At 50.7% G+C, this 71,573-nt stretch overlaps 1 protein-coding gene across 1 annotated transcript; it reads right to left on the minus strand.

Moving 5' to 3' along the window:
* Positions 1-406: 406 nt before the first annotated feature.
* On the minus strand, positions 407-35,000 carry GCKR (glucokinase regulator). The gene is made up of 19 exons (XM_030554342.1): positions 34,941-35,000; positions 25,490-25,645; positions 24,863-24,931; positions 23,184-23,252; positions 22,055-22,128; positions 19,583-19,649; positions 18,813-18,866; positions 17,028-17,122; positions 16,395-16,500; positions 12,405-12,523; positions 12,044-12,142; positions 10,454-10,551; positions 8,566-8,642; positions 7,524-7,620; positions 3,841-3,938; positions 2,831-2,914; positions 2,462-2,611; positions 1,106-1,240; positions 407-574 (listed from the first exon to the last, which is right to left on the minus strand). Exons 1-19 carry the CDS (start codon positions 34,998-35,000, stop codon positions 407-409), a joined length of 1,875 nt encoding a protein of 624 aa, XP_030410202.1.
* Positions 35,001-71,573: the final 36,573 nt, after the last annotated feature.

Genomic DNA, 71,573 nt, shown 5'->3' on the forward strand with positions numbered 1-71,573 from the left:
TTACAGTGCACCCCACACCCTGATTCCCCAGGGTGAGCTGATACCCCTCACACCCCCATCCACCAGAGATTAGCTCACCCAGAGCAATCCAGACCCCTGGGGAGCACATGGTCCTCCAAGGAAATTCAGGCTCCTAGACAACACAAGATTCCCACCTCCAGGTAATCTGTCCCCTCCCACCAGGAGCTAAGAGGAGAGCCCACAGCACTCGGCTCCCCATCTAGGCGGGTGCTGCTCGTGTTCACCAGATCCCAGCTGCTGCACTTGTTCAGGGAGTTGGCGGCTCTCCCTAGCTGGAAGACAGTGGGGCTGCCTGGCCAGCATGCACTGCTGGATCCATACACAAGTTAATGATGCTGGGCCCTTCCCTCCCCACATAGTCCCCTTAGTGGATGGGTGCTGCCTCCTACGCACTCCTGCCTGTGGAGTCTGATTTGTCTGCACCCCGTTTGCGCCCCGGAGCATTCAGTGAGGACTCAATGGCTGCTCGGATGGACGGGGAGGTGTCAAGCCGCAGCTGGGCCTCCTGTACTGAGCAGTTCCGCAGCAGGCACAGAAGGGCTGTGGGGACAACCTGGGAGACAAAAGGAGGCAGCATCAGAATCAGGCAGGGGGCACTCACCCTGTCATTTCCCCAACAGCTCAGCCAGCTGCACAGGCCCTGGTGTGCAAGTGCTAAGGGGAGCGCCACCTGCTGGGGATCTGGGGGCATCAGCACCCCACTTGCATCTGGGGGTGGCCTCCCCCTCTTCCAGGGGGAAACCTGTCTGCTGGTGCCTCTTGGGAGCCTCATCCCCTCTGCGAGGAGAAGCCCCAGCACGGACGATGGGTTTTGGAAGGTGGCCCCCAATCTCTGCCCTGAAATTCTGTCTCCTGCCTTCGAAAGCTGTTGTTGCGTGTCCCTGTGCACGTGTCACAGGTGCCAGAGTTTGCATCAGGCCCATAGAGCAGCACATCTGAGCAGAGTGGAGCCAGAGGGCTGGGACCCACCGTGTGTGACATCGAGCAGCACGTCTGAGCAGAGTGGAGCCAGAGGGCTGGGGCCCACCGTGTGTGACACCATGAGGTGGGGTGCTGATGAGAGACAGGGCATGGGCCTTCTTACCTTGCTCTTCTCTGTTGCTATGGCAATATGTTTGGAGAGCTCTGCATTGCGAATGTCATCTGAGAGCACCTCAGGGTCATATATGGTCTGCAGCAGGCCCTCCAGGCACCTGGCCTGGGAGTGCCCCGTGAACCTCTGTGGGGAGAGCATGCCAGTCAGAGCAGGGACAGAGACCAGATTCCATTTCAGTGCAGCTCAGGGATGGTGCTGGAGTGGCTCTCACATGGCTTAGCAAGGGGCATTTGCAGGGCCCCGTGCATTGATCCTGAGCAGGCCAGGGAATCAAGGGGAGTGGGAGCGCACCAGTGTTGAGTAACACTGAGAAGGGGATGATGACAGCCAGAATGGCTGGAAAGCAGGGCTGACTCCTGTCTGTCCCAAATCTATATGGCTTGGCTGGGGGATGGGCAAACTTAGAGTCGTGCATGACATCAGAGATGACAGCCCCAGCCAGGGTTGAGTGAATGGGAGTGTGTACGTGCACATGTGTGTGGACACGAGCTGGGCAAGGGCAGCACAGAGAAGGGCCCAGGTTACAGGTAACCAGGCAAGAAAACCCCGACTAGACCCTATTATCCATCCACCCTCCCCATCACACTAGCTGGGTCCAGAAAACCCAGAAGAATATTAGAGACAACCTGTGTGATGGATCCCTGCCCTTCCTGAATGGTACAAGAGCTACGCCCACTACTAACCAGAGTAAGCAGGGATAAGCACACTTACTAACCCCGAGAAATGCCAAAACTCAACCTTGAGACCTCTTCAACTTCCGTCCTATCTCCAACTTCCCATTCCCAGGCCCAGTAGTGACCACCAAGCTCCAGCAACATGCTGGCTGCCTCTCACAATCTGCCTCAGAGCAGAGCACAGCATGGAGACAGCTTGAGGGACATCAAGACATGCTCTGTCATGGCCCGTTACACACGCTCACCATGCTCATACTGCTGGGCCTCTCCCCCAGTGATCCCATATAAATTGTGGGCCATGTACTTCTGCTTTGTCCCATAGGTGGGTTAGCAGTGCACTGGGGTGCACGGTTTCATCTTGGTGATGAGATTCTCTCCTGCTCAGGATTAGGCTCCCAGCCATGGTACAGAGGATGGGGGAGGTGGAGGACGGGAGGGTCGGCTACTGGGCTGTAGTGCTCTGCCTGGCCTTGAAGAGGTCCCACTGGGGGCAGTGCCAATGTCCAGAGAAGGGCCACACCAGGAGTCTTCCCCCCTCACCCCCCTTAGCTACTGATCTTGCTTCCTGCATTTCCCACAACTGGGGCCTCCCCCTACACTCTGAAGTAATAACTGGTAATGCTGCTACCTTCTTATTCCCTCAGTAGGCCATTGCCTTGGGCCTCAGTACCTGCAGGATGCACACCGCCCTCCAGAAGAGTTTGGAGTTGCTAATTCTCAGGTTCACCATGTAGTTGTGAAGAATTTTGCCCTTGAGGACATGGGCCCCGGTGCTGACTGTGTTGAGGATCCACTTGGTGCTGAGCTCCCTCTGGAACTTCTGTGTGAAATACAGAAAAACAGACCCCCGTGAACCGGGCAGCCACAAACTGCCAGCCAGAGAGAGCCCCAGCCTTGCAGCAGCCAGCCCATCTGCCCGCAGGGGGAGCCACAGCCCTGCAGCCACCCCTCACTTACCTCAGAAATCACAAAAGTCCAGTCAGTTGGCACCCTGCTAGGAATCCACCTCAGGATCCAAAGCAGGTTTTTCATGCATTACCTGGATAAAATTCCCCTCATACTCCAGGAACAGGATGGGCCACATGATGCTCATGATGGAAGGAAACAGCTTCTTGAGGGAGGCCTGATGGGGATAAAGATACGAACAGAAACCTCGTTGTGACACAGACGTGCCCTGGCAGGGATACTGAGTCCCACTGGTTTCTCAATATTATACCGAAGGGAGTTGTGTTTGGTCTGCCGAAAGCTAAGCTCTAGCTGACTGTCATGGTTATTATGAGATGTTTGTATGGGAAACAATTTTAGAGTTAACTAATACAGAACATTGTGTTCTACATCTGTTGGGAGTGAAAACTAGCACCTGAGAGAGGGCTGTCTGAGAGCTGACCCAATCAACAGGAGAACAAGGAATACCCATCAGACAGTCTGTGCTTGCTGTCTGGAGTAGATGCAGGCTGGAGATTTACAAAGCCAAACAAACTCAGAGTTCTGGGAAGAGTGGGGCCCCTGGGGTAAGACTGTATAAGAGCAGACGATTGTCCCAAGTAGGTATAGGGTGACCAGACAGAAAGTGTGAAAAACTAGGAAAGGGGGTGGGGGTAATAGGAGCCTATATAAGAAAAAGCCCCCAAAATCGGGACTGTCCCTATAAAATCGGGTAGTAGGTAACCATTAGGGAAGGGGACTGTGTCAGTGCGGACAAGCACTGGACGAACTAACCATTGGGTGAGAAATACCTTATTAGATAGGAATGGAACTTGTTGCTCAGTATAGGCTGCAGAGTGCTTCTTTTGTTTTTCTTTGACCTTTGAGGTTTAGGGCTGGTTGGGGGCAGTGTGGCCTCGGTGCAACTTAGTACAGCTCCAGGGGCACCCAGTGCCACTGTGGGGCAAGACTCACTCCCTTATGGAATTCCAGAATGAAGGCAACCCCAACCCTGCCCCCTCTAGGCATGCACCAGGGTACAGTCTAATTACATGAGCACAAGCTCAATTTCCCACAGGACCTTTCCCTCACCTGGGATGGAGACAAAGAGCCTTCTCTACTCACCGGAAGGTACTGCCCAACAGTGGCATGAGAAAGTGCTTGGACATTTGATGTCTTCTCCTTCACCTGAACCACAAGCTTCTCCACCTCTGCGAGGTCATCTTAAAGCAAGAGGGAGCATAAGATGGGGGTAACCAGGCTCTGGACAGTCATTCAGGAAGGTCCAGAGCTAGTCAGAGTCAAGGGCCCTTTGCACATCAGCCAGATCACCATACCAACATCCAAGAGACGTGTACACACACACACACACACACACACACGAACGTACGTCTACCTTACTTCTGTCTCATTCACTTTCTTTGCTACAACTCCAGGGTAAGAGGGTAACAGGTCCATAGACTACCTCCCAAGGCTTGCAGCTGGGGTAGGTCAGAGAACAGCTGCACCCCCCTTCCTGGTTTGTCTGTAGCTCAAAGGACCTGGTGTGATTGGCTCTGCCATGACAGATCTAGACTGCAGTGACATTATCAGTTACATTGGACAAGATGGGGGTTAATCTGAGAATTGAAAGGTGGATAAGGAACTCGTTAAAAGGGAGACTACAGTGGGTCATTCTGCAAGGTGAACTGTCAGGCTGGAAGGAGGTCAGTAGTGGAGTTCCTCAGGGACTGGTTTTGGACCAATCTTATTTAACATTTTTATTACTGACCTTAGCACAAAAAGTGGGAATGTGCTAATAAAATCTGTGGATAACACAAAGTTGGGAGGTATTGTCAATATGGAGGACAGGATTATCATACAAGAAGATCTGGATGAGCTTGAAAACTGGAGTATTAGAAATGGGATGAAATTTAATTAAGTGCAAAGTCATGCATTTTGGGACTAACAACAAGAATTTTTTCTGGGGACATATCAGTTGGAAGTGATGGAGTAGGAGAAAGACCTGGGTGTATTGGTTGATCACAGGATGCCTAAGAGCCACTAATGTGATGCAGCCATGAAAAAGGCTAATGCAGTCTTAGAATGCATCAGGCAAGGTATTTCCAGTAGAGACAGGGAAATGTTAGTACCATTCTACAAGGCACTGGTGAGACCTCGTCTGGAATACTATGTGTAATTCTGGCCTCCCATGTTTAAGAAATATGAATTCAAACTGGAACAGGTGCAGAGAAGCGTGACTAGGCTGATCTGATGAATGGAAAACATACAGTAACTCCTCACTTAAAGTCATCCTGGTTAACGATGTTTCAATGTTAAGTTGCTGATCAATTAGGGAACATGCTCATTTAAAGTTGAGAAATGCTCCCTTATAACATTGTTTGGCAGCAACCTGCTTTGTCCACTGCTTGCAGGAATAGTAGCCCATTGCAGCTAGCTGGTGGGGGCTTGGAAACAGGGTGGACCGGCAGCCCCCCCACCCCATCAGCTCCCTGCTTCCCTAAGTTCCCTGTGCAGCAGCCGCCCAGCAGGCTACCAATTGCTGGCAGTTCAGTTGTCTTTCTCCCGACTGCCATGTGCTGTTCCTGTCCTCTGCCTTGGAGCTGCTCCCAAGAGCCTCCTGCTTGCTGTGCAGGGGAGCGTGGAGGAGGGGGAATGTCAGGGTGTCCCCCTCCCCACTGCTCGTGCCCCGCGCTTAACCCTTCTCCATATAGAGCAGGGTAGGGACAGGACAGGTCTCAAGAGGAGAGAGCTTGCTGGCTGCATCTGCTGTCTCAACTTCCTGATCTTTTTAAAAGCAATGGAATCTCCTTTCGTAGAGGTTTTTAAGGTCAGGCTTGATGAAGCCCTGGCTGGGATGATTTAGTTGGGGAGTGGTCCTGTTTTAAGCTGGGGGTTGGACTAAACACCTCCTGAGGTCCCTTCCAACCCTGAGATTCTATGATCTAGATTATATCTATTATATATAGATATAGATATAAAAATAAAATATAGTTTTTTGTCTGGAGAAAAAAATTTCCCTGGAACCTAAACACGCCCCCACCCCTATTTACATTTATTCTTATGGGGAAATTGGATTCGCTTAACATTGTTTCGCTTAAAGTTGCATTTTTCAGGAACATATCTACGTTAAGCAAGGAAGAAGTAAAGTTCTGGAACAGCCTTCCAAGGGGAGCGATGGGGGCAAAAAACCTAAGCGACTTCCAGACTGAGCTTGATACCTTTACGGAGGGGATGGTATGATAGGGCTGCCTATGATGGCATGTAGCCGATCTGCAACTGCTAGCAGCAAATATCCCCACCGGCTGGTGATGGAACACTAGATGGGGAGGGCTCCGAGTTACTAAAGAGAATTTTCTTTCTTTCTCTCCCAAGAGTCTGGCTGGTGAGTCTTGCCCACATGCTCAGGGTCTAACTGATCGCCATATTTGGTGTCAGGAAGGAATTTTCCCCCAGGTGAGACTGGCAGAGATCCTGGGGTTTGGGGGGGGGGGTTGTTTTGTTTTGTTTTTTCTTTCCTCTGGGCATGGGTCACCTGCAGATTTAAATTATTGTAAACAGTGGATTCTCTGTAATTTGAAGTCTTTTAACTCATGATTTGAGGACTTCGGTAACTCAGCCAGAGGTTGTGGGTCTATTACAGGAGTGGGTGGGTGAGGTCCTGTGGCCTGCACTGTCCAGGATGTCAGATGAGATTATCATGATGGTCCCTTCTGGCCTTAAAGTCTATGAGACATCAATGCATTGATAGGAGACCAGCCAGCTGGCCCTAGGCAAACCCCATACAAATTCCACAGTCCTAAGAAATGGATCTGGAGACAAAGGCCCAAAGCAAAAGATGAGTGTGACCCCGCCGCCGACAGTATCAATTCTTAAGCACAAAGTTATCGATCTAGGCATCTACACAGCCCATGACCACAGTGCACTAAGTTAACCCTCACAGCCCCTTGTGACAGAACGATTTGTAAGGACATAAGGAACTGAGGCACAGAAAGGGAAGTGACTTGTCTAAGGTCACATGGAGCCTGTGGAAGAACTGGGAACTGAACCCAGATTTCCTGAGTCTTAGGCTAGTACTGTAACTACAGACCAAGCTTACCATGAGCCAGCACCACCAGGACTCAGACACTGCCCATGTCGACTGGACCAGGATCCATTTAGTCCAGTGTTCTATCTCCAACAGGGGCCAGCACCAGCTGCTTCAGGGAAGGTGCAGTGACCAGCTGGCCTGCCCCAGGGGAAGGTTCCCCCAGCCCCAGTAGTTAGGGGCTCATGGCCTGGAGCCTGATGGTTCATGGCCAATCCCAAGCTGTGGTTTGGGTGTTAGTATTTCCTCTGATGAGTCTGGATATTCTTCATGCTCATAGGAACGTCTAAACCCTCTCTGAATCTTGCCAGACTCTTAGCCTGTTATGTCATGTGGCAGGGAGTTCCAGAAGCCCCTTTGTGGGAAAATATTTCCTTTGCTGCCTTTCAGGCCCAATGAGCTTCCCCCTCATTTTTGTCTTATGAGACAGGGAGAACAGATACTCTTGATCTCCCATCTCAAGACCCTGAATTGTTTTAGATACTTTTCATAATTTTTTTATCATGTCCCCTCTTACCTATCTTTTTCCAAAGTTACAAGAACTCCAATCTTTTCAATCGTTCAGCATACTAGGGAGAGGTGAGGTGGGATAAATCACAGCAAGATGCTGATGTGATCACTCAGCAAAGGGTAGTGCCCAGCAGGGGGAACAAAAGCTCCTTCCTTTTCTCCCCCCACAACTAGTGCTGACCCCTTCCCTCAGCTCCCAGCCACTCCTCACCATCCAGCGTGAAGAGGAAGAGAACAGTATCGAGCTCAGTCAGTGATGGGAGAATCGTCTTCACAAAGTCCTCCTGAGAGAAGGCGAACTGCGGGCCCTGCCAGAGAAAGCAAGCCTGTTTAACATGGTGCTAGGGTTCCCATTACACTCCCTGACACATGGGGCCCCCTGCCCACCCCTTCACTGGGGTCCCCCCTCCATTCCCAACATCAGAACCACCTCCTCCCTTCCCAAACATGGGAGACCCCATCCCCTTCACAACACTGGGACTTCCCCGGCTCTCTCCTGCCTGACTCCAGATTCCCCCCATCTTCCTGACACCAAGGCCCCATGCCCCCACTAACATCAGGGTCCCCCCCTCCACACTCTGCCACTGGGACCTCCCACTTAACCTCTCTCAAACCAGGGCCCCCTGCATCCCTCACCAGCCAGGCTCCCCCATATACCCTCAGACCAGGCCCCTCATCCTCCCTGACGTCTGAGCTCCACCTCCAGTCCCTAACACTGGGGCCTCCTTCCCCACCATGGGGACTCCACCTTTGCTCCCCAACTTAGCAGCACTCCTCCCTTCCCTGATACCAGGGAGCACAGGGGTATCAGCCCCTGTCTGCCCATCAGCCTGGGAGGCTCTGGGAACCAGAGGCATGGGCACACAGAATCACCACCCACTCAGCGTCCACCATGCCCCCACAGCATGTGCCCCAGGCCAGTACCCGCTCCCCACCCAGCACCCATCCAAGACCATGAAGTTCATCACACTCATAAGCTAGCTCAGATCAGACCCTGCCTGGCAGCCACCCCAGCCGAGTCCAGCCCTGGACTCATGGTCAGAACTACCCCCAGAACTTACTCCCCACCTAGGACCTACCCAAGGGCAGGGCTCAAAATCAGCTGGAACTCCCTGACCCTCCCAGCCCCCTCATACCAGGCCAAGCAGGATCTCATCTCCCGCAGAATCCGCTTCAACGAAGCCAGCACACACCTAGAGTAACCCTGACAGCCAGGGCCCTGCTCTTCACCTGTACTCCAGCCCAGTTCCTACCTGTGCTATCAGATCTGCCTCCTTGTTGAACATCTCACTGTGATCCCCAATCAAGAAGCCTCGCACGTCATTATAGTCTGTGCAGGAAAATAACAGGAAAGCAAGTGAGTGAACCAGAGGCAGAGGGAATGGGGCTGTGGGCCAAGGGGTCTCTTTGCAGGATCCCAGAGGCCGGAGATCCAGCTTGGAGACCCCAGGATCCAGCTAACAGACAAATTACCCTCTGACCCTGGGGACCCAGCTTGGGCACTCCTTGCTTTCCAGCCCCCAGGAAGCCTGCTCAGAGAACCCTTCCCCTCAGTTCTTTGGGGATCCTGCTTGCAGACCCCTTGCCCTCTGCTCCCAGGATTCAGCTCAGAGACTCTTGCATCCCACCTGCAGGTATCCTGCTCAGAGAGACCCCTCCCCCCCCCAGTATCTACTCAGAGACCCCTTGGCCCTCCAGTCCCCAGGGATCCAGAACAGAGACCCCTTGCCCCACAGACCCCAGGAATCCTGCTCAGAGGGCCTTTGGCAGGCAAGATGTTACCAAGCTGGATCCCCGAGGGCTGCGGGGAAGGGGAGGCCTTGCGTGACTCAAATTTTGCATAAGTCGGAAACATATCTCCGACCATTATATTTCTAGCTTATGGAACTTTTTCCATAAGTGTGGATTTGCATAAATCAGGTCTTGCATAACCCGCAGAGCGTCTACCCTATTTGTGTGCATGTATCATTTCTGTATCTGAAGTTATGAATATAACCAAGTACCCGTATTTCAAATGTGTTTGCTCCCATAGTTTACATCCAGTCTAGTCAGCACATTGTGAATGGACTACTCAAGCTGATGGCCCATCAGTGAACTCTGGGCCATGGAAGAAGCTTATCTCCACTAATGGACTTTCCTGAGGACGTTCTGAGAATATGGCAATGGCTGCTATGATTCATTGAAGCATGCAAGGGCATGTGACTAGATTATGTGGTACTGAACTCCATTTTGTGTGCCTGTACTTTTTCACAAACTGTGCTGAGGGCTTTACTTGGAACAGTGATTTTCCCTTCACATGGCAGAAGCTATAAGAGGCCCATTTTGCCTTTTTCTTTCTCTGATCTCTGAACTATGGACTTATACTAACGGGAGCATTCTAAGCAAGGGACTGAGGACCTTCCAATCATTTGGAAGCAACTAGAGACTTAACAAGCCAGCAGTTTATTCCATCACTGCTTCAAGCCTGATCCAAGAACTTTGCCATCATTGTATGTATTTGATTCCTTTAACCAATTTTAACTCTCACCTCTTTCTTTTTTCTTATAAATAACCCTTTAGATGTAAGATACTAAAGGATTGGCAATAGTGTGATTATTGGGTAAGAACAGAGTTATATATTGACCTGGGTTTGTGGCTGGTTGTTTGGGATCAGAAAAACCCTTTGGTTGATTAAACTGGTTTTAAATAACCACTCATCCTTAAGTCTAGTGTCTGGGTGTTGAAAAAAGGACTGGGATACCTAAGAAGACTGCATTTCTGACTTCTGCTTAGCCAGTGTGACGAGACAGAAATTTACTTGTATTATTGGATTAGTATATTTTATGGGAGAATTTTGGGGTGTGTCTGCCCTATTTCTCACCAGTTTGTCCTGCATCTGCTAGTCTCACTTGTGACCCAGAGAGGTATGGTGACACTATATTATTATTTGCTTAGAGCAATAAACCTGACTGATATTGGTTATTTGGTCTTTTGAATATATTTTATAATGAACCAAAGGGTGGTCAAGCAATTGACTCTACAATATAGCAACAGCTGGGTGCAGGGGGAGCTCAGAGCAAGGAGCTTGGACACCTCTCCCACAGCACAGGGACCCTTTGCCAGAGGCATCAGGGCTCTTTCCAGCACAGCCAGTTCCCTTACCTGCCCCAAACGTTGGGATACACTCAGCACCGTCCATGATGGCAATGATGCCCAGCGTGTGCCAGCCCACCATGTACACACAGGCCTTCTTCTGCAAGCTGGGAAAGGACAGCACAGAAGGGTTACTCAGGGTGTTCAGAGGGTAGGGGCAGAGCACAACACTGGGAGTTACTGGACATGCTCAGGGGAGAGCACAGCACGGGGGGTTTTGAGGGGTCAGGGAGAGCACAGCACAGGGGGTTACCGGTGTTGCTTGGGGGAGTGGGAGCAGAGCACAGCATGGGGGTGTCAGGGACTCTAACCCCCAGACGGCAAAGTTCGTTGTCTGATCGCGAGAGAGACAGGCAACACCAGCAAGGTCTGATCAAAAGCTCTTTATTGACAAGTGCACGCATCAATAGAGAGCAGCTCGTCTTCAGAGAGAACCAGCCCGCCCTTTACATCTTAGTATAAGCCTATACAGACAGTTCCGTTGCGTTATAAATTATTTACTAGAGCAACCCACCGCCTTTTTTTAACAACTAGAAACTAGACACCTTTAGTATACATGCATGCCTAAAGTTAGAAATGTAGGGGAGTTAAAAACAAACAAAGAACAAAACCAGGGAGTGAAAACAAGGAGGCTGGGAAACTAGGGCTCTTATCAGTTCTTCGAAGGAGCTACCCTTACACAGCACATCTGGTACTATGCCAGGAATGCAGCTTCTCTCTTATCTTACTTTTTCCCAGCGCTTGTGAGACATGCTGCTGCTTCTTAGTGTTTTTCACTCAGGGATTACCCACAAACCTCTGTTAGCCTGACTTTGGTCAGGTTGGCATACCTGGTTTTGTCTGCTATATCTTTATTCAGGTCTAACAGGGGGGTTACTGGGTGTTAATTGGCTGTTTCCCCCCATAACGGGGTGCATTCACCCCTTGTGAGCATCCCCTTGGCCAAGTGTGTGTGCTACTGTTTCAGATTGTCCCTGCTCTCGGATAGAACAGCGCCGCAGGGCTCTCTCCCTGGAGACAATGTCTTGGCTCTCTTGGGCTTCCTGGCTACAGCTCTTCAGCTGGGACACTATAATTCAGTTCCCCTTCTGGGCTACCTCACTGCCCTGGCCACTTCCCCACCAGTGGCTAATGGGGAGGTGGGGAGACTTAGGGACCCTGTAGAGAGCACTCATCTGCTGTGTCCAGGACTCCATCTTGCTCTCCCCAGCTTCTGGCAGCGCTACCATGTCTGGGGTTCTGTAGCTCCACCCGCCAGCCACACACATTCCATACTCCTACAGCTCCAGCAAGGAACTGAACTGCCTCTGGCCCTGAAGCTCTTCTTATACTAGGCTGCTGGGCCCGGATTGGCTGTGTCCCACACAGCCACTCTAGGTAGCTTGGAGGACCTCTCTACTGCCTTTTTTTTTGGGATGGGGTGTGCCAGGACCACAAGGCCTCCAGCAGGGGGCCTCAGAGGGTCTGATATACCCCATCACCCCCCCACATGCACTGCTCACTGAGTAGTCCTGCACCCTACATGTCTTTCCTCTCCCGCTTCCTTCTATCCCCAACCCCAACTTCTCCAGCAGAAATAGAGATGCCTGCCCACCTCACCTGGTGCCTGCTTGCTTCACCAAGGCAGCGATCTTTTTGCTCTGGGCATAGGTGACTTTGTGAGCACGTTCATATGTCCTCAGGATTTCCAGGAGGCACCTAGACATGGGAAGAACATGGAGAGGACTCAAGGGACCTGTGCATGCCAAGCTCCTGTCTGCCCTACTGCCATTCACAGTCTGATGAGGAGCAGTCAAGCGTGGAGGTCCTTTCCCAATGTCCCAGCATGACACCAATATTCCCAGCCAATCCCCGAGCATAACAATAGGCCAGCTGTGTGCCTAGTCACAACAGGGGACTCTGGCACTGGGGGAGGTTGCCTGCCCAGTGTAGCCTACTAGCTCTGTAACTGGAGACTTACTTCTCTGAGATGTCAGTGTCCTTGGAGACTGTCTTGTGTGCTGCAAGCAACAGGGTCTCCAGCAGGATCTTGGTGGCACTCCCGCCCTTCATCCGGGAGGAGCCACTGATGCCTTCAGGCTGAGGCAGTGGGAGAGAAAAAACTGAATGACATATGGGCACCGGGGCTCAAACCCACTCCCCAGGCCCCCATCCTGAGTGTACCCCACACCCTGTGCACCCTATCCTGGGAGATGGAAGCCCATCTTCCAAGCAGCCCCATCCCGGGCAGGTACTTCACAGAATCATATAAACGTATGGCTGGAAATGATCTGAGTGGTCATCAAGTCAAGACTCCCGCCCTCAGGCAGGACCAAAAATACCATCTAGACCATCCCTGACAGGCATTTGTCCAACCTGTTCTGAAAAACTTCCAGTGATGGAGATTCCACAACTGCTCCTGGAAACATCTTCCAGAATGTAACTGTCCTTAAAGTTAGAAAGCTTTTTCTAAGACCTAACCGAAATCTTCCTTGCTGCAGAGAAGCCAATTACTTCTTGTCCTGTCCTCAGTGGATGTGGAGAACAGTGGATCACCATCCTCTTTATAATAGCCCGCAACATATCTGAAGACTGTCATCAGTTCCTCCTCAGTTGTCTTTTCTCAAGACTAAACTTGTGCAGTTTTGTAACCTTTCCTCATATGTCAGATTTTCTAAACCTTTTATTATTTTTGTTGCTTTCCATTGGACTCTCTCCAATTTATCCACATCTTTCATAAGGAGTGGTGCCTAGAACTGGATACAGTGCTCCAGCTGTGACCTCAACAGTACCGAGTAGAGCAGGACAATTACCTCCAGAGTCTTACATGTGACACTTCTGTTAATATCCCAGAATTATATTAGCCTTTTTTGCAAATGCATCACATTGTTGACTCGTATTCAATTTGTGATCTACTATAATCCCCTGATCCTTTTCAGCAGTACTGCCACATAGCCAGTTACACCCCATTTTATAGTTGTGCATTTGATTTTTTCTTCCTCACTGTAGTACTTTACATTTGTCTTTAGTGACTTTAATCTTGCTGATTTCAAACCAATTGTCTAATTTGTCAAAATCGTTTTGAATTCTAATCCTGTCCCTCCTAAATGCTCATAGCCCTTTCCAGATTGGTGTCATCTGCAAATTTACAAGCATACTGTCCACTCCATTATCCAAGTCATTAATGAAAATATTGAATAGTACTGGACCGAGGCCTGACCCCTGCGAAATCCTGCTAGCTATGCCCATCCAGTTTGACAACAAGCCATTGATAACCACACTTTGTGTATGATCTTTCAACCAGATTTGCACCCACCTAGTAATTTCATCTAGACCACATAACACTAGTTTGCTTATGAGACTGTCATGGAGGACTATGTCAAAGCCTTACTAAAATCAAGATATATATCTGTTGCTTTGCCCCATCCACCAGGCCAGTAACCCTATTAAAAAGGAAATTAGGTTGGTTTGGCATGAGTTGTTCTTGACAAAGCCATGCTGGTTATTCCTTATAATCCTATTATTCTCCAGATGCTTACAACTGATTGTTTAATAATTTGTTCCAGTATCTTTCCAGGCATCGAAGTTAGACTGCCTGATCTATAATTCCCGGAATCCTCTTTTTTCCTCCTTGTAAAGATTGGTATTAGGTTTGCCCCACTCCAGTCCTCTGAGACCTCACCCATCCTCCACGAGTTCTCAACAATATTGTGTTAAGTCTTGCATTAAAGGCCTCAGCCTTCTTGATGTCATCAGCTCTCCTTTCCTGCTAAGTAGAGGACCTACTTTTCCTTCATCTTTCTCTTGTTCCTAATGTATTTAAAGAACCTCTTCTTATTGCCTTTATGTCCCTTGCTATGTATAACTCATTTTGTGCCTTAGCCTTTCTGCTTTTGTCCCTACATGCCCAGGCCATTGTTTTGTATTCCTCCTTAACAATCTGACCTTTTATGTAGAATTATTTTTTCATTTTCAAGTCATTGAAGAGCTCCTGATGAAGCCAGACTGACCTCTTACTATTCATCCTATCTTTCCTTCACTCTGAGAAGTTTGCAATTGTGCCTTTAATATTGTATAAGAACATAAGAATGGCTATACCGGGTCAGACCAAAGGTCCATCCAGCCCAGTATCCTATCTACCGACAGTGGCCAATGCCAGGTGCCCCAGAGGGACTTAACCTAACAGGTAATGATCAAGTGATCTCTCTCCTGCCATCCATCTCCACACTCTGACAAACAGAGGCTAGGGACACCATTCCTTACCCATCCTGGCTAATAGCCATTAATGGACTTAACCTCCGTGAATTTATCCAGTTCTCTTTTAAACACTGTTATAGTCCCAGCCTTCACAACCTCCTCAGGTAAGGAGTTCCACAAGTTCACTGTGTGCTGCGTGAAGAAGAACTTCCTTTTATTTGTTTTAAACCTGCTACCTATTAATTTCATTTGGTGGCCCCTAGTTCTTATATTATGTGAACAAGTAAATAACTTTTCCTTATTCACTTTCTCCACATCACTCATGATTTTATATACCTCTATCACATCCCGCCTTAGTCTCCTCTTTTCCAAGTTTCTCCTGGAGAAACTGCCAGTTCTCCTGAACTCCTTTATCCCTTAGATTTTCTTCCCATGGGACTTTACCTAGCAGTTATCTAAAGTTCTTAAAATCTACTTTTTTGAAATCCATTGTCCTATTCTGCTGTTCTCACTCCTTGCTTTCCTTAGAACATATTGGTACACTGAACCGAGGTCAGAAACCACTGAGCTTCAGTCTCTCACTCCAGCTTGTCCAACTGGGGAGATCAGCCCAGAGCTGGGGCTCCTGGGACACGGCGCATTCTGCACGCAGATCACAGCTATCCCTGCTAGCAGCACTTCCAATGGAGCTGGAACAAGTACCTGTGACCAGAGTGCTGGGAGCTTGCACCTACTGGGAATCCAGGCCTCAGTCAGCTCACCTGCAAAAGGCTGCTGGGGACGTGTAAGCTAATGGCTGGGAGGCTGGATGAGCCAATTAGTCCATCAGCTGAGGGGTATAAAAGGGGCAGGAAGGAAGTACTGGGGAAGAGAGGGAGAGGAGCTGGGCTAGCTTGTCCCAGTCTGTTCACAGACCTCTGTTCCTCTCCAGCACTGAGGGAAAGGGCTAATGGGTGAGAAGCCCTGTCAAGAATATTGCTGCCTGGGACTGTATTGGGGTTGGTGGCAGGAATGTAAATAAACCACACAGGTTGCCACTCAACTGAGAGAGTCCAAGAGGTTTCTGGGGCATCTGAGGACAGGGATAGGGAGGGCCAAATCCCTTCAGCTCCTACTGTGACTGTGACACACAGCTCTAGCTCCCGTCCCCATCTTGCCTGCTGCACAGACACAGATCACTAGAGCAATGCTGAAAGGCTGAAGGCAGAGCTCTCTCCCAGCACCAGCACTGCTCCCATTGGCCTGGCTCACCCGCCTCCCTGCCCTGGCCTGCTGTTCCTGTTGTCACCTGGGAAGCTCCTGTGCAGGGATCTCAAAGCACCTTTTGTGCATGGGAAGGCTAACAAATAAATGCTGGAGGTCTATAGAGCCCCACTGGTGGGGGAACTCCCACCCTACTGCCTGAGTTCTGGTCCTGTGCTATTGACATGCCAGTGGGGTGAGATGTTAACCCCAGTCCTGGAGCCTGTTCAGAAGCAGCACTCACACATATCAGATCCAGAGCCCTGCAGGTCGACTCCGAGTGGGAGCTGGGCTGCTCTGATCACAGCAGCCTGGGCCCTCTACCCAGGGATCTGCAGAGCTCTTTCGCAGTCCCACTCCCTCTCTCCCCAGTCTTCTCTCACTGACCCTGCTGGCTTGCGGGCCCTGTCTCACCAGAACTCCTTGCTGAACATTAGGGACAGCCCTTCAGTGAGGAGAAGCCCAGCCCAAAGAGGATTTCCAGGCACCATTCTGGAAAGGATACAAAACCCAGGTGGAACCTATCACCTACCCCCACAGCAGGATTAAGGATAAAGGCTTTATGTGACTCCTGCAGCTTCTGCATCCGCTCAGCCACCTGGCGGAAGGTAGAGTGCCAGCCCTCGATCTTATCATTCCTGCAAGAGAGACCCACTGCAATCAGGCTTGGGACAGGGACCTGACCCTGCCTCAGATACTAACATCCTCGTGAGAGGGCCCGGCCCTCAGCCCTGCCCAGGGCTTCCACAAACAACCCCAGCCCTGACATCCCGTGAGAGGGCCCGGCCCTCAGCCCTGCCCAGGGCTTCCACAAACAACCCCAGCCCTGACATCCCGTGAGAGGGCCCGGCCCTCAGCACTGCCCAGGGCTTCCACAAACAACCCCAGCCCTGACATCCCGTGAGAGGGCCTGGCCCTCAGCCCTGCCAGGGGCTTCCCACCCTGCTCCAGGGGACCCCATAGCTTTTCAGGGAACTGGGTGAGGCAACGTGGGAGGTTGACTGGCACGTCCCACCTCAGCATGATCTGGTTCTCATTGGAAATGGACTCGGATCCAGCTCTGGGCTTGAGATGCCAGCATCAGGGCCTGTGTAGTCCCTTGTCTAGGGCAGGGGGAGCAACTGAGCCCACGGTGCCCTTTCCCTGCTCCCATGCTGGCTGTTACCTGGCCATGCTGACAGGGTTGAATCCCACCAGGACTGGCAGGAAGATGTCCAGGTTATTCATGCAAAAGTCCAGCTGTCCAGCCACAAAAGGCGCCTGCAGCAAATAGAGTCACTGAGACCCCCAACTATTCTCCCTAGGCTGAGCACAGATCAGAGTCCGCCCTGCCTACAGCCATAAAGGGGACCAGGGCAAACCAAGACAAGTTGCAATCCCCACTCTATCTGTCCCCCATGCTGAGCACCCAGTAAGCCACCCCACCATGGCAGGCACCAGGTCCAGCTTTACGAACAGTGGGGCCCAATTCGAATACCTGGCGGTGATCTGGGGCTTCGGCAGCACTTCGGCAGTGGGGGGGTCTGCTCCGGGTCTTCCACAGCACCGAAGGACCCCCCACCACCGAAATGCCGCCCAAAACCCGGAGCAGACCCCTCCACTGCTGAGTGAACAAAAAAAATTAAAAAAATTAAAAAGACGCCTAAGGCGCAGGGCCCGATTCCAGGGAATCGGGGGAATCAGCCTAAAGCCAGCCCTGGCAGGCACCCACTCGGCTCCCCTCCGAAACCTTGACTATGGCAGGTACCCACTTCGTCACCCCCTTCTGTGATCATCCACTCTGTACCCCGTCATAAACAGATAGTTAAGAGTTAATAGTACAGAAGTACTTCATGTCTCTTTTGCCTGTAAAGGGTTAACAAGATCAGTGAGCCTGGCTGTCACCTGACCAGAGGACCAATCAGGGGACAGGACACTTTCAAATCTTGAGGGAAGGAAGTTTGTGTGTGTGCTGTTAGAATTTGGTTGTTGTTCTCTCTGGGTTCTGAGAGTGACCAGGCGTGCAACCAGGTTTCTCTCCAATCTCTCTGATACAGTCTCTTATATGTCCAGAATAGTAAGTACTAGGTAGATAAGGCGAGTTAGGCTTATGTTTGTTTTCTTTATTTGCAAATGTGTATTTGGCTGGGAGGAGTTCAAATGTGTATTTGGCTGGAAGGATTTTTATTTGTACTTGTATACTTAGGCTGGGAGGGTATTCCCAGTGTCTATAGCTGAAAGACCCTCTAACATATTCCATCTTAAATGTACAAAGATAATTTTTACTGTTTTTTCTTTCTTTAATTAAAAGCTTTTCTTGGTTAAGAACCTGATTGTTTTTTTATTCTGGTGAGACCCCAGGGGACGGGGTCTGGATCCACCAGGGAATTGGTGGGGAGAAAGGAGGGAAGGGGGAGAGAGAGGTTAATTTTCTCTCTGTGTTAGGATTACTCTCTCTCTCAGGGAGAGTCTGGGAGGGGGAGAGAGAAGGAGAGGGGGAAGGTGGATTTTCCTCTCTGTTTTAAGATTCAAGGAGTTTGAATCACAGTGATCTTCCAGGGTAACCCAGGGAGGGGAAGCCTGGGAGAGGCAACGATGAGGGAAAGGGTTTACTTTCCTTGTGTTAAGATCCAGAGAGACTGGGTCTTGGGGGTCCCCGGGCAAGGTTTTGGGGGGACCAGAGTGTACCAGGCACTGGAATTCCTGGTTGGTGGCAGCGCTACAAGTTCTAAGCTGGTAATTGAGCTTAGAGGAATTCATGCTGGTACCCCATCTTTTGGACGCTAAGGTTCAGAGTGGGGAATTATACCATGACAACCCCCCACCTCGACTGTACCAGACACCCACTGCACCTCCCCACCCCAATTATACCACGCACCCACTCTGCACCCCCTAACCCTGACTGTACCAGACACCAATTCTGCATCCACTCTGCTCCCAGAAAATTTGCAATAATCCATTGGATACTTACAGAAAAACCACATGAAATTCCAATGAAAACTACTTTCTTCTTCCCCTCACAGACCTGGGGGGAAATGGGAGAACTCAGTACGGTGCAGGTGAGAGGAGGGGCTGCCCTGGCACTGCGATGAGTGAGCAAGGGGACCTTGTACTTTGCTGCCACCTCCTCTCCCTGCCTGAGCAGTGGGAAAGAGCAAGACCCTGCCCAGGCAGAGATGAGAGAGAGGAAGCCAGATGCTCTGGCCCTTCTTCCACCGTGCCCTGCCTTGCTGCCCCCTTGAATGCCTTTGGGGAGCAGTGGGCACTGCCTGATTTTCACCCTGTGACCTTTACTCCCAGCCCTGTTTTTTTTGTTTGTTGTCCCCAGTGTTCAGCTGTGGCCCCAGTTCCCTGGCCCCTCCCAACAGCCAGGGCTGGTGCAACCCATTAGGCGACCTAGGCACTTGCCTAGGGCGCTAACATTTGGGGGCGGCGACCGCGGTGGCTGGATCTTTGGCCGCCCCCGGTCATCGGTGGTATTTCAGGGGCAGGACCTTCCACCCCCCTAGGGCACCAAAAAAGCTGGCGGCGCTCCTGCCAATGGCTAAGGGGGAGGGCCATAGCTATAGGTGGGGCTTAGGCCTCCTGTCTGCTCGAAATCCACAATATGCCCTTCCCTGGCCATCCTCTTCCTGCCTTCCCAGAGAGACTTGGTGCATGAAACTCCCAAGACTGGGTCCTCTGGGTCATGACTGAAGTTTTGTTTTAGTCTCTGTCTCCTTCTCCATCTCCAGACCTCACCTTGCTCAGCTCCTCGATCCCCAGCAAGGCGCAGTCCTCCAGTCCCTCCTGGGACATCACTAGGGATCTGCATGAGGAAACAACCTTGTTCAGTTACTCACAGATACAACCAGCCAATTCACTCACCCTACCCCCAAAATGCACGCACTCAGATCACAGGAGTCTGCAGGCCCCATGCTCCCTTCTCAGGCAACTGTCCCCCATGCACTCAGGATGCAGGACACGTCGACTCCACAGCCCTCTGAACTGCAGCTGGCAGGACACAGGAAACTTGAGCAGCCTGTGACCCCAATGGGAGCATGCGCTACTCCACCAAGCAAATGGGCCCCGTCACTCTAGCCCAAGTGGCCTGGGCTGCCCCTGGTGCAGGGCAGCACACGTGTTGCTTGTGGCCTCCAGATTAACCAGCTGCAACACAGGGGGAAAAGGGATTCCTGGCTCCATTTGCCAGCTGAAGCTAAAAGCCCCTCTTCACTGAGTCTCAGAGTGGGAGCAAGACCTCCCCTTGTGCACCCACATCACCTCAGTCCTATCTGCGTGAGCTCCAGCTGGCTTGTTGGATAGATTCATAGAGGTTAATGTCAAAAGGGACCAGTGTCATTAGCTCACGTAGTCTGATGTCCTGTAGAACACAGCTAATGTGTTAATAATTCCACTCCGCTACCCTTGGACTGAGCCCAGCAATTTGCGAAATCCATCATTTCTACTGGTAGCTTGTTACAATGGTTAATCACGTGTGCCTTATTTCTAATAGGAATTTGTCTGGCTTTATCTTCCAGCCACTGGTTCTTATTCTGCTTTTCTCCACCAGATTGAAGAGCTCTTTAGCACACACTATTTGCTCCCTGTGAAGGTACTTAGACACTATAATCAATCAGCTTTTGATCTTTTTGACCAACTAAACCAGGGGTGGGCAAACTTTTTGGCCCGAGGGCCACATCAGGGAATGGAAATTGTATGGCGGGTCATGAATGCTCACAAAATTGAGGCTGAGTTGCGGGAGGGGGTGCGGGCTCTGGCATGGGGCTGGAGATGATGAGTTTGAGGTGTAGGAGGGTGCTCTGGCCTGAGACCAAGGGGTTTGGAGGATGGGAGGGGGATCAGGGCTGGGGCAGGGGGTTGGGGTGTGGGGGGAGGCTCAGGGGGTGTAGGCACTGAGCAGCACTTACCTCAAGCGGCTCCCAGAAGCTGTGGCATGTCCCTTCTCCGGTGCCTACACTGCGGTGTGGCCACAAGGCTCTACATGCTGCCCCATCCTCAGGCACCGCCCCTGCAGCTCCCATTGGAGCACATAGAAGCTGGAGTGGGGCCATGCGGCTGCTTCCAGGAGCCACATGGTGCGGCCCCGACCCTGCACCCCAGCTGGAGCGGAGCCAAGTCACGTGGTGTGGCCCCCAACCCAGCACCCAGGCCTGAGTGGGGCCCAGACACTGGTGTGGCCCCTGACCCAGCACCCTGGCTGGAGTGCTGGAGCAGGGCCAAACTGTGTGGTCCGGCCCACAACTCTGTGCCCTGGATGGAGAACTGGAGCGGAGCTGAGCTGCATAGTGCGGCTCGCGGGCCACCTTAAAACGGCTCACAGGCCAGATCCAGCCCACGGGCCGTAGTTTGCCCACCCTCAAACTAAACTGAGTGAGCTCCATAAGTCTCTCACTGTAAGTCAATTTTTCCAACCCTTGAATCATTTCTGTGGCTCTTCTCTGCACCCTCTCAAATTTTCCAACATCCTTTTAAACTGTGGATACCAAAACTGGACACAGTATTCCGATATCAGTCTCACAAATGCCATATACAGAGCTGAAACCATCTCCCTGCTTCTACTCACTACTCCCCTGCTTGTACATCAAATAACTGCATTCACCCTTTTGGCCAGACCATCACACCCATCTTCAGCTCCTTGTCCAGTGGGACCTCATAACCTTTGCAGAATCTCTGCTTTCCAGGATGCAGTCCCCATTCCATAGTCATGGCCTGCAGTCCTCGTTTCTAGCTGTAGGCATTTGGCAATATTAAACCACATTTTGTTTCAGTTGGCCAGCTTACCAATTGATTCACCTCGCTCTGCATGATGCCCTGTCCTCTTCATTGTTTACTTTGACAATCTGTGAGTCATCCATGAGTTTATACTTAATACCAGATAATTGATTAAAGTATTGAATAGCATCAGGCCTAGTACCAGTGAATTCCAGTAGAAACACCCCCATTTGATTATCATTCCCTATTGACAACTAGTAACCAGAGACCAAAGTGCGCTCGACCCCACACATACAGTACTGGTCTATAAACGGTGTACTGGAGCACTCTGCCATCCCTTCCTTGGCCAGGCAATGTGGGAGGCAAGACGCTACCCACTAGGGTCTCAGATGGGACAAATCTCGGCCTCTGGCTGGCAGACAGCCAGAGCCACAGTCTGAAGCAAAGGCCATTATCCACTCTGCTGGGCTGGGTGCAAACGTGTGCTTTCCCCCTTACCTGTCTCCCCCAGCAATGATGTACGTGTAACGAGGCAGCTGACCTAGACCCTTCAGCAGCTTGTTAAAGGAAACCTGGGAGGAGACAGAGGAGAGAGGCACTAACAGGCAGGCCGTGCACCCCAGCAACCTGTCTATCAATTAACCAACCTAGGAACCACCCAGTCCACGCAGACCATGGAGCTACAACATACTGTGAAGAGAAGACAAAGCCAGAGGCAGCAGCAGACCCTTTTTCCCCGTGACATGCACAATAGGAGGCCCCCTAAGCCAGCACCGCTGTATCTGCCCTACAGAGCCCACCTGTAACAGGAAACTACAGTGTCTCGCCCCGAGGTTTCCAGTCCAGGCATGAGCTCTAGTGCACGGTTCTTTCTGCCAAGGGCTTGGGGCTGGTCCCATAACACAAGCAGAAACAGGGATTATAAGTGGGAAACAGAACCCAAGAGGAGCACCTGGCACCCACCCCACACCACTCCAGGCAGCCAACACTGACCCAGAGAGTTCATGGCAATTTGTGATTGCAACCCACTGCACCCTCCCTGCCTGCTACTACGGCTCCCTTGGGCACCCCGTGCTGCTTACAGCACCCTGCAACCTCAAGCCATCCTGTGCTCCACCCATGCAGCCCATGGCACTCTGTGCTCCCCCCTCAAGGCCTGGGGGATGCTGGTCACCTGCAGGACAGCTGAGGGGCCAGGGAGAGCTAAGTGTCTGGATGGGTTCGGGAGAACCTGAGCATCTTTGTGGGAGCTGGGGAGGGGGAAGGGGCTGAGTGTCTCCACTGAGGGCAGTGGGGCTGGGCATCTCCAGGGATCCCAAGAGGGATGTGCTTCGCTGAGAGACCATGGGGACACAGTGTCCTTGGGAAATGGAGAGGGATGCTGAGCACCTCTGGGGAGGGGATCAGGGAGACTGAGCTGCACTGGGGAGCCAGGGGCATTGCTGGAGGATGTGGGGGGCTGAGTATCTCCAAGTAGGGTGTGTCCTTAGGGGGGTTGGGGTGCATCATTGGGAGGATGGGGTGTGCTGAGCATATCCAGGGTGTTCCCCAGGGCTGGGATCCTGTATCTGGATCCTATCTTGTACCAGCACACTATGGAGATGAGTAGGAAACAGGAGCAACTCACAGCAATGAGGAAGGCCAGCCTGCCCGAGGTGCCCCCGCCACTCAGCACGATAAGGGTGTTGTCTGGGTCCTGCAGAACCAATACAGACAGGTGATATCCTGCAGAGATGGGCCCATCTCCCCAGCCAGAGGCAGGAGTCCCACAGCTGCTCAGAGCAGACAGAGGCCACAGTCGCTTGCCCTGAGGACTGTGGCAGCCTTTGATAACAGCGTTCAGGATCCTCAGTGGCTCTTAGACCAGGAGTGTTTTTCCCTTTCACATCAGCCTTCCCTGTGGGATCTGGGCCTCAGCCCAATTCCATGCTCAGTCCCCTCCCAGCCACACTCTACCACATGCTCACTCGAAGCTGCAACTAGTGCAGAACATGGCTGCCTGCTCTGGGAGTCCCAGACCTGGCCTGGACCACAGGCCCAGATGCCTGCCTCAAGGGATGCCATCAGTTGGTTGCTATGGGAGCACATGGACCCCAGAATCTGGGGTAAGAGCCCCCATGCCCTGCTGCCTCTCCAGTACGTCCTTTAGGAAGAGGGAGTGGGCTCTGTGATGGCAGCACATTCACTGTGGTGAGACACCTCTTCCTTTATCATGCCATGGCCCTGATGTGACCCAAGGCTTGTCTGTCCCCAGCTCCCTGGCCCTGCGAGAGGAGGGAACCCAGGAGGGGGCAGCCTGGTCCTCTCCAGCGTGGAACTCCAAGAACCACTGACCCATGGCTCCCCAGACATGCTGATGATGCCAATAAACACAGCAAAGAGGGCTGATTGAGCATCTCCTGTGTGATGCCCAAAGGGCACAGTACCTTTCAGAGCTGACAAGTATTCCTGTACTGCACCGTGCTGCACCTCACCTCGCGGAACCATGGTTCTCAAACCACACTGCACCTCACCACTCCATATCTCACTGCACCTCACCACACTGTACCATGCTGCTCCATATCTCACTGCACCTCACCTCACTGTACCATGCTGCTCCACACCATGCTGCACCTCAGTGCACCTCACCTCACTGTGCCATGGTTCCATAACTCACTGCACCAAGCATCACTGCACCTCACCTTGCTGTACCATGCTGCACCATATCTCAGTGCACTACATCTCACCTTGCTGCACCATATCTCACTGCACCACACCTTGCCTCACTCAGGGTGACCAGATGTCCCGATTTTAAAGGGACAGTCCAAATTTTTGGGTCTTTTTCTTATATAGGTTCCTATTACCCCCCACTCATTGTTCTGATCTTTCACATTTGCAGTCCGGTCACCCTACCTCACTGCACCATGCTGCTCCATACCATACTGCACCTTGCTGCACCACACCTCGCCTCATGGTACCATGCTGCACCACATCTCACTGCACCACACCTCATCTCACTGCACCATAGCACACTACATCTTACCTCATTGCACCTCACTTTACCTCATCCCACTGCACTGCACTGCACCTCACCTCATAGGAACCACATTGCACTTCAGCATATCATGCCACACTACACTGCATTTCACCATACTACACCCTACTGCATTGCTTTATGGCAAACTGCACCATACTGCATCACAGCATGTCCCACCATACTGTCCCACACCACACCAAACCACACTTCTCTGCACCATTCTGCACTGTGCTGTGCCATACCATACCACACCCAGCCACTGTCCCACAGTGCACTGCACTACAATGTACCTTCAGGACTTCCTGCACTTTACTGATAATGTTGATCATGGTCTTCAGCACTGACTCACTGTACAGTCTCTGAGAAGAAAGCGAGAGGATTAGGGCTTTGTGATGTTATCTCCCACCAGGCCCATAATCAGGGGAGAAGGGTCAGGGCTCTGCAAGGTTATTCATCCCAGCTGGGCCCATACTCCATGGGGTGGCTCAGTGGCCCATGAGATAACCCCCTCACTCCAAAGCTCAGGGCTCTGTGGATTTACTCCCCCCCCCACCCATATATACATGCCAGACACAGTAGGAAAAGGAGACTATTAACATCATCTGAATACAGGATTCAGAGTGAGGGCCTGACTGGTCTGCTGGGTTCTGAATGACTGAACTGAGGTTCCCTCGTGTGTCATCTCTTCCCTCACAATCAACAAGCTCTCGGTGATGAGGGCAAGGCCAATGGGAGCAAGAGATAGAGCCTTCTCAGGGGCCAGCCTGATGGTTTTGCAATGTCCTCCAACACAAATCTCAGCACCTCTTGGACTCAATCCCAGGCCTACCACTTCCCTAGGCTCTCCCACAGCACTACACCCCATGTGGCTATGGGGAGAAGGTCTCAGCACACAGGCAGGAAGACAGATAATTTACTGTATAGCTGAGCAGGGCTTCGTCCTCCTCCTGGAATATCTCTGCATCACATTCCTTCAGAAGCTGGACAATCTGCACAGGGTCAGCCTTATCCAGCTCCCTGGTGATGGGGTTGGACTTCTCACTGATGGGCAGAGTTGCCTCGTACCCCGCCAGCTGAAAGGCAATGCACACAGGACACAAAGTCTCGCAGGGCAGAGCAGGACTCACGGGCGGATCTAGGCACCAGCAAAGCAAGCACCTGCTTGGGGCAGCCCATTTGCAGGGCTGGCAGGGATCCAGCCTGGGAGCTGAGAACCAACAGGGTGCTCTGGGAGTTGTAGTTCCTTGATTAGCTCCCTGCCTATAGAGCCAGCCCTGGAGCAGGGAAAGAACTATATTTCCCAGCATTCCCTTGGCCACTTCCAACTGGAAAGGAAGGAGGGGGACCTCATGCGGCAGCGCTGTGAGTGGAGAGTTGCGCTGTGAATGGTAGGGAGACCATATTGTAACATTAAAAAAACAGGACTCTCCAGGGGGAGGGAAGCCCCCCTGCCACCATCCACTCCCTCCGACTGCCCCCCTCGAAACCCCAGCCCATCCAACACCCCCCCCGCTCCCTGTCCCCTGATCACCCCCTCCTGGGACCCCTGCCCCCGACTGCCCCCCAGAACCCCACCCCCATCTAAGTGCTGCTGCTCCTTGTCCCCTGACTGCCCCCTCCCGGGATCGTTACCCTTAACTGCCCCCACGACCCCAGCCCCTATCTAAGCACCACTGCTCCTTGTCCCCTGATTGTCCCCTCTGGGACCCCTGCCCCTGACTGCCCCCCAGGGCCCCACCCCCTATCTAAGCACCACTGCTCCTTGTCCCCTATTGTCCCCTCTGGGACCCCTGCCCCTGACTGCCCCCCAGGACCCCACCCCCTATCTAAGCACCACTGCTCCTTGTCCCCTGATTGTCCCCTCCTGGGACCCCTGCCCCTGACTGCCCCCCAGGGCCCCAGCCCCTATCTAAGCACCACTGCTCCTTGTCCCCTGATTGTCCCCTCCTGGGACCCCTGCCCCTGACTGCCCCCCAGGGCCCCACCCCCTATCTAAGCACCACTGCTCCTTGTCCCCTGATTGTCCCCTCCTGGGACCCCTGCCCCTGACTGCCCCCCAGGATCCCAACCCCTATCTAAGCACTGCTGCTCCTTGTCCCCTGACTGCCCCCTCCCGGGATCGTTACCCTTAACTGCCCCCACGACCCCAGCCCCTATCTAAGCACCACTGCTCCTTGTCCCCTGATTGTCCCCTCTGGGACCCCTGCCCCTGACTGCCCCCCAGGACCCCACCCCCTATCTAAGCACCACTGCTCCTTGTCCCCTGATTGTCCCCTCTGGGACCCCTGCCCCTGACTGCCCCTCAGGACCCCACCCCCTATCTAAGCACCACTGCTCCTTGTCCCCTGATTGTCCCCTCCTGGGACCCCTGCCCCTGACTGCCCCCCAGGGCCCCACCCCCTATCTAAGCACCACTGCTCCTTGTCCCCTGATTGTCCCCTCCTGGGACCCCTGCCCCTGACTGCCCCCCAGGACCCCACCCCCTATCTAAGCACCACTGCTCCTTGTCCCCTGATTGTCCCCTCCTGGGACCCCTGCCCCTGACTGCCCCCCAGGGCCCCACCCCCTATCTAAGCACCACTGCTCCTTGTCCCCTGATTGTCCCCTCCTGGGACCCCTGCCCCTGACTGCCCCCCAGGATCCCAACCCCTATCTAAGCACTGCTGCTCCTTGTCCCCTGACTGCCCCCTCCCGGGATCGTTACCCTTAACTGCCCCCACGACCCCAGCCCCTATCTAAGCACCACTGCTCCTTGTCCCCTGATTGTCCCCTCTGGGACCCCTGCCCCTGACTGCCCCCCAGGACCCCCACCCCCTATCTAAGCACCACTGCTCCTTGTCCCCTGATTGTCCCCTCTGGGACCCTTGCCCCTAACTGCCTCTTGGGACCCCACCCCCATCTAAGCGCCGCTGCTCCTTGTCCCCTGATTGCCTCCTCCCGAGACTCCTGCCCCTAACTGCCCCTTGGGATCCTACCCCCTATTTAAGTCTCCCTTCTCCTTGTCCCCAACTGCCCCCTCCTGAGACCCCCACACACTTCCCCCCTAGGACCCCACCCCCTACCTGTCCCCTGACAAACCCCTGGGACTCCCATGCCTATCCAACTGCTGCCTGTCCCCTGACTGCCCCTCCGAACCCCTGACCCATCTAACCCCCTCTTCTCCCTGCCCCTGACTGTCCCCCTGAACCTCCACCTCATACACCCCCTCCACTCCCTGTCCCTTGACTGCCCCCCCAGAACCACCTACCCCTTCTCCAATCTCCCAGCCCCCTTACCGTGCCATTCAGACCAGCATGCCTGGGTCCGCACAGAGCCAGACACACTGCTGCATACATGCTGCCGTGCTCCCCCGCGGAGCCCACAGTCCCCCACACACACACACCCAGCACCTGCCTTCCAGATTTGAACACCTCAAAATTCAGGAGTGCTCAAGCTCAGTTTGGGCAGCTGTTACTTCATTTCTCCCCAATCAAATATACTGATCCACTGTAACCTGCTGTACAAAAAGTAGGATAAAATTGAGCAAGAGATTCTTCCCAGTGGTTATTAGGACTGGAATTGCTATTTTCAATTGCTATTTTTTGTTTGTTTGTTTAAAAGGAAGACAGTGATATTGCATTGGCAAATTCCCCATAGAAAGAAAGAGTGGAACAAAAGAATAATAAAGGCACCTCAACTTTTCCTCATTTATGGAGGACAGGCTTATAATATGCATCCAGATACATGGGTGGCAAGTTTGTAGAAATTTTGGTGGTGCCCAGAACCCGCCCCCCCAACTCCGCCCCCACCTGCCTAAGGTTCTGGGAGGAGGTTTGCGGTGGGAGGTCTGGGATGCAGGTCCTGGGCTGGGGATTAGGGTGCAGGAGGGGTGCAGGGTGCAGGCTTTGGGATGGAGTTTGGGTGCTGGGTACAGGCTCCAGGCTGGGGCAGGGGGCGAGTGTGCAGGAGGGGGTGAGGGGTGAAGACTTTGGAATGGAGTTTGGGTGCAGGCTCTGGGCTGGGGGTGGGGGGTGTAGGAAGGAGTGAGGGGTACACGCTCTGGGAGGGAGTTTGGGGATAGGAGGGAGTGTAGGGGTGAGGGCTGTGGGGCTGAGGATGAGGGATTCATGATGCAGGAGGGGGCTCAGGGTTGGGGCAGAGGATTAGGGTGCAGGGGGATGAGGGTTGGGGCTGAGGATGAGGGGTTCATGATGCAGGAGGTGGCTCAGGGCTGGGGTAGAGGATTAGGGTGCGGGGGGATGAGGGCTCTGGTTGGTGCTGAGGGGTTCATGATGCAGGAGGGGGCTCAGGGCTAGGGCAGAGGGTTGGGGTGTGGGGTGAGGGCTGTGGGGCTGAGGATGAGGGATTCATGATGCAGTTGGGCTCAGAGCTGGGGCAGAGGATTAGGGTGCAGGGGGATGAGGGTGGGGGCTGAGAATGAGGGATTCTTGATGCAGGAGGGGGCTCAGGGCTAGGGCAGAGGATTAGGGTGCAGGGGGATGAGGGCTCTGGCTGGGGCTGAGGGGTTTGGGGTGGTGGAGAGGCTCAGGGCTAGGCAGAAGGGCAGGGTAAGGGCAGCCTGCCCTGCCTAGGACCCTGGGGCAGCAGACAGCAGTTCTACCGGGAGCCGCTCTGCCGTAGGAATGTGCTACTCCAGCAGCACAAGCAGGCACGGGAGAGGCACCCACCGCTTTCGTTCAAGCAGGGCCGCGGTGGGGGGAGGACATGCAGCGGGAGGGTGGCAGGCAGGGCCAGGGCCCGATCCAGGCAGGACTGGGGGAGAGACCCAGTTCCAAATATTGCTGGAGCAGGGCCCCCAGAATATTCCTGGTGCCTGAGCACCACAAACTTATATAACCTGCCGCCTATGTCCAGTGATCCTCCAATCACACAAGCTGAAAATTGTTCCACTTTACTGCAGCTCTGTAACCATATGGGAACCAATCCTGTCTGTGTTTTGTGCACATCCAAAATTCCTGCTGAATGACCCGCCCTGGGAGCGAGTTACCAGTGATCCAGGGCTGCAGCGAAAGGAGGGTGCAGGTCGGGGTGGGGGAGGAGAGCCCAAGGCTGGGGCAGCAGGGGAGTGACGGGGGGAGCCCAGGGCTGGGACGGGGCGCAGCCAAAAATTTTTTTGCTTGGGGCGGCAAAAAACCTAGAGTCAGCCCTGGCGGGACTGGGCCCCAGTGTTAGAACGGCTCCCACGGCCTCTCAATATACTAGTCCAATTGTGCACATTTAGCTGGGTACAGAGAGCCCCTCACACTGCAACCCTCCGGCCCTTCCTCCCCTGCTCACCAGATGGGCTTATTTACGCTCTTTTGTTGTTGTGATTGTTACTTTCTATTATGGCTGCTCCTAGGAACCCGACCAGTGATCAGGGCGCCATGGTGTTTGGTGCTGTACACACACGCCCTGCCCAGGGATCGTCCAGTCTCGGGTCAGAGAGGGAACACCAGGAGAACAGAACTGAGCAACCAAGAGAGCTAGAGGTGAGGAAACAAAACGTTTGGCAAGGGCTCAGCAACTCAGCATTAACTTGCCTTTGGGTTTCTAAATCTGCTGCACTCGATGTTTGTTTCCAGGAATGTTCATACTCTGCCTGGCTGCACCTAAGGGCACTGGCAGCTGCTGGTTTCTGTGCACACCCATTGGCAAGGGGCCAGGATAGTGCCAATTGTCATTGTCTAAAATCAGGGAACTCAGATGTATGATTCCCATGGACACACTTGCAAATCCCCTTCCAAATGGGCATCACAGAAAGGTGGATAATCAGCTGAACATGAGCTCCCAATGCAAGGCTGTGGCTAAAACAGCTAATTGGCTCCTTGGATGCATAAACAGGGGCACCGCAAGTAGAGGTAGAGAGGTTCTGTTATCTCTGTATTTGGCACTGGTGCGACTGCTGCTGGAACACTCTGTCCATAGTTCAGGAAGGATGCTGATAATTTGGAGAGGGTTCAGAGAACCACCATGGGAATGATAAAAGGATTAGAAAACCTCCCTTACGCAACATCTACAATAAAAATAAGTCGATCTAACTTATGTCAGCATACAGCCACTACAGTTATTAAATCGCTTGTGTGTGTGTGCACACTTGGCTCCTTGTGTCGGCGGTGTGTATCCTCACCGTGAACACTTGGATCAATTGTACGGTCAGTGTGGGGCATTGTGGGACAGATCCTGAAAGCCACTAACAGTTGATGTAAGCAGTCAGCCTGATACTCCACCACTGACAATGTTTAAATCAAGGCTGGCTGCTTTTCTATAAGCTCTGACCTAGCTCAAACAATTCAGGAAAGTGCTGTTATTTGGGAGAACATACTAGATCGGGGTGGGCAAACTTTTTGGCCCGAGGGCCACATCGGGCTGTGAAACTGTCTGGAGGGCAGGGTAGGGAAGGCTGTGCCCCCCAAACAGCCTGGCCCCCACCCCCTAGCCAACCCCCCCCACTTTACACCCCCTGACTGCCCCCCTCAGAACCTCCCATCCATCCAAACCCCCCCGCTCCTTGTCCCCTGACCGCTCCCTCCCTGGGACCTCTGCTCCAACTGCCCCCCAGGAACCCACTCCCTATCCAACCCCCTCGATCCCTGTCCCCTGACTGCCCTGACCCCTATCCACACTCCCGCCCCCTGACAGGCCCCCCCAGGACCCCACCCCCTATCAAATCCCCCCGTTCCCCATCCCCTGCCCCCCGAACCTCCGCTCCATCCAACCGCCACCTGCTCCCTGTCCCCTGACTGCCCCCCAGGACTCCCTGACACATATCCAACCCCATGGCCCCAGCCCCAGCCCCCTTACCATGCTGCTCAGAGCAGCATGTCTGGAGCCGCGCCTCCCGGCCGGAGCCAGACACACTGCCCTGCATGAGCATGCAGCCCTACCACCCAGAGCGCTGCCCATGCAGCAGTGAGGCTGCAGTGAGGCTGCCAGGAGCTCTGGGGCCGGGCAGGACGGTCCCATGGGCCATATGTGGCCCACGGGCCGTAGTTTACCCACCTCTAAACCAGGTGATCATAATCATAGAATCATAAAAATGTAGGGTGGAAGGGACCTCAAGAGATCATCAAGTCCAGTCCCCCCTGTAAACCTAAATCATCCTTGATATGTTTTTTTTGTACAACCAGTTCTTAAAAACCTCCGATGATGGTGACTCTACAGCCTCCCCTTGTAGCCTATTCTAGAACTTAACTACTCTTAATTTTACCAGACGTATCTGCTAAAGTACCTGTCTCTCACCCCAGCTATCCTCCGACACAGCTGCCAAGCCTCAACTTCCCACTCCTGCCCCAGGGGTCTTCTACACTGCTTCTGTCTCTTGGCAACATACACACCCCCTACTCAGTGAGAATGGAGAAGCTAAGGGACAGCATCAAGCGCTTTGAATTAGCCCTGCAGCCCTGCACTCAGTGTGCAGTTCATGCTCATATTTAATTTGCCTGATGCTCCAGCAAAATGCCCCACCAGCCACCCCAGAGCATTGTAGAATTCAGGGCTGGCTTGCCTTGCTTGTCAAGCACTGGTATCTTACAGGTGCTCTGGCTAAATTTCTGATTTACCTACTCAAATTAATTCAGACTATAAATAAAGTGCACATTTCTAACAGTGTGGAGCACTCATGGACGAAAGACCATTGCATCGGTCTTCATTGCAGTGGATATGAGGGAGATTCCCACACCTGAACCATTCTTTTAGGTGATAGATCTGAGGAACTGTCCCAGATTGAGCCTCAACGGAGATGATTTGGGAACAAACTGATTAATTAAACAGCAATATGTCACCAGGACCAGATGGGATTCACCCAAGAGTTCTGAAGGAACTCACATATGAAACTGCAGAGCTACCAATGTGGTATGCAACCTATTGCTTAAATCAGCCTCTGTACCACATGACTGGAGAGCAGCTAATGTGATGCAGATTGTTTTTAAAGGCTCAAGCAGTGATCCTGGCAATTATAGGCCAGTAAGCCTCACTTCAGTATCAGGCAAGTTGGTGGATATTCTAGTAAGGAACAGAATTATCAGACACACAGATGAACACAATATATTGGGGAAGAGCCAGCTTGGCTTTTGTAAAGGGAAATCATGCCTCACTGATCTACTAGAATGCTTTGAGAGTGTCAATAAGCATGGGGACAAGGGTGATCCAGTGGATGTGGTGTATTTAGACTTTCAAAAAGTCTTTGACCAGGTCCCTCACCAAAGGTGTTTAAGCAAAGTGAGCAGTCATGGGATAAGAGGAAAGGTCCTCTCATGGATCAGTAACTGGTTAAAAGATTGGAAACAAAAGTTAGGAATAAATGGTCAGTTTTTACAATGAAAGAGCTAAATAGCAAGGTCTCCCAAGGATCTGCACTGGGACCTGTGCTGTTCAACATATTCATAAATGATCTGGAAAAAGGAGTAAACAGTAAGATGGCAAAGTTTTCAGATGACACAAAATTACTGAAGATAGTTAAGTCTAAAGCAGACTGCGAAGAGCTATAAAGGGGTCTCACAAAACTGGATGATTGGGTGACAAAATGGCAGATGCAATTCAATGTTGCTAAAGGCAAAGTAATGCACATTGGAAAAAATAATCCCAACTATACATACAAAATGAGTCTAAATTAGCTGTTACCACTCAAGAAAGATCTTGGTGTCATCATGGATAGTTCTCTGAAAACATCTGCTTGATGTGCAGCGGGAGCCAAAAAAGCAAAAAGGATGTTAGGAGCCATTAGAAATGGGATAGATAATTAGACAGAAAATATCATAATGCCACTGTATAAATCCACGGTGCACCCACACCTTGAATACTGCATGCACTTCTGGTCACCCCATCTCAAAATAGAGATATTAGAATTGGAAAAATTACAGAGAAGTCCAACAAAATTGAGTAGGGGGATGGAGCAGCTTCCATATGAGGAGAGATTAAAAAGACTGGGACAGTTCAGCTTAGAAAAGAGATAACTAAAGCGGGATTTAATAGAGGTCTATAAACTATGACTGGTGTGGAGAAAGTGAATAAGGAAGTGTCATTTATCCCTTCACATAACACAAGAACCCAGGGTCACTCAATAACATTAACAGGCAACAGGTTTAAAACAAACAAAAGGAAATATTTCTTCACACAACACACAGTCAACCTGTGGAACTTGTTGCCAGGGGATGTTGTGAAGGCCAAAAGTATAAGTGAGCTCAAAAAAAAGAACTAGATAAGTTCCTGGGGGATACGTCCATCAATGGCTAAGATGGTCAGGGACACAACCCCATGCTCTGGGTGCCCCTAAACCTCTGACTGCCATAACCTGGGAATGGACAAGAGGGGATGCATAATTGCCTTGTTCTGTTCATTCTCTGTGAAGCATCTGGCACTGGTCACTGTTGGAAGACAGGATATTGGGCTCGATGGATCATTGATCTGACTCAGTGCAACTGTTCTTTTGTTCTTATGTTAGCTCAGTCTCAGCTATCAGAGCTGGAGCAGAAATTACTTCAGGGAGGTTCCCTGGCCTGTATTATACAGGAGTTCATACTAGATCAGAGGTCCCCAAACTGTGGGGCATGCCCCCCGAGGGGTGCGCAGAGGAACATTCAGTGAGGGGGACACGGCAGGGCCTGGGCCAGCCCCCATGGGAGGGAACGCCACAGAGCTCCGCTTTGCTCCCAGATCTGCTCTGGCCCCGCCCCCAGGCTTGGCCTCTGACCACAGACCAGCCGAGGCTCTGCACCCATCCCCAGTCCTGTCCCCATCCTCAGCCTTGGCCCCTGGTACCATCCCCAGTCCCAGCCCCACCACCAGCCTTGGCCTCTGGTTCCGGTCTCACTACCAGCCTTGGCCCCTGGCTGCGGCCCCCCTCCCGACTCCACTCCTGGCCCCAGACCCACCCCCAGCCTCAGTCCCTTTATCAATGTCGGCATCTCCCACCCCTGGGAGCCATAGCCCTGCTCCCATCCCTAGCACAGGGGTGTGGGGAAAGGGTGAGGGCGCAACCCTGAAAAGTTTGGGGACCACTGGACCAGATGATCACAATGGTCCCTTCTGGCCTCAGAGTCTGTCCTTCTGTGCTGAGTCTGTTCTCTGCATGACATGGACCGGAACCAGCTGAGCCACTGTGGGATGAACCACACTCGCAGACACATATCGGCAGTGCCAGGCTGCAGCTTTTTTGCCTGGCTCCACTCACAGTAACTGGAATGGGAATGGTTTCTGGGCAGTGGCTGCAATAGGGCAACCAGCTCATCAGGGCTGGTTTGGTTGGGGAGTGGCAGCAGGTGACGAAGAAATCTCCTGCCCTGTCCCTGCTGGAGCAGCCAGGGCAGCACCTGGTCCCGGGGTAGTGTCCGATCTCAGTCCCAGCACAGGGAGACAATAAAGACCCACAAGCTGATCTGTGGTTCTTACCTCCCACTTGCCGGAATCTGGCGTCTCAATAACATGCCTGTATTTCTTTGTTCCACGCATGGTCTGGGCCCAGAACTGACGGCGATGACTCTGGAAGAATCCAAAGGTTCCCAAATGTCTTACTCCAATACAAACAGTCCGCCTGCTTGCTATAGGTGGGTGAGACAAGGACTGGGCACTCACTCCTCCCCCCTAATTCCGGGCAGCTAGGTTTGTCCCAGCCTTATCAGCCCTATGCTGTAATGATTAATCTGAACAGTTATATTTCAACTGCTCCTATCACCCGTGTCCTGCTGCTGGGCAGATACCCCAGCTTATCTCTCCAGGGTCCCCACCACTGATCCCAGGAGGATAAGGGCAGCTGCTTGCGTCATTCACAGAGCCCAGGCAACTGGTCAGCAGCTGCGCAGCCGCATGGCATGACAGGTGCATATGGGCTCCTGGCCAGGGCCCGCGTGCAGGGCAGGAGACTGTGCATGAGCCCAGCTCACCCTCAGAGCAGTCACGGACACGGCTTTCCCCAGTAATGCCGTTGGCAGCCAGAGAAAGCCTGTGCCCCCTTCCCAGGTATCAGACACACACAGCGAGCATCCCTACAGCATGTCTCTCCCCACTCACCTGCCATTCTGTATCCACCTCAGTATCCTGAAGGCCCTGTCTGCTCCACTTCAGCACCATGGATCTAGTATCTCAGGCCCAGGAGAGATCACAGAACTGAATGGAATTGTCTCTTCTGGGAGCATGGGCAGAGGTGGGTGGCCCTGCCCTTGAAGGCCTATGTTCCCTCCTCCCCTGGGAGCACACATCTGGGGGAGACTGTCTTTGTGCTCTGGCCTGACACCCCCATCAGAGCCGGAGTAAACCCGCCTCCAGGCAAAGATACCCCACGATAACAAGGTGGGGCGGGAGGGGGCAAAAGGCAAGCCCAAGCTTCCAACCCCCAGGGAGATGTTGTGGCCCTCAGGCCCATGAATTTACACAAATTGTGAGCTCAACTACACCAAGCCAGTACAAGCTCATCGGAGGTTACACTAATCATACCGTGCGAAAGGGCATCGCAAGAACTGACCGGCTCTAAATAAAACAGCCAAGTTAATACGAGTCAAGAACGGTTTTGAGATTTTGCTTGTTAAAAACAGGAGCTGTGTAGCCAGAAGCTAATGATACAAAACTGGTATGTCAGACATTAGGCCTGGTGGCCACAGTAAATGAGGGAATGGGCTATTCCACCCAGCACACCCTCTGGGAGGCATTAAAAGAAAGAGATTTTACGGGGAATGTACAAAGAATGGGGGCGGCTACTGAAGAAAGCTTCACCATCATGGTGTGTCACCCCGCACATTGTTTCCTGGGACCTGGGCCATCATCACCCTGAGCCTGAGAAATGTCCTGACCAGGCCAGGCCAGCGAGAAGGAGCCCAATGACACTGCTGCCCTACCAGCTCCAGCTGAATCTTAACTACCGCCTGGCAGGAAAGGATTTTAAACAGCAGCAGCAGCAACAACACCAGCTCCAGCCTCTCCCAATTAACCTCTGGTTCTAGGACAGACAGCGGCTGCCGTCTCCAATACCATCTAAGAGCCTGTCAAGCAAGGGTTGGGTTTTTCCTTCTAAAACACTCTGCTCCTAAGGGAAAGGGAACAAGAAATGGTCACACGAAAGCCTTATTTCATCGCTTACATTTCAGCTGCTTTACTGATTTGCCTTCTTTTCTGGGGCTGTAATAGCAGATGAACACGCTGCTCCATGGTGTGTTTGCCATGGTGCTAGGCAAGCTGAGACCTCTATACACCAAACACCAAGCCTTGGTTAAAACTGATTAATGTTGGACAGGGACTGGGTTCTGTTAACAGCTTTGTCCCATTTATTCCATCTAAATTAATACTTCAGAGGCTGGAGAGGACCAGGTTGGATTGGCCCGCAAGGGCAGGGCCAGGCAGGGTAGAGTAGACTGGGCAGAACCGGGTAGCAAGGGCTGGGCTGGGCTGGACTGAGGGGATGTCTACACTGGAGCTGGAGGTGTAATTTCCAGCTAGGGAAGACATAAGTTCACTAGCTCTGATCAAGCTTGAATGTTAACGATGGCAGTGTAGCCATGGCTGCATGGGAAATGGGACAGGCTACCTGCCCCAGGAAGGTACCTAGGGGTCAGATAGGTGCACATGTGGGGCGGCTAGCCTGCTGGTTTTAGCACAATAGCTTGATCAGACCTAGTGCAGGTATGTTTGCCCCACCTGGAAGTTAAACCTTCAGCTCCAGCGTAGACTTGAGGCTGAGTGGAGAGGGGCAGGCAGGGCTGGGCTGAGAGGGCAGGCAGGGCTGGGCCTCTCAGGGGAGGTCCACTCTTGGTTCAAGCTCGGAGCAGCTCTGCGTTACTTGCTTCAGCCCCAGCACCCGCAGGCGACCAGCGAGATGCAATGGGGAAGCAGAGCTCACCAGACCTCTGGCACTGCACAGCTCCTCGCTGCAAAACAAGCTCATTTGCTCTAGTCTAACCTCTCAGGGTCAACAGCCCCAGTATGGTCCCACTGTCACATGTCCTCCCTGGCTCTCCTACACCATCGCCAGCTTTCTCTCCTGTGCCAAGTGGCCAGAGGAGCTCAGCCGTGCTGGAGGCAGCAGGGGGAAGGAGGGTATTGTACCTGGGCATCTCCTCCCCAGTGACATAAGCTGGAGGAAGCTCCGAGGTGAGCTGCTGATCCGCTCAGCGAGCCTGGTCTGCAACACTGTCAGGCTGGACTGCTGCAGTGGCCGACAGTTTACTGCCACTGGAGCAGTCTGTGGCAGTTTTTCCTGAGCGGCACATTCCTGCAGGGCTCCATGTGGCACTGGTGCTCTGGGATCTGCACTGGCCACTCAGTGGTTTTCCGGTGGAGTTGGAGGTGTTTGTTCTGACTTAGAAAGCCCTAAAGGCCAGGGATATCCCTACTTGAGAGACACTGCTTTCCCCACCGGGCCACACTCCAGATAAGGAGAGGCACCTCAGCTGGAGCCATCTTTTTATAAGAGAAGGGGCTGGTGGCAGGGCCCTCAGCTTTGTAATCTGCTCCCCACATTATAGGGTGAAATAGCCTGGTTCACAGACCTTCAGGGAATGTTGCCAGGCTTACCATGTGAGGAGTGACGCCTTGATGGGCTGGTTTGTGGGGAGGGAGGAGCTCTGGTTGGGGCCTGTTGGGAGCTAGATGCTGGTTTGGTCTGATTGTTTAAATGCATCATTGAGGTGCCTGGTGCCTTTGGTGTATGAACCAATGGAAGTCTAAAGCAATAAACAAAATGCATACATTAATTAGAGTCTCACGAAGCAACTAGAGCCTCCTACGATTCGCTGTTGGCCTTGAGGAACTCTGAACCCTTACTCTGGGGATACGCTCCAACCCACGGCATCTCTCAGTCCACAGGAAAAGGCCACCCATAACAGCCCTCCTCCCAAATTGATCCAGTCTGAGGGTGCTGCCATCGCTGGAGACCCTGGGGGTGGCACACCTCCGAGTCTCCCAGGAGCAGGGCATGGCTGGTCATGGGCCACAACACCCATGGAGAACAATAGCAAGGGAGGAGAGAGGAGGGGGGGAAAGCAGAATCATGCTGGTCAGCCATGTCAGACAATATGCCCCAGAAGCACTCTGGGATCTACAGCTTTTCCCTTTCGACCCTTCCTGGATCCCCCAGCCCTGCTGGAAGCCTGGATCTTGGGACAACGGGAGCATAGAGCAGGTCATTAACCTAACCCACCTCCCCTGACCCTCACACCAATCCCCATGTAGGGAGGGGACGGGGCTCCACCTCCCTATTAACCTATCCCCACCCCCACCAGCTCTCCTTTCAGATTGGCTGAATGAGGCAAGTGGGGCTGGGTTCTGACATCTGTTGCACAGACGAGGCCTGGCAGCCTCACAGCAATTGCACCGGGGAGAACAGCCCTCTGAAACACTCACACTTTCCCTAGCCCGGCTCCTTGCTGTGCCCAGACAGGGGTTCCTAGAGGGAGCACTGGGCATCCCATGTACAATGCTGCAAGCCAAAATGGGCCTGCTTTAGGAAAGCACAGTGGCCATATAGCAGCAATCCCTTCCTACCCCACTTGGGAGCACCTCACACTTGGTTTGCTGTTTGCTCCTGGGACTGTAGCCATCTCTGCCAACCTGGGCGTTAACGTGTCCATCAGTGATTTAAAACCAATGAAGCAGGAGTGAATGGGAGGGAGCTGGTCATTGTCCTTCTGTTGCAAGCAGCCAGAGAGGGCTCAGGACGAGTCTGTCTGGTGTGATCATGCCCCCAAATAATCACATTCACTGGGATGGAACCAGGGCAGCTGGGCCACTCAGATCTGCTGGCTGATTATTCTGAGCTAGTTGAATTTTACATTGATTTGTAGATATGTGATCAACTGCAGTCAAAATGTCACAGTCACTGAACAAGGCAGATCAGGCCCAGCAGGTGGACGCTATCCCCTTGTCTACAGAGTTCAGAAGTCCGACCTCTTTGCCGACTACCGTCTGTTACTACTTGGCTAAGCCTCGCACAGCCACAGTGAATGAACAAGCCCTGCCTTTAGGAGAAACGTGGGTGCAGGAGTGAATCCACCAGCAGATCCTCTAAACTGAGGCCAGGTCTGCCTCACATGGTGCCATTGTTCCTGACAGCACAAGCCCTTTCCTACTAGAGGAAACCAGCACGCAATTGTATAGAGAGCATTTGCAGAGCTTCCTTCTGCCTCTGTCCCCACCACTACTCCCAGACACACTGCTGGAGCATGCTCACTTTAGCTCCACACCCCCAGAATCCAGCAGCTAATCTCCAAGGCCTCAGTCAGCTCACGCCTCCTCCTCGGCTGTGGCTTCCTGAGACTGTCTCTGCCTTATCCAATCTTGCTAACTAGATTAGGGTTAGAATCATAGAATAATCATAGACAGGGCCATCCTCACCCATTTGCACATTTCCTGGTGCCCTGTGCAGCTGTGTGCTGCTCCAGCCAAAGCCCCGCCTCTTCCCCAGGCCCCCGCCCCTGCTCCTCCCCAGCCCCACCCCTTCCCCAGGGCCCCACCCCTGCTCTTCCCCAGCCCCACCCCTTCCCCAGGGCCCCGCCACTGCTCCTCCCCAACCCCGCCTCTTCCCCAGGCCCCCGCCCCTGCTCCTCCCCAGCCCCACCCCTTCCCCAGGCCCCCGCCCCTGCTCCTCTCCCAGCCCCACCCTTTCCCCAGGGCCCCGCCCCTGCTCCTCCCCAGCCCCTCCTCTTCCCCAGGCCCCCGCCCCGCTCCGCCCCAACCCTGCCACTTCCCCAGGGCCCCATCCCTGCTCTTCCCCAGCCCCGCCTCTTCCCCAGGCCCCCGCCCCTGCTCCGCCCCAACCCTGCCACTTCCCCAGGGCCCTGCCCCTGCTCCACCCCCAGCCCCACCCTTTCCCCAGGGCCCCACCCCTGCTCCTCCCCAGCCCCGCCTCTTCCCCAGGCCCCCGCCCCTGCTCCTCCCCAGCCCAGCCACTTCCCCAGGGCCCCATCCCTGCTCTTCCCCAGCCCCACCCCTTCCCCAGGGCCCCACCCCTGCTCCTCCCCAATCCCGCCTCTTCCCCAGGCCCCCGCCCCGCTCCGCCCCAACCCTGCCACTTCCCCAGGCCCCCGCCCCTGCTCCGCCCCAACCCCGCCTCTTCCCCAGGGCCCCGCCCCTGCTCCTCCCCAGCCCCTCCTCTTCCCCAGGGCCCCATCCCTGCTTTTCCCCAGCCCCGCCTCTTCCCCAGGGCCCCACCCCTGCTCCTCCCCAACCCCGCCTCTTCCCCAGGCCCCCGCCCCTGCTCCTCCCCAGCCCCACCCCTTCCCCAGGGCCCCACCCCTGCTCTTCCCCAGCCCCACCCCTTCCCCAGGGCCCCGCCACTGCTCCTCCCCAACCCCGCCTCTTCCCCAGGGCCCCATCCCTGCTCTTCCCCAGCCCCACCCCTTCCCCAGGGCCCCACCCCTGCTCCTCCCCAACCCCGCCTCTTCCCCAGGCCCCCGCCCCTGCTCCGCCCCAACCCCGCCTCTTCCCCAGGGCCCCACCCCTGCTCCTCCCCAGCCCCGCCTCTTCCCCAGGGCCCCGCCCCTGCTCCGCCCCAACCCTGCCACTTCCCCAGGGCCCCGCCCCTGCTCCGCCCCAACCCTGCCACTTCCCCAGGGCCCCGCCCCTGCTCCTCCCCAGCCCCGCCTCTTCTCCAAGGCCCCTGCCCCAGCTCCGCCCCAACCCTGCCACTTCCGCAGGGCCCCGCCCCTGCTCCACCCCCAGCCCCTCCTCTTCCCCAGGGCCCCACCCCTGCTCCTCCCCAACCCCGCCTCTTCCCCAGGCCCCCGCCCCTGCTCCGCCCCAACCCCGCCTCTTCCCCAGGGCCCCACCCCTGCTCCTCCCCAGCCCCGCCTCTTCCCCAGGGCCCCGCCCCTGCTCCGCCCCAACCCTGCCACTTCCCCAGGGCCCCGCCCCTGCTCCTCCCCAGCCCCGCCTCTTCTCCAGGGCCCCACCCCTGCTCCACCCCAGCCCCGCCTCTTCTCCAAGGCCCCTGCCCCAGCTCCGCCCCAACCCTGCCACTTCCGCAGGGCCCCGCCCCTGCTCCACCCCCAGCCCCTCCTCTTCCCCAGGGCCCCACCCCTGCTCCTCCCCAACCCCGCCTCTTCCCCAGGCCCTCGCCCCGCTCCACCCCAACCCTGCCACTTCCCCAGGGCCCCATCCCTGCTCTTCCCCAGCCCCGCCTCTTCCCCAGGGCCCTGCCCCTGCTCCACCCCCAGCCCTGTCTCTTCCCTGTCTCTTCCCCAGGTCCTCCCCAGCCTCACCCCCACTCCTCTGAGGACTCCAGAAGCAGTTGGCTTCCCTGCACTCACCGGTAAGTAGAGTGACCCGGCCCCAGCCTGCTCTGCACTTCCCTGGCTCCCAGCCATGCTGCCGGTGAGTGCTGGGGGGTGGCTCCCCCCTCCCTCCAAGCCTGGGAGCCAGGGGAGCAGAGCAGGCTGAGGCCGGGTCACTCCACTTTCCACAGGAAGTGGCCAGCCCCTTTCCCCCCCAGCATCAAAATAGCTGGGGACAGCCCTGATCATAGCAGATTAGGGTTGGAAGAGACCTCAGGAGCTCATCTAGTCCAACCCCATGCTCAAAGCAGGACCAACCCCAACTAAATCATCCCAGCCAGGGCTTTGTGAAGCCTGATCTTAAAAACCTCTAAGGAAGGAGATTCCACCACCTCCCTAGGGAACCCATTCCAGTGCTCCACCACCCTCCTAGTGAAATAGTGTTTCCTAATACAGGCAAGTCTTAGCTTAGACGGGGGTTCCATTCCGCGGTTATCGTGTGAAGCGAAAACCACGTATAGTTGAAATTATATCCCCAAGCCCTTTAAATGCCCACCCAGCCCGGCCGCCGAAGCTGCTGGCAGAGTTTAAAGGGCTCCACCGGGCTTCCTGCCATGGTGGGGAGCCCGGAGGAGCCCTTTAAATCCCGCCAGCAGCTTTGGCAGCCGGGCAGGGGCTGGCATTTAAAGGACCCAGAGCTCTAAGGTGGCTGGAGCCTTGGGCCCTTTAGTTCACCACAGGGGCTACCAGCCACCTCTGCAGCTGGGAGCCCCCTGGGTGATTTAAAGGCCCTGGGACTCTGTGACGGTGCTGCCCGTGGGAGCCAGCTGAGGTCACTCAATCAGGGTGAACTGCAAACAAAACAGGGCAGACAAACCCCAGACCCTGGTGGTTATTCCAATACTTAGATTTACCAACCAGCACAAAACAGCTTCTATAGTACTTCACTGGTCACTTAGAAGTCCAAACCATGCAGTTCCCTTAAAGTGCCCAGCCTCAGGCCTCCATCCAGACTCACCTATCAGATATGATGATGATTCCTAAAAATCTTACTTCATCATATAAAAGAAAAGGTTCTTCCAATCCCAAAGGATCAGCCACATACCCAGGTTCAATTATCACTTAGATCTTACCCACAATACATGCTACAGCCAATTCTTATTAACTAAGCTAAAATTTATTAAAAAGAAAAGAGAGAGTGTTGGTTAAAAGATCAATACACATACAGACTTGAATTCAATTCTTGAGGTTCAGATACATAGTAGAGGTGAGCTTGTAGTTGCCAAAAGTCCTTTTAGAAATAGTCCATAGGTTATAGTCCAATTTCCATATTCAGGGTGGCTCCAGTCAATGACTGGAGATCTCAATCCTTGTGGCTTAAGGTTTCCCCCTCTTGAAACCCAAAGCAGATCTGAGATGAAGAAGGATCGTGTCCCAGGCTTCTTATACATTTCCAGCAGCCTTTCGGCCTGAGAAAACAATAGGCTTAACTCCTTCTCCCAAACATTCTGGCAATTAGCACAGAGTAATTTATCCATTAAACAGTTCAGATACAGGTTACCACAACCTTCAAAGAGACACAGAGACAATAATACTATTTCACTCAAGTATCATCTTAAACGCTAGTACTCCAGATGTAGCCTCACCAGTGCCGAATAGAGGGGAATAATTACTTACCTAGATCTGCTGGCAATGCTCCTACTAATGCAGCCCAATATGCCATTAGCCTTCTTGGCAACAAGGGCACATTGTCAACTCACATACAGCTTCTCATCCACTGTAACCCCTAGGTCCTTTTCTGGAGAACTGCTGCCTAGCACTCGGTCCCCAGCCTGTAACAGTGCATGGGATTCTTCCGTCCTAAGTGCAGGACTCTGCACTTGTGTTCGTTGAAACACATCAGATTTCTTTTGGCCCAATTCTCCAATTTGTCTAGGTCACTCTGGACCCTATCCCTACCCTCCAGTGTATCTAGCTCTCCCCACAGCTTAGTGTCATCTGCGAACTTGCTGAGTGCAATTCATCCTGTCATCCAGATCATTAATAAAGATGTTCAACAAAACCGGTCCCAGGACCGACCCTTGGGGCACTCTGCTTGATACCGGCTAACAGCTAGACATGGAGCCATTGATCACTACCCATTGAGCCCGACTATCTAGCCAGCTTTCTATCCACTTTATAGTCCATTCATTCAGCCCATATTTCTTTAACTTGTTGGCAAGAATACTGTGGGAGACCGTATCGAAAGCTTTGCTAAAGTCAAGATATATCACATCCACTGCTTTCCCCTCATCCACAGACCCAGTTATCTCCTCATAGAAGGCAATCAGGTTGGTCAGGTGTGATTTGCTCTTGGTGAATCCATGTTGACTGTTTCTGATCACCTTCCTCTCCTCTAAGTGCTAAGAATTGATTCCTTGAGGACCTGCTCCATGATTTTTCCAGGGACTGAGGTGAGGCTGACCAGTCTGTAGTTCCCCCGGGTTCTCCTTCTTCTCTTTTTTAAAGCTGGGCACTATATTTGTCTTTTTCCAATTGTCCAGGACCTCCCCCGATCACCACGAATTTTTAAAGATAATTTGCCAACTTTCTAATTGCTGAAAACCGAACACTCTTGCCCCGCCCCCTGCCCTGCCTCTTCCCCATAGGCCCTGCCCAGTCCCTTCCCCCAAGACTCTGCTCCCCACTCACTCCTCTCCCCACTCCCTCCTTCACTTGCTCTTCATACACCCCCAGCTCACTCCCAGCCTCTTCCAGGACTCACCTGCTGCCTGCAGAGCCAGGCTGGGAGGAGCTGATGCGGAGCCTGTCCGCCTGCCTAATTGTGGTACAGTGGGATGAAGGGGGGCAGTCCCCAGAGTAAGGGGCTGGGGCAGAGTGGGGCACGGCAGGGGTTGGTCCCTGTAGCAAGGGGCCAGAGCAATCAGGGCATGGTGGGGGCCAGTCCTCAGAGCAAGGGGCTGAGGTCAGGACAATTGGGGCACAAGTGGGAGTGGACAGGATCCCCCCCGCTCCAGGGGGGGGCACCTACCTCTGGGAGCCTGGTCTGGAAGCCTGCCACAGTTCTGTCAGGTGTCAGCAGCTGAGCAGAGAGCAGCCCCGCCATGTGGCTCCAGCCACAGCTGCTGCTCGTCCCACCCCCCAGTGGCAGAGGCCAACTGGACTTTTTAGCGTCTGGTCAGCTGTGCTGACCGGAGGCTCCTCGGTTCCCTTTTCGACTGGACGTTCCGGTCAAAAACCAGACACCTGGCAACCCTAAACTAGATGAAAGCTAGCATGGACATTGCATCTCACTCTACGATCACACCTCCAATTGCAGTGTAGACACTCTCAAAGCAGGGAGGAGAAAAGTGTATGTGAACTCTGCAATGGGCACTGTCACTGAAAGGTTCCACTGATCCAGGCTGCCGACTGGTCAATCCCAACCTTTAATTTCATATAGTCCCTTATGCTGGCCTCAGACCCTGCCTTCTCCCCACATTGCTCCCCCAGTCCCTGGCTCAGAACACACTGCACCTTCCTTGGTGCATCACCAATGCCTTGGGGCTCATGTACCGCAGAGCTGGGCATGGTGCAAGAACTTAGCGCCCTGTGATCAGAAGAGTTAAGCCCTGGGACTCTACATAGTGGCTTCCAGCTCTAAAGAGGGCTGCCCAAACCAGACAGAGGCGGCGTGACCACCATAAATTGTGCTGTGTCCAGCCCCGAGAGCCTCCAGTGCTGATTCAGCATGAGCACCAGCCAATTACATTAAGAGGCAACTTGTGATGCCAGATTTCAGGGCTTACACTTAGTATTCAGGAAAATGAATGGCCTTGTCAGGAGGAGCCTTGAGGAGTGAAGAGGGAGTGTCCCAGGGAGAGAGGGAGCAGAGTGATCCTGGAGGATGAAGTTGCTGGGCCTAGAGCCAGCTGCCTGCCTGCGAGAAAACTGAGGGGGTCCAACAGGAGCAGATGTGGATGAGGTATGAAGGGAAGTCAGGAGAGACAAGGCAGGTGGGGCCTCCTGTTGAGACAAGTGTAGAAAAGCAGGAAGGGGCAATGCGGACAAATGGAGCAATTCTAGAGGAACTAGACAGGAAGAAACATCTCTGGAGCCATGAAACCAAGATACCACCAGGTGGTGAAGGGAGAGTGAGAACTGGCCAGAGGCAGAGAACAGTCTGGCCAGGGACAAAGATGTCAGCTCTGAAAGGAGCCACGACATCCTGACACCATAGGGAGGAACATGGCCCAAGACCGCTGTGACCAAGCAAAGCAGCTGCTCCTCTGTCTCCTAGCTGCCAGGAATAGGCAGAACAAGTCCCCAGGGTGCTAGAGAGCTCCCACTAACAGCCACCCCACAGGATCGAGGGCCAGGCAGAGTCCCCATAGTGCTGGAGAGCTCCCAGAGGATCCAAGTACAGAAACTCCTCACTTAAAGTCATACCGGTTAACGTTGTTTCATTGTTATGTTGCTAATCAATTAGGAAACATGCTCCTTTAAAGTTGTGTAATGCTCCCTTCTAACGTCATTTGGCAGCCACCTGCTTTGTCTACTGCTTGCAGGAAAAGCAACCCGTTGCAGCTAGCTGGTGGGGGCTTGGAACCAGGGTGGACCGGCAGCCCCCCATCAGCTCTCGTATCAGCTCCCCAATCCACAAGTTCCCTGTGCAGCAGCTGCCCAGCAGGCTAGCAATTGCAGCTGTCCCTCCCCACACTGCCATGTGCTGCTCCTGCCCTCTGCCTTGGAGCTGCTCCCCAAGACTCCTGCTTGCTGTGCAGGGGGGGAGGGAAGGTAGAGGGGGGGCTAATGTCAGGGTGTCTCCCTCCTCCCCGCTTACCCCATCTTCCACAGATCAGGGGGAACAAATCAGGGCTCAGGATGGGGGGAGCTTGCAGCAGCTGCGGTCTCAGCAAGCTGATCTAAATTAACAAGGCATTGTACTTAAGGGGGAAATGCGGATATCTCCCTCCATTCCTGCTGCCTTGCAGAGTGAGAGAGTTAACCCTGGAGGGCTCAGCCAATTGCTAGTTCATCATTTAGTAGTAAGGGAAATATCCCACCCTCTGACTCCTGCACCTCAACCAAGCTTCACAATTATCATCACTGTGTACCAGACCAGCATTAAATTGTTTGTTTAAAACCTATACTGTGTGTGTGTGTGTGTGTGTGTGTTGTGTGTGTGTTGTGTGTGTTGTGTGTGCGTGTGTGTTGTGTGTGTGTGTGGTTTAGGGCGCCATTGCTTGCCTCTGAACCAGTATTTTAATTACCCCACTAGTGTCCTTGAGGAGGGGAGTGGAGAGGGAGGGACCTGAGCCCGCCCTTTTCTCCAGGTCCCAACCCAGGGCCCTGAGATTTGTGGTGAACCACCTGAACTAGCGGTTCCTTCCCCTGGGCTACTTCCCTCTCCTGCCCTTCAGCTTGGGAAGGGGCTTCTAGCCCTCCTTCTACACAAGCCAGGTGCCCCTTACCTAGGGTTTCTTTTGGATTTCTCAGTCCACTGCAGCACTCCTCCAAACTTTCCTTTTGTCTCTCTTCAAAACTGTTCTCTGCTCCAACCAAACCTTCCTGCTCCAACTCCCACACTGTCTGACTGAAGCAGGGGTTTTTATCACATGACTGACTGCTGGTGCTCTAATTGGCTTCAGGTGCTCTAGTTAATCTATAATAAACGAAAAAAATTTCCCTGGAACCTCACCCCCTCATTTACATTCATTCTTATGGGAAAATTGGATTCACTTAACATCGTTTCACTTAAAATTGCATTTTTCAGGAACATAACTACAACGTTAAGTGATGAGTTACTGTAGAGGGGGATCCAGCTGAACCAAGAATGACCTTGGGCTGAGGGAGAGCTGGAGAGAGACTCACAGACTCACGGACATGTAGGGCTGGAAGGGGCCTTGAGAGATCATCACAACCAGGGCTGAGGCAAGACCAAGTAAATCTCTCGGAACCATCCCTGACAGGTGTGTTCTGTAAACCACCAATGACAGGCCTCCGAGGCAGGCTGTGAAATCCCTATTCCAGAACTTAACTATCCTGACAGTTAGAACATTCTCCCAAAGATTTAACCTAAATCTTCCCTGCTGCAAATTAAGCCCATTACTTCTTCTACCTGCAGAAGAGCTAGAGTACAATCGATCATCTTCCTCTTTGTCCACAACATATCTGAAGACAGTTATCAGGTGCCCTTCGGTTTTCTTATCTCTGTGCCCAGTTTTATAACTTTTCCTCAGGGGTCAGGTTTTCTAAACATTTATTATTTTTGTTGCTCTCCTTTGGACTCTCTCCAATTTATCCAGATCTTTATTACAGGCCGGCACCCAGAACCAGCTGAGGCCTCACCAGTGCTGACAAGAGTGGGACATTTATCCCACATATCTTACACCCCACACTCCTTTTAATGCTCTGCAACTTCTTTACATTGTTAACTCATACTCAGTTTGCAATCCACTACAATCCCCTGGTGCTTTTCAGCAGTACCTAAGAACATAAGACGACCATAAGAACGGCCGTATTGGGTCAGACCAAAGGTACATCTAGCCCAGTATCCTGTCTACCGACAGTGGCCAATGCCAGGTGCCCCAGAGGGACTGAACCTAACAGGCAATGATCAAGTGATCTCTCTCCTGATGTCCATCTCCATCCTCTGACAAACAGAGGCTAGAGACACCATTCCTTACCCGTCCTGGCTAATAGCCATTTATGGACTTCACCACCATTAATTTATCCAGTTCTCTTTTAAACACTGTTATAGTCCTAGCCTTCACAATCTCCTCAGGTAAGGCGTTCCACAAGTTGACTGTGCGCTGCGTGAAGAAGAACTTCCTGCTGCCCATTAATTTCATTTGGTGGCCCCCTAGTTCTTGTATTATGGGAATAAGTAAATAACTTTTCCTTATCCACTTTCTCCACACCACTCATGTTTTTATATACCTCTATCATATCCCCCGCCCTTAGTCTCCTCTTTTCCAAGCTGAAAAGTCCTAGCCTCTTGAATCTCTTCTCAAACGGGACCCATTCCAAACCTCTAATCATGTTAGTTGCCCTTCTCTGAACCTTTTCTAATGCCAGTATATCTTTTTTGAGATGAGGAGACCACATCTATACGCAGTATTCAAGATGTGGGCGTACCATCAATTTATATAAGGGCAATAATATATTCTCCTTCTTATTCTCTATCTCCTTTTTAATTATTCCTAACATCCTGTTTGCTTTTTTGAATGCCTCTGCACACTGCGTGGACATCTTCAGAGAACTGTCCACAATGACTCCAAGATCTTTTTCCTGATTTGTTGTAGCTAAATTAGCCCCCATCATATTGTGTGTATAGTTGGGGTTATTTTTTCCAATGTGCATTACTTTACATTTATCCACATTAAATTTCATTTCCCCATTTGGTTGCCCAATCACTTAGTTTTGTGAGATCTTTTTGAAGTTCTTCACAGTCTGCTTTGGTCCTAACTATCTTGAGCAGTTTAGTATCATCTGCAAACTTTGCCACTTTATTTTTTACCTCTTTCTCCAGATCAGTTATGAATAAGTTGAATAGGATTGGTCCTAGGACGGACCCTTGGGGAATACCACTAGTTACCCTTCTCCATTCTGAGAATTTACCATTAATTCCTGCCCTTTGTTCCCTGTCTTTTAACCAGCTCTCAGTCCATAAGGATCTTCCGTCTTATCTCATGACAACTTAATTTATGTAAGAGCCTTTGGTGAGGGACCTTGTCAAAGGCTTTCTGGAAATCTAAGTATACTACGTCCACCGGATCCCCCTTGTCCATATGTTTCTTGACCCCTTCAAAGAACTCTAATAGATTAGTAAGACATGATTTCCCTTTACAGAAACCATGTTGACTTTTGCCCAACAATTTATGTTCTTCTAGTTGTCTGACAATTTTATTCTTTGCTATTGTTTCGACTAATTTGCCCAGTACCGACATTAGACTTACTGGTCTGTAATTGCCAGGATCACCTCTAGAGCCTTTTAAAAATATTGGTGTTACATTAGCTATCTTCCAGTCATTGGGTACAGAGGCCGATTTAAAGGACACGTTACAAACCCTAGTTAATAGTTCTGCAACTTCACATTTGAGTTCTTTCAGAACTCTTGGGTGAATGCCATCTGGTCCTGGTGACTTGTTACTGTTAAGTTTATCAATTAATTCCAAAACCTCCTCTAGTGACACTTCAATCTGTGACAGTTCCTCAGATTTGTCACCTATAAAAGCCAGCTCAAGTTTGGGAATCTCCTTAACATCCTCAGCTGTGAAGACAGAAGCAAAGAATCCATTTAGTGTCTCCACAATGGCTTTATTGACTTTAAGTGTTCCTTTTCTATCTCGATCATCCAGGGGCCCCTGGTTGTTTAGCAGGCTTCCTGCTTCTGATGTACTTAAAAAACATTTTGTTATTACCTTTGGTGTTTTTGGCTAGCCGTTCTTCAAACTCCTCTTTGGCTTTTCTTATTACATTTTTACACTTAATTTGGCAGTGTTTATGCTCCTTTCTATTTACCTCACTAGGATTTGACTTCCACTTTTTAAAGGAAGTCTTTTTATCTCTCACTGCTTCTTTTACATGGTTGTTAAGCCACGCTGGCTCTTTTTTAGTTCTTTTACCGTGTTTCTTAATTTGAAATTGAGAGTTAGTTAGCCCTCTATTATGGTGTCTTTAAAAAGTACTGCCGCCTAACCAGCTATGTTGTAGTTGTGCATTGATTTTTCCTTCTGAACTGTAGTACTTTGTCCTTGTCTTTATTGAATTTTATCTTGTTAATATCAAACAAATTCTCTAATTTGTCAAGGTCTGGAGCTGCAGCAGGCCAGAAGTACATGTGGTTGCCCAGACAACTTCTTGTGGCACCTTCCAAGGTTAAACAGTCCACCTGGCCAATCAGAGGGCCGCAGGGTACTGTCAGTCTGGGACCTTCTCCACGGTGCTCCCTGGATGCAGCTTTGCATGCCCTCCCAAAGGCATTGCGGGAACATTAGCCATCCCAGGCTCTGCCGACCTAGGTTTAATCCAGAGATCCTTACAAAAATGTATGTCCTCTACTTAGCTTCCTTGATGTCCTCAGCTATTAGCTCTCCTTCATGTCAGCGAGGCCTGATGAAATTCACCCTAGGGTACTTCAGAAACTAGCTGAAACAATCTCAGAACTGTTAGCAATTATCTCTAAGAATTCTTGGAGGAGGGGTCAGGTCCCAGAAGACTGGAGAAGGTGAAACAGTACCTGTCTTTAAAAAGGGGAATACAGAGGATCCAGGGAATTATAGACCAATCAACCTAACTTCAATACCTGGAAATATACTTGAACAAATTACTAAAACTACCAGTTTGCAAGCACCTGGGGGATAATAAGTAATGGCCAGCATGGCTTTATCAAGAACAAATCATGCCAAGCCAACCTAATTTCCTTATTTGACAGGGTTGCTAGCCTCATGGATGAGGTGGGGGGAAGCTGTAGACATGATATATCTTTGATTTTAAGGCTTTTGACACCGTCCTATGTAGCATTCTCATAAGCGAACTAGGGCTATGTGATCTACATGAAATTACTATAAGGTAGTGCACAACTGGTTGAAAGACCATACTCAATTCATAGACATCAATGGTTTGCTGTCAAACTGGGCTCATGAATCTACTGGGATCCTGCAGGGGTCAATCCTGGGACTGGTACTATACATTTGGATAATGGAGTGGAGCTTATACTTGTAAAATTTGCAGGTAACACCAAGCTGGAAGGGGTTGCAAGCACTTTGGCGGACAGGATTAGAATTCAAAACAACCTTGACAAATTGGAGAATTGGTGTGAAATCAACAAGATGATGTTCAATAGAGACAGCTGCAAAGTACTACACTTAGGAATTGTTGGGGTGGGGAATCAAATGCCCAACAGTAAAATGAGGAATAACTGGCTAGGTGGTAGTGCTGCAGAAAAGATCTGGGGGTTCTAGTAGACCACAAATTGAATATGAGTCAGTATGATGCAGTTGCAAAAAAGGCTAATATAATTCTGGGGTGTATGAACAGGCATGTAAGAAGTATATAAGACATTGGAGGTAATTGCCCTCCCCTGCTCAGCACTGGTGAGGCCTCAGCTGGGGCACTGGTCCAGTTCCTGGTAACACACTTTAGGAAAATTATGGACAAACTGAAGAGAGTCCACAGGAGACAACAAAAATAATAAAAGATTTAAAACACCTCTGACCTAAGAGGCAGGGTTAAAAAGCTGGGCATGCTTATGTAATGGAAATGTCTCAGACATCTAGCGACGTGCCTACAGCATCTGCAGAGAAATAGGGGAGGGATCAGTTGTGTCTGGATTGTTATCACTATTTTTTAACGGTAATAGTAATAAGTATGTTATTACTTGTCTACATTTACGTACTTCTAATTGTCTAAATGAATCACGCTTATACATCACACAGTAGTTATTGGTCAAATGGAAAAACTAGTCTCTTAAAAAAATAAAAGGAAAACACTCCCAGTGTTTGACATAGCCATTAATCTAGGCAGATGCACAATTAGCATTCCAAGCCCAGGAGTGTCTTGAACTGGGGGGTGGTAGTTCTGGGCATCCTCAGCAGGCTCCCTGTAGCTGGACTAAGATGTCATTGAGGGCAAGTAGTCAGGGCAGTTGCTTTACAAAAGGATGTGTGACCTTTCTGGGTTGAGAGAAGCTCAGCCACTGGAGCCAAAAGCAGCAGACTATTTTCCCTTAACTCTGAAGCATTTTGCAGCAGGGTTATTAATTTATATACTTAATATTGATTGGTTGGTTAGTCAACTGACTAGCTAATGAAGTAATTCCAGCCATTCAACAGAAGAAGAGACAGAGGGTGCATGGGTTCCCCCAAATGAAAATTTCTGCAAGCAAGAGGCAGAAAATTATTATTGCAGCGCTTTTAACTCAGCAGATTGTAGAAAGCTGATAAACAAACACTCCAGACTCAGGTAAACTCAACCTAAGCTTTTGGAACTCGGAGGTCCTTCTCATTTTGTTTCCACAGGGCCTGACCTGTTTAGATTTAATTTGTTTCTTTTATTAATATCCGGGAGAGGGGCTCCAGGCACCAGTGCAGCAAGAGCGTGCCTGGGGCGGCAAGCCAGGGAGGGATGGCATGCCGGTCAGGGAGCCTTAGGCACCGTTTCTGCAGGAGGTTCACCGGTCCCATGGCTTCGGCAGCAATTCAGCGTCGGATACGCTGAAAGCGTGGGACCGACAGATCACCCACAGAACCGCCACTGAATCTGCATGACCAGCAGCCCGCCTGCAGAAACGCCACCGAAGGCACCATGACTGCCGTGCTTCGGGTGGCAAAAAACATAGCGCCGCCCCTGTTAATATCTATGTATAACTGAATATAATGTATGTGGATTATGAATTACTTGCTGTGAGTAGACATTAAGCTATTATGTTTCTTTATCATTATCAAATTTTATAAAGTTAGTACTTCTAATTTAATTTCTCTTGTTCTTTTTGGACTGGATTGTGGAGAGGTTGACCCTGTGCAATTCTTATTGAAATGCCTCAGATGTCTGAGTTCTGACTCACCATGTGCTTTTGTAGAGTTGTGCTGAAGTGGGAATTTTCTGTAGTATTTTTATGAACTCTATGTGTGTCTCAGTTTCCCCATATGCTGCGTTACTACGTGATGGGAGGGAGGTCTGTTTACTCTGAGGGCAGGCTAAGACCCAGGTGTGAGTGGCACCTAGCTGTCTCAGACTAAGTGGGCATTAATCCTGTATCAGTGGAGAATCCATGAAGACAATGGCAAATCCAATCATGATGACATTGAAACCTAGCAACTAGTGTCCATCAGGGTCAGTGCAAGGATGTTTCATGCCCTAGGTGAAATTTCCACCTTGCGCCCTCCCCCACCCCCGCAATCCCGCCCTGAGGCACCCCCCCTCACCGCAGCTCCCCATCCCCCACCCCCCACCCTGAGGGACCCCCCTCAGCCCCAGCTCACCCCTGCCCCGCCTCCTCCCTGAGCACCTCTCCCCCCCTTACTTGCTGCAGGCAGCCCTCCCTGCGCTCCCCTGCCCCAGCTCCCTCCGCCTAAATGCCAGTGGCGACTGGGGCTGCTGAAGATCTGGCTGCTGTGGTCGCTGCCGAAGAAAATGGCGCTCCCCAAATCCTAGTGCCCTAGGTGACTGCCTAGGTCACCTAAATGGTTGCACCGGCCCTGGTGACCATGGATTGCCCCGCCTTGCTGTAAGAAGTAGTACTTGTATTCATGGAGGATTTTAACGTTCCTGGTCTTTGTTGGAAGACTATGACAGGAAAATATTATATGTCCTGCAAGGTCTTAGCATGTGTAGGGGACAACTTTCTGTTTCAAAAAATTGAGGAAACAACTAGGGAGCTGTCCATTTTGGATCTGGTTTGACCAACAGGGATGAAATAGTTGTGAGCATGAAGGCGGTTGGAAACTAGGGAGGAAGTGATCATGATCTGATAGAATTCAAGATCCTAGAGAAAGGAGGACATGAGAACACAAAGCAAGGACAATGGACTTCAGAAAGGCAGATTTCAACTACTCAGAAATAGTAGGCAAGGTCCCATGGAAAGACCAATTAGGAACAAAAGGAGTCGATTGGAGCTGGCAGTTTCTAAAAGATGTAATACTCGAGGCTCAGCATGAAGCTATTCCAACGCAGAGAATAGATAAGAAGAGCCACAAAAGGCCAATGTGGCTGCACAAGGAGCTTTTTAGCTATTTAAAACCCAAGCAGGATACATACAGGAAATGGAAGGGGGGGCATGTCACCAAGGAAGTCTACATAGGAATAGTGTAAGTGTATAGGGACAAAAATCAGGAAAGCCAAGGAAAAGAATGAGTTACAGCTGGCAAGGAATGTTAGAGACAACAGGAAGGGGTTCTGCAAATATATCAGACAAAAAAGAAAGCTCAAGGATGGTGTGAGTGAGCAGGTGAACTGGTAACGGAAGATGGTAGAGCTGCTCAATGCTTACTTTGCTTGAGTCGTCTCACAAAAAATAACATGTGACTGGTATCAGAGGGGTAGCCGTGTTAGTCTGGATCTGCAAAAGCAGCAAAGAATCCTGTGGCACCTTATAGACTAACAGATGTTTTGGAGCATGAGCTTTCGTGGGTGAATACCAACTTTGACGGATGCATCCGATGAAGTGGGTATTCACCCACGAAAGAACGTGACTGGAGAACCAGCGAAGATACCATAGACAATAAAGGGGAAGGGAGGCAAATCGGGATAAGTAAAGAATACATCAGATCTTCTGACTAATTTGAATGAATTCAAGTCAGTGGGGCTGGATGTTAGTCACCGCAGGGTGCTGAAGAAATCTCAGAGATACTGGCAATAATATTTGAAAACTCATGGATGACAGGCGAGCTCCCAGAAGACTGGGAGAAGGGCTAACATAGGGCCCGTCTTTAAAAGTGGGGGAAAGGAGAAGCTGAGGAACTATAGACCAGGCAGTCTGACTTTGATACCTGAGAAGCTACTAAAGCAATGTATAAAACATTCCAAGGGGTGATCGCTAGCAGCCAGCATGGATTTACTAAGAACAAATCATACCATCCCAGCTTGATTTCCTTCCTTGACAGGCTAACTCATCTGGTGGATGGGGGAATGCGGTAAACATAATATACCTGGACTTCAGCAAGGCTTTTGACACAGTCCCTCATGACAGTCTCTTAAGTAAGTCTAAGTTTTTGTCACGCATATTTTAAGTAAAAGTCACAGACAGGTCCCGGGCAATAAACAAAATTTGTGGAATCCCATGACCTATCCCTGACTTTTACTAAAAATATGTGTGACAAAATGGGGAGCTGCAGGCTCCCCACACCACCCAGGGGACCTGGCTAGGAGCTGCAGGGTCCCCCCACCTGCAGTGGCTTGGAGCTCCAGAGCACCCCCACCTCCTGCGGTGGCTCAGAAGGGGTTCCCCCTCCACCTGCAGCAGCTCGCTGCTCCGGGGCACTTGTGTCGGTCACAGTGGCTCCATGCGCCAGGCGTCCACAGCAGCTGGGAGCTGCAGAGCACCAATGGTGGGTGGAAGCTCCTGGGGCCCTTGCTGCCTGAAGCAGCCAGTAATTGGTTAAAAAACTGCAATGAGTGTTAGGAGGCTTATTCCTTCACCCTCTCACTTCCCTGGTCCTTTTCGCATGAACAGAAAGAAACAATACCCGAAGTCCAAAGGTGCAAACAATTTGATGTTTATTGGGGTGAACTTCCAAATCCATGGCATTCTGGGTTAATCTTCCGCTGGCGCCAGCATGCTTGAAGAGTGTCTGAAAAACAAAAGAAACCATTTCCACCCCCCTGGTGGGGACAGATTATTGCTTAATAATAATACCAATTCTTTTTACAAATTTCCTTGCTAATTGCAGGAAAAAACAGAAGAATTACATCCAGGATGTCCTTATTTTGTTCTATAGTTAGGCTAATGAATTACCCACTCGCTGGTTATTTATTAAATTTATGAGGTGGTGTGCCTCAGTTTCCCCTCTTGTACAACAGACCAGCTTTGCAATAGTTTCTCTGCTGTACCAAGCTTTACGTTTATTCTCAGGTAATAGCTGAGAGACAGCTTCAGATTTCTGCTCTGTACACACACTTGCACTCCTTAGGGCTAACCTGTTTCCCTTATTTTCAGGCTTGACTTGTTATTTTACCTCCCTTTTCTGGAGGGCCATGATTTGAGTCTTCTAGTAGCTTGTTTGCTGACCAGATGTATTCTTTATTCTCAGGTTCTTTGTGCTGCAAAGGGTAGTTTCCTCCTTCCCCCATCAGATGGGTAATTTGCATCCACACAGAGGCTTTCTTGCCTTTCCTCTGGATCAGCAGCTCAGAGACTGTCTTAAAAGGACACATTCCACTTCCACCAGAGTTCTGATTACTTTTCACTTTCATCTCCTGCTCCAAAACACACACAGATCTGGAAAAGGAGCACAATCTACTATGGCTCCTTTTGGAGCCCTAACAGGATTTTAATTAAGTACCATGTTTTGTTTGCATTTTTTTAACCCCTTTTCCAATATACACTGCGCATGTCCTGGGAAATAGTTTAACTTCCATAACATTATATTAACCATATTAATTTTACACAAATAACACCGCGGGGCACAGACTATCCTATAAGTTCCTGGACTGCATTGCAGACAACTTTTTATTTCAGAAAGTTGAAAAAGCTACTGGGGGGAAGTTGTTCTAGATTTGATTTTAACAAATAGGGAGGAACTTGTTGAGAATTTGAAAGTAGAAGGAAGCTTGGGTGAAAGCAATCATGAAATCATAGAATTTGCAATTCTAAGGAAGGGTAGAAGGGAGTACAGCAGAATAGAGACAATGGATTTCAGGAAGGCGGATTTTGGTAAGCTCAGAGAGCTGATAGGTAAGGTCCCATGGGAATTAAGACTGAGGGGAAAAACAACTGAGGACAGTTGGCAGTTTTTCAAAGGGACGCTATTAAGGGCCCAAAAGCAAGTTATTCCGATGGTTAGGTGTCATAAACAGATAGCTAAGGGTTAATGTCTCTTTCACCTGAAACACCTGACCAGAGAACCAATCAGGAAACCGGATTTTTTCAACTTTGGGTGGAGGGAAGTGGGTGTCTGAGTCTTTTGTCTGTCTGCCTGTTTCCTCTGAGCTTTGGAGAAGTACTTTCTACTTTCTAGTCTTCTGTTTCTAAGTGTAAGGACAAAGAGTTCAGATAGTAAGTTCTATGGTTTCTTTTCTTTGGTATTTGCATGAATGTAAGTGCTGGAGTGCTTTAATTTGTATTCTTTTTGAATAAGGCTGTTTATTCAAAATTCTTTTAAGAAATTGCCCTGTGTTGTGTCATCTGAATACAGAGAGAACATTTGTATTTTTTCTTTCTTTTTATATAAAGCTTTCTTTTAAGACCTGTTGGAGTTTTTCTTTACTTCAGGGAAATTGAGTCCGTACTCACCAGGGAATTGGTGGGAGGAAGAAATCAAGGGGAGAGCTGTGTGTTGGATTGCTAGCCTGATTTTGCATTTCCTCTGGGTGAAGAGGAAAGGGCTTTTGTTCCAGGATTGGGAACGGAGAGGGGGAATCACTCTGTGTAGTTTCACAGAGCTTGTGTCTGTGTATCTCTCCAGGAGCACCTGGAGGGGGGAAGGGAAACAGGATTATTTCCCTTTGTTGTGAGACTCAAGGGATTTGGGTCTTGGGGTTCCCAGGGAAGGTTTTTCAGGGGGACCAGAGTGCCCCAAAACACTCTAATTTTTTGGGTGGTGGCAGCAGTACCAGGTCCAAGCTGGTAACTAAGCTTGGAGGCTTTCATGCTAACCCCCATATTTTGGACGCTAAGGTCCAGAATCTGGGACTAAGGTTATGTCATGGTGGCAGTGGCGGGAGATAGACAGAATCCAGAAGCCAGTAGGAATATTATATTTTTCTTTTCTCTGCTAAGGGCTTTTTAGCAGAGAGAAACAGTTTGGTTTTAAAAGGGAACCAGAGAGAAATTTTTTTTTCTGCTCTCTCTAGCAGTTTGTGGTTTGCATGTTAAGCGAGAAGACTGTTGAGGGTCTTTTGTCATGCAATAGCCCTCCCATTAGGAGGCAAAGTACCAGCACTTATATGCATGCAAATAAAGTGGTTTTTCTGGTTTCCCTTAATTGAACATTAGCTAGAGAGAGAAAAGGAAAAAAGCACTGTTGCTAGGCAGACTTCAGGAGGCAACAGAGCCTGCAGTTCAAAAGAGAAACACCGGAGGGCACCCCAACACAAGAAAACAGGAACCATGTCTACCAGGACAAAAATGGAGGCCGAAGACCAATTCAAAGAAGCTGAACACAGGCGAGAGATGGAAAAACACAAACAGGAACTAGAAATAAAACAAAAAGAGATGGAGATAAAAGAAAAGGAAGAAAGCCTCAAACTGGCAGCCTTCCAAAGAGAACAGGCAGCCCAAGAGGCAGCACACAAAAGAAAACTAGAAGAAGAAGAGGTGGCCCACCGCCGAGAAATGGAAAAGCACCAAAAAGAAATGGAAAAGCACCAAAAAGAAATGGAAAAACAACAAAAAGAAATGGAAAAACAACAAAAAGAGAATGAAGAGAAGGAAAAACAGAGAAAACATGAACTGGAGATGGCAAAAGCTGGGCTGCATGTGCCAGCCAACCCTAACAACCCGGCGCCAATTATTGCTCCACAGCACAGGAAATTTCCCACCTACAAGGCAGGTGATGACACCGAGGCCTTCTTGGAAAATTTTGAAAGAGCCTGTCTTGGGTACAGCATCCCCGAAGACCAGTACATGGTAGAATTAAGGCCACACCTCAGTGGACCTTTAGCAGAGGTGGCAGCTGAAATGCCTAAGCAGCAAATGAATGACTATAAACTTTTTCAAACCAAGGCCAGATACAGGATGGGGATAACCCCAGATCATGCCCGTCGGCGCTTCAGAACCCAAAAGTGGAAACCAGAGGTGTCATTTCCCAAACACGCCTACTACATTGCAAAAAACTATGAGGCCTGGTTAACAGGAAACAACATTCAAACCTTGGAAGAAGTGAACCTCCTCATACAAATGGAGCAGTTCTTGGATGGTGTTCCTGAAGACATCACACGGTACATACAAGATAGAAATCCCAAAACTATCGCTGAGGCGGGGGAGATTGGAGCCAAATGGATGGAACTGGCAGAAAGCAAAAAAGCTACTGTCAAGGGGAACGATTACCCCAGGGGGCACACAGACCATAAACCCTACAACCGAGGACAGCCAAAGACCCTCCATACCACCCAAGTAAAGCCACAGATACCCTACTCTTCAACCTCACCAGTCTCCAGTAACTCACCTCGGCCCAGTGACCCATCAGATGGAAGATGCTTTAAGTGTAATGAACCGGGACATATCAAGGCCAACTGTCCCAAGAACACCATGCGAGTGCAATTCATTACACCACCATCACACCAAAGATCCCCAGGCCCGGATGCCTCTCAAATACCCTTGGAGCGAAGGGAAAATTTGAGAGTGGGCGGAAAGAAGGTTACTGCGTGGAGAGACACGGGGGCACAAGTGTCAGCTATCCACCAATCCTTCGTTGACCCCAAATTCATCAACCCAAAGGCCAAAGTTACAATTTACCCCTTCATGTCACAAGCTGTAGACTTGCCTACAGCTCAACTGCCTGTCCAGTACAAAGGCTGGTCAGGAATGTGGACTTTTGCAGTCTATGACAATTATCCTATCCCCATGCTACTGGGGGAAGACTTGGCCAACCAGGTGAGGCGGGCCAAGAGAGTGGGAATGGTTACCCGTAGCCAAACCAGGCAAGCTTCCAGACCCATTCCTGTTCCTGAGCCGTCCACAGAGGCCCCGTCTGTGTTACCAGAGACCCAAACAGAGGTAGTGGACCCGGATTCCATGCCTACCACTGAAACAGCCACAGCACCTCCAGTCCCAGGCCCGGAACTGGAACAGCAACCAGCACCAGCAAGTGCAACCACATCTTCAAACTCAACGCCAGAGGGCATCAGCGAGCCAGAACTGGCAGAAGCAAAAAACAGCCATACCCAAAAGGCTCAGCCAGAGCCTGAAATACCCTCAGGTGCACCAGCGGAGAGCGGTTCACCAGCAACGGAAACAACCCCATCACCTACATCGCTTCCAGAGGGACCAAGCCCAAGTCCACAGTCTGAGGAAGAACTGGTGACCCCAGCCTCAAGGGAACAGTTCCAGGCTGAGCAGGAAGCAGATGACAGCCTTCAGAAAGCGTGGGCGGCGGCACGGAGCACCCCACCGCCTCTCAGCTCTTCTAATCGATCCCGGTTTGTTATAGACCAAGGACTTTTATACAAGGAAATTCTTTCTGGTGGACACCGGGAAGAATGGCAGCCGCAAAAACAGTTGGTGGTTCCAACTAAGTACCGGGAGAAGCTCTTAAGCTTAGCCCATGATCATCCCAGTGGCCATGCTGGGGTGAACCGAACCAAGGACCGGTTGGGGAAGTCCTTCCACTGGGAGGGGATGGGCAAGGACGTTGCCAAGTATGTCCGGTCTTGTGAGGTATGCCAAAGAGTGGGAAAGCCTCAAGACCAGGTCAAGGCCCCTCTCCAGCCACTCCCCATAATTGAGGTCCCATTTCAGCGAGTAGCTGTGGATATTCTGGGCCCTTTCCCAAAAAAGACGCCCAGAGGAAAGCAGTACGTACTGACTTTAGTGGACTTTGCTACCCGATGGCCAGAAGCAGTAGCTCTAGGCAACACCAGGGCTAACACTGTGTGCCTGGCCCTAACAGACATCTTTGCCAGGGTAGGTTGGCCCTCTGACATCCTTACAGATTCAGGGTCTAATTTCCTGGCAGGGACCATGGAAAAACTGTGGGAAACTCATGGGGTGAATCACTTGGTTGCCACCCCGTACCACCATCAAACCAATGGCCTGGTGGAAAGGTTCAATGGAACTTTGGGGGCCATGATAAGAAAATTCATCAACGAATTCTCCAATAATTGGGACCTAGTGTTGCAGCAGTTGCTGTTTGCCTACAGGGCTGTACCACATCCCAGTTTAGGGTTTTCACCATTTGAACTTGTGTATGGTCACGAGGTTAAGGGGCCATTACAGTTGGTGAAGCAGCAATGGGAGGGGTTTACGCCTTCTCCAGGAACTAACATTCTGGACTTTGTAAGCAACCTACAAAGCACCCTCCGACACTCTTTAGCCCTTGCTAGAGAGAACCTAAAGGATGCTCAAGAAGAGCAAAAGGCCTGGTATGACAGACATGCCAGAGAACGTTCCTTCAAGGTAGGAGACCAGGTTCTGGTCTTGAAGGCGCAACAGGCCCATAAGATGGAAGCATCATGGGAAGGGCCATTCACGGTCCAAGAGCGCCTGGGAGCTGTAAACTACCTCATAGCATTTCCCAATTCCTCACTAAAGCCTAAAGTGTACCATGTTAATTCTCTCAAGCCTTTCTATTCCAGAGACTTACAGGTTTGTCAGTTTACAGTCCAGGGAGATGATGCTGAGTGGCCTGACGGTGTCTACTACGACGGAAAAAAAGACGGTGGCGTGGAAGAGGTGAACCTCTCAACCACCCTGGAACGTCTGCAGCGGCAACAAATCAAGGAGCTGTGCACTAGCTTCGCCCCATTGTTCTCAGCCACCCCAGGACGGACTGAACGAGCATACCACTCCATTGATACAGGTAATGCTCACCCAATCAGAACCCCACCCTACCGGGTGTCTCCTCATGCCCAAGCTGCTATAGAACGGGAGATCCAGAACATGCTACAGATGGGTATAATCCGCCCATCTACCAGTGCATGGGCATCTCCAGTGGTTCTGGTACCCAAACCAGATGGGGAAATACGCTTTTGCGTGGACTACCGTAAGCTAAATGCTGTAACTCGTCCGGACAACTATCCAATGCCACGTACTGATGAGCTATTGGAAAAGTTGGGACGTGCCCAGTTCATCTCTACAATAGACTTAACCAAGGGGTACTGGCAAGTACCGCTAGATGAACCTGCCAAGGAGAGGTCAGCATTCGTCACCCATGCGGGGGTGTATGAATTCAATGTCCTTCCTTTCGGCCTTCGAAATGCACCCGCCACCTTCCAGAGGCTGGTAGACGGTCTACTAGCTGGACTGGGAGAATTTGCAGTTGCCTACCTCGATGATGTGGCCATTTTTTCAGACTCCTGGCCCGAACACCTACTACACCTGGAAAAGGTCTTTGAGCGCATCAGGCAGGCAGGACTAACTGTTAAGGCCAAAAAGTGTCAAATAGGCCAAAACAGAGTGACTTACCTGGGGCACCAGGTGGGTCGAGGAACCATAAACCCCCTACAGGCCAAGGTGGTTGCTATCCAAAAGTGGCCTGTCCCAAGGTCAAAGAAACAGGTCCAATCCTTCTTAGGCTTGGCCGGATACTACAGGCGATTTGTACCACACTACAGCCAAATCGCTGCCCCATTGACCGACCTAACCAAAAAGACCCAGCCAAATGCCGTTAAGTGGACTGATGAGTGTCAAAAAGCCTTTACCCAGCTTAAGGCAACGCTCATGTCGGACCCTGTGCTCAGGGCCCCGGATTTTGACAAGCCATTCCTAGTAACCACAGATGCATCTGAGCGTGGTATAGGAGCAGTGCTCATGCAGGAAGCAACAGATCACAACTTCCATCCTGTCGTGTTTCTCAGCAAGAAACTGTCTGAGAGGGAAAGTCACTGGTCAGTCAGTGAAAAGGAATGCTATGCCATTGTGTACGCCCTGGAAAAGCTACGCCCATATGTTTGGGGACGGCGGTTCCAACTACAAACTGACCATGCTGCACTAAAGTGGCTTCATACTGCCAAGGGTAACAACAAGAAACTTCTTCGGTGGAGTTTAGCTCTCCAAGATTTTAATTTTGAAATTCAACACATCACAGGAGCTTCTAACAAAGTTGCTGATGCACTCTCCCGTGAGAGTTTCCCAGAGTCCAGTAGTTAAAAAGTGTTCTTAAAATGTAAAAGTCTGTTAGTTATATACTTAGTAGTATATGTAAAGGTGCATGTGTTGTATTAATCTGTTTATTTTCAAGTTCTAGAAGGAAATTGCCGCCAGTGAGCTTCCCCACTGTCTGCAATTTGGGGGGCGTGTCATAAACAGATAGCTAAGGGTTAATGTCTCTTTCACCTGAAACACCTGACCAGAGAACCAATCAGGAAACCGGATTTTTTCAACTTTGGGTGGAGGGAAGTGGGTGTCTGAGTCTTTTGTCTGTCTGCCTGTTTCCTCTGAGCTTTGGAGAAGTACTTTCTACTTTCTAGTCTTCTGTTTCTAAGTGTAAGGACAAAGAGTTCAGATAGTAAGTTCTATGGTTTCTTTTCTTTGGTATTTGCATGAATGTAAGTGCTGGAGTGCTTTAATTTGTATTCTTTTTGAATAAGGCTGTTTATTCAAAATTCTTTTAAGAAATTGCCCTGTGTTGTGTCATCTGAATACAGAGAGAACATTTGTATTTTTTCTTTCTTTTTATATAAAGCTTTCTTTTAAGACCTGTTGGAGTTTTTCTTTACTTCAGGGAAATTGAGTCCGTACTCACCAGGGAATTGGTGGGAGGAAGAAATCAAGGGGAGAGCTGTGTGTTGGATTGCTAGCCTGATTTTGCATTTCCTCTGGGTGAAGAGGAAAGGGCTTTTGTTCCAGGATTGGGAACGGAGAGGGGGAATCACTCTGTGTAGTTTCACAGAGCTTGTGTCTGTGTATCTCTCCAGGAGCACCTGGAGGGGGGAAGGGAAACAGGATTATTTCCCTTTGTTGTGAGACTCAAGGGATTTGGGTCTTGGGGTTCCCAGGGAAGGTTTTTCAGGGGGACCAGAGTGCCCCAAAACACTCTAATTTTTTGGGTGGTGGCAGCAGTACCAGGTCCAAGCTGGTAACTAAGCTTGGAGGCTTTCATGCTAACCCCCATATTTTGGACGCTAAGGTCCAGAATCTGGGACTAAGGTTATGTCATTAGGAAAGATAGAAAATGTGGCAAAAGACCACCTTGGCTTACCCTTGAGATCTTGCGTGACCTACAAAATAAAAAGGCGTCATATAAAAAATGGAAACTAGGTCAGATCACGAAGGATGAATATAGGCAAATAACACAGGAATGCAGAGGCAAGATTAGAAAAGCAAAGGCACAAAATGAACTCAAACTAGCTATGGGAATAAAGGGAAACAAGAAGACTTTTTATCAATACATTAGAAGCAAGAGGAAGACCAAGGACAGGGTAGGCCCACTGCTCAGTGAGGAGGGGGAAACAGTAGCGGGAGACTTGGAAATGGCAGAGATGCTTAATGACTTCTTTGTTTCGGTCTTCACTGAGAAGTCTGAAGGAATGTCTAGTATAGTGAATGCTTACGGGAAGAGGGTAGGTTTAGAAGAGAAAATAAGAAAAGAGCAAGTAAAAAATCACTTAGAAAAGTTAGATGCCTGCAAGTCACCAGGGCCTGATGAAATGCATCCTAGAATACTCAAGGAGTTAATAGAAGAGGTATCTGAGCCTCTAGCTATTATCTTTGGGAAATCATGGGAGACGGGGGAGATTCCAGAAGACTGGAAGGGGGCAAATATAGTGCCCATCTATAAAAAGGGAAATAAAAACAACACAGGAAACTACAGACCAAAACACTTGGAAGGTGGTAAGGTGATAGGGAATAGCCAGCATGGATTTGTAAAGAACAAATTGTGTCAAACTAATCTGATAGCGTTCTTTGATAGGATAACGAGCCTCGTGGATAAGGGAGAAGCGGTGGATGTGATATACCTAGACTTTAGTAAGGCATTTGATACAGTCTCGCATGATATTCTTATAGATAAACTAGGAAAGTACAATTTAGATGGGGCTACTATAAGGTGGGTGCATAACTGGCTGGATAACCGTACTCAGAGAGTAGTTGTTAATGGCTCCCAATCCTGCTGGAAAGGTATAACAAGTGGGGTTCCGCAGGGGTCTGTTTTGGGACCGGTTCTGTTCAATATCTTCATCAACGATTTAGATGTTGGCATAGAAAGTACGCTTATTAAATTTGCGGATGATACCAAACTGGGAGGGATTGCAACTGCTTTGGAGGACAGGGTCAAAATTCAAAATGATCTGGACAAATTGGAGAAATGGTCTGAGGTAAACAGGATGAAGTTCAATAAAGATAAATGCAAAGTGCTCCACCTAAGAAGGAACAATCAGTTTCACACATACAGAATGGGAAGAGACTGTCTAGGAAGGAGTATGGCAGAAAGAGATCTAGGGGTCATAGTAGACCACAAGCTTAATATGAGTCAACAGTGTGATACTGTTGCAAAAAAAGCAAACGTGATTCTGGGATGCATTAACAGGTGTGTTGTAAACAAGACACGAGAAGTCATTCTTCCGCTTTACTCTGCGCTGGTTAGGCCTCAACTGGAGTATTGTGTCCAGTTCTGGGCACCGCATTTCAAGAAGGATGTGGAGAAATTGGAGAGGGTCCAGAGAAGAGGAACAAGAATGATTAAAGGTCTTGAGAACATGACCTATGAAGGAAGGCTGAAGGAATTGGGTTTGTATAGTTTGGAAAAGAGAAGACTGAGAGGGGACATGATAGCAGTTTTCAGGTATCTAAAAGGGTGTCATCAGGAGGAGGGAGAAAACTTGTTCACCTTAGCCTCCAATGATAGAACAAGAAGCAATGGGCTTAAACTGCAGCAAGGGAGATTTAGGTTGGACATTAGGAAAAAGTTCCTAACTGTCAGGGTAGTTAAACACTGGAATAGATTGCCTAGGGAAGTTGTGGAATCCCCATCCCTGGAGATATTTAAGAGTAGGTTAGATAAATGTCTATTAGGGATGGTCTAGACAGTATTTGGTCCTGCCATGAGGGCAGGGGACTGGACTCGATGACCTCTCGAGGTCCCTTCCAGTCCTAGAGTCTATGAGTCTATGAGTCTATAAGGTGTAACTGCCTCCGTGTGCCCACAGAGTTATCATGCACCCCCACCAAAGCCACAGTCGGATCCCCCAGAGCCACCCCAAAGCTCAGTGTTCCCATCATTGCTCCCCTTTTCCCTTTTTTATGCACACACAGTTCTATTTTGTCTAACATCCCTTGCATTGTGATTACTGTTTTTACACAACTGTACCCCGATTACACTTCCATCTTGTACAACCGGAGACAGCCAGGCACAGTCAAGTTCCAATAGAAACCCCTGACATTCCTTTAGTGATTTTGATTACATTACCCATTAGTCTGCCTGCAGCAGTCCCTTATAGACCATTTCTGGGGGAAAAAGGCCCATTTCCCCTCAAAATAGCTGTAAAGGGGCTCTGGGGACAGAAGCATAGTGGTGGTGGTGGCCACTCTACCTGACCCCCGTTATAATTTAATTACCAAGCTTCCATTCAATGTGACTGCACAGAGTTGCACATACCGTTACATTTATATAACTGGGTTTTATTATTAAACCAAAAACTTGCTTTTTTTAACACCACATCTGTTACCTTTAATATCTTCACAACTGTTATCTGTACCATTTTTACAACTTCCAAATGTTTACTTTCCTTCAAACCCTGTATTAATTTTTGCAAAAGGTATTTGTAACTTTTAACTTACTTCTTTAAATTACTTGCTCCTACATTTAGTTCTTTAAGGTAGTGCACTGTGTCTCTAACAATTCAGCCACCAAGTACAATTATTGCCACACAGCTGCCTTAAGCTGTGCTGTCTTTACCTTGAGACTGTTCAAAAGGCTGTAAAACATTTGTCTTCGTGGTTGCCCATGGATCTTTTACTTCAAAAATTCCAGTGGAATACAGCAGACCTCTGTCATACTTTGTCCCAAACAAAACAAAACAAAAACAAACAAACAAAACCCAAAAACATTTCACATAGGTATCCAAAGTACCCTCCATTAAAACTTTAGAAAAACAAAGGTGTGGAAAGGCAGGGGGAGAGGACGGGGAAGAGGTGGAAGAGAAAGAAGAAGGAAAAGAAGAAAAGGATATAGTTAGCTCTGAACCAAGAGTAGGCTCCCCGGGTTGAAACAGCTGGGACCCCTTACCCCCAGGTTCTCATCCTGGCTCTGGGAGAAGAGTGGGGGTTGTTACCTGCTACTGCAAACCCCATCACTTTGAACCCCTTTTTTTTTTTTCTTCCACTCCCCCAGGACCAAGTCCCAGCTCCTGTTTCTGAAGGCAGTCTGTTAACTTTGCTTCTGACTCTAAACCCTGTTGTGCCAAATTATCTTTAACCACCCTAACTAACGTACAACACTGCAGCAGCCCCTGCTGAAACAGCACCAAACTTAAAAGATTACTGGCAGTTTCCCATAATGCTGCCCTTACTTCAAATCTCTCACAAGTGGACTGAAGTGTCTCCTTTCCCTGGAAGGCATCCAGTCCCCATGGGCAGGGACCTTCTTTCATTACCCATATACCAAGGGAGGGTGGGCTCCTTAGTCACCCCCCATTCCTCTGGGTCCCCTAACATTTCCTTTATAATCTCAGCCCAGGCTGACCGCTGCATCTGGAATGGGCCCTGGTTCTTCCTTATCAATTTATCCAAAAAATCCTTTACCCTGGCTTGCCAGAACCCGCAACTACCATCACGAAAGTTCACTATACCCCCTCCAAGCATCCGCACGGACTGTCAGAGAGGGGGACCTACAGGCTGCCACTCACCTATCCGATGCGATGCATCCGAGTCACGGCACCAAGATGTTAGGGGGCTTATTCCTTCACCCTCTCACTTCCCTGGTCCTTCTCGCATGAACAGAAAGAAACAATACCCGAAGTCCAAAGGCGCAAACAATTCGATGTTTATTGGGGTGAACTTCCAGCAAGCATGACTCCAGTTTCCTTCCTTGGTGTCCCCCTTCCCAGCTCTGACACCACAGAGCCTTGCCTGTGTCCCTGTTCCTGTTCCCATCCCCGTTCCCATTCCCCCTTTAGCAAAACATGATCCCAATTCCCCCATCCCCAGTCCCTGTTCCAATTTCCCCCCTCCTTCCTGATTGACTGCAGACTAAATAGTAAAACTTGAATTCTGCTTAGCTATTCCTTAACCAATCATTTTACTGAAATTTAACTAACCAATCCTAGCATACGTAACATGGTTATTTAACCAAGTATACCCCACCTTCACTGGTTTACACCCAACAAAATGAATTATACAATAGACAGAAACAATCACAAAACCAGACAGAGACCATGCAAATAAACATACAAAACAATACAGAAGTGAGTATTTTACAACTACATCTATACAGACATAAGGGTTTTCCAGCTGTGTCAATTGATAAGTGAGTTCTTGCCAGACAGGATGCGATCAAACTAAGTTTCCTTTTACATCTTCTAGGCTCTTCCCTTCCTCTGGAGGTGATAGGAGTATCAGGACAGGATTGTATTCCTAATAGCCCAATAGCACCTTATTTCAATGTGACTAGTTTGGAATGTGAGGCTGTGACCATACACTTCCCAGCTTATGGCTGCCTAACTACATCTTAGCTGAAGGCCTTAGCCTGTCACAGTAAGAGAAGGCCATTACACAGACAGTGATTTTGATTCTTTCTTTTATACCTCAATAACTAGCTAAGTGATGAGAATACACCTAAATTCTTAAAGTATAGGCCATTGCAGACAGGCCTGAATATCTATATCCTAACAATGAGTAACTACTAATGGAATGATGTTGGATTGGAGGGAGGTCTGGTGTTCCACAGGGATGTGTCCTGCGTCCATTGTAGTTTAACATTTTTAATGACGTGGATATGAGAATAGAGAGCATGCCAATCAAATCTGCAGATGACACAAAACTGGGGGGACGGAGTTGCAAACACTTTGGAGGACAGAGATAAAATTCAAAGGGATCTTGATAAAATGAAAGGGATCTAGGGGTTATAGTGGACCACAAGCTAAATATGAGTCAACAGTGTGATGCTGTTGCAAAAAAAGCAAACATGATTCTGGGATGTATTAGCAGGTGTGTTGTGAGCAAGACACGAGAAGTCATTCTTCCGCTTTACTCTGCGCTGGTTAGGCCTCAGTTGGAGTATTGTGTCCAGTTCTGGGCACTGCATTTCAAGAAAGATGTGGAGAAATTGGAGAGGGTCCAGAGAAGAGCAACAAGAACGATTATAGGTCTAGAGAACATGACCTATGAAGGAAGGCTGAAAGAATTGGATTTATTTAGTTTGGAAAAGAGAAGGCTGAGAGGGGACATGATAGCAGTTTTCAGGTATCTAAAAGGATTATGGTGATGGAGTCCATAAATGGCTATTAGCCAGGATGGGTAAGGAATGATGTCCCTAGCCTCTGTTCATCAGAGGATGGAGATGGATGGCAGGAGAGAGATCACTTGATCTTTGCCTGTTAGGTTCACTCCCTCTGGGCCACCTGGCATTGGCCATTGTCGGTAGACAGATACTGGGCTAGATGGACCTTTGGTCTGACCCGATGCGGCCGTTTTTATGTTCTTATGTGTCATAAGGAGGTGGGAGAAAACTTGTTCATCTTAGCCTCTAAGGATAGAACAAGAAGCAGTAGGCTTAAACTGCCGCAAGGGATATTTAGGTTGGACATTAGGAAAAAGTTCCTAACTGTCAGGGTGGTTAAACATTGGAATAAATTGCCTAGGGAGGTTGTGGACTCTCCATCTCTGGAGATATTTAAGAGTAGGTTAGATAAATGTCTATCAGGGATGGTCTAGACAGTATTTGGTCCTGCCATGAGGGCAGGGGACTGGACTCGATGACTTCTTGAGGTCCCTTCCAGTCCTAGAGTCTATAAATCTATGAACTGGAGTATAGACAACAAAATTAAATTCAAATGACAGGTGTTACACTTAAGGAAGAAAAACCAAATGCACAAATACAGAATGGGGGAAAACTTGCTTGGCACCAGCACAGCTGGGAAGGATCCAGGAACTGTGGTGCATCACACGCTCAACATGAGTCAACAGTATGATGCTGTTGCAAAATAAGCAAATGTTGCATTAACACAGAGGCAAGTCATGGGAGATGATAATACCGCTTTACTCAGTACTGGTTAGGCCTCAGCTGGAGTACTGTGTCCAGTTTTGGTCACCAGTGTATAAAAAGGATGTAGAGAAACTGGAAAGGATCCAGAGGTGAGTGACAAAGACGATCAAAGGGATGGAACGCAAGCCACATGAACAAAGGCTGAAGGAGCTGGGTATGTTTAGCTTGGAAAAGAGGAGATTAAGGGGAAACATGATAGCTGTCTTCAGATACTTGAAAGGCTGCCATAAAAAAGATGGAGAAATGTTGTTCTCTCTTGCCACATTGAGCGGGACAGAGACAGTGGGTTCAAACTACAGCAGAGCAGATTTAGATTAAATCTCAGGAAAAACTTCCTAACTGTAAGGACAGTAGGACGATGGAACAGATGCCTAGGGAGGTTGTGGAAGGTCCTTCTCTGGAGGTTTTCAGAAGAAGGCTGGATAACATCTGTCTGGGCTGGTTTATACACAACAAATCCTGCAACTTGGCAGGGGGTTAGATAGATGACCCTTGTGGTCCCTTCTAACTCTATGGTTCTATGATTCTAAGCAGAGCAACATCTTCCTAGCTCAGGAACAAAGGACTGGGGGGGTGGGGGTGAGGTGGTTAAGGGTTGGCTGCTGAGGGCTTCTGAGGATATACACAGGAGTCTGACAAAGGAGATCGGACAGACGGGAGGACAGAGCTTGACCCACAGGGGTTACTGCACTGGGCTGGGCTGTAACCGTCACTTCTCTGGGCTCCCCAAGGGCTGCCTGGGCCGTGTGCCAGGCCACGGATACACCCGCCTGTCTGCCCGCGCTGGTTGCATGCCCCCACAGACATGAGTGGGAGGGGTGTGTGCTGCTCACTAAGATCGTACACGTCTCCCCCAGGGTCTGGCTCATGGAAGTCGCTGCCTGGAGCCCCCAGGGTGGGGCAGGGGGGCTGCAGCCCCAGAGGCCCAGTCTCAGGAGGTGGTGAGGCCACATGGCTCACCCCTGGGGGAAGAGAGAGACCCCTGAGGGAGGGTTGGCCCACTGAAGGGCTCCTCCCAGACACTGTTCCCAGGCTGGGCCCAGAGCACCTACCCTTTGGGTCTGTGACAGAGGGACAGTAAAGTAAACTCTAGCCCAACCAACGGTTACATTTAGTTGTGAGAAATGACTGGGGAGGGCTCTTATAAGTCTCATATGATAAGGGCTGTTATAGAGGATGGTGATCAACTGTTCTCCATGTCTACTGAGGACTGGACAAGAAGTCTCAGTGCTGAAGGCCCCATAAATAATCATCAATACTAAATCCTAAAGGACAGGCTTGTTTCAGGGCCCAGGTGCTGAGAGAGTGGCTCCTGAGTCTTGCTGACA

This window comes from Gopherus evgoodei, chromosome 3, assembly GCF_007399415.2.
Source record: "Gopherus evgoodei ecotype Sinaloan lineage chromosome 3, rGopEvg1_v1.p, whole genome shotgun sequence".
In the NCBI taxonomy this organism is placed as follows: domain Eukaryota; kingdom Metazoa; phylum Chordata; order Testudines; family Testudinidae; genus Gopherus; species Gopherus evgoodei.

Coding starts and splice junctions, on each gene's coding strand:
- GCKR (XM_030554342.1), bottom strand. CDS start 35,000: ATGCGTGGAACAAAGAAATACAGGCATGTTATTGAGACGCCAGATTCC. Junction 25,646..34,940: donor CAGATTCCGGCAAGTGGGAG/GTAAGAACCACA, acceptor ATTGCCTTTCAG/CTGGCGGGGTACGAGGCAAC. Junction 3,939..7,523: donor CTTCCTCTTCACGCTGGATG/GTGAGGAGTGGC, acceptor TCTTGCTTTAAG/ATGACCTCGCAGAGGTGGAG.